The sequence below is a fragment of the Glycine soja genome, chromosome 4 (genome assembly GCF_004193775.1).
Source record: "Glycine soja cultivar W05 chromosome 4, ASM419377v2, whole genome shotgun sequence".
Taxonomy (NCBI): Eukaryota; Viridiplantae; Streptophyta; class Magnoliopsida; order Fabales; family Fabaceae; genus Glycine; species Glycine soja.
In genome coordinates, this window is record NC_041005.1 from 7,936,220 (window position 1) to 8,008,308 (window position 72,089).

General features: G+C 33.1%; 5 protein-coding genes across 5 annotated transcripts; 4 read left to right on the plus strand and 1 right to left on the minus strand.

Moving 5' to 3' along the window:
- Positions 1-7,685: 7,685 nt before the first annotated feature.
- On the plus strand, positions 7,686-12,810 carry LOC114409184 (probable rhamnogalacturonate lyase B). The gene is made up of 15 exons (XM_028372536.1): positions 7,686-7,935; positions 8,117-8,238; positions 8,348-8,407; positions 8,833-8,952; positions 9,048-9,167; positions 9,270-9,411; positions 9,949-10,119; positions 10,256-10,411; positions 10,494-10,600; positions 10,857-10,947; positions 11,133-11,274; positions 11,354-11,510; positions 11,927-12,043; positions 12,148-12,274; positions 12,367-12,810. Exons 1-15 carry the CDS (start codon positions 7,894-7,896, stop codon positions 12,622-12,624), a joined length of 1,932 nt encoding a protein of 643 aa, XP_028228337.1. The 5' UTR covers positions 7,686-7,893; the 3' UTR covers positions 12,625-12,810.
- Positions 12,811-15,249: 2,439 nt separating this feature from the next.
- LOC114409185 (probable rhamnogalacturonate lyase B) lies at positions 15,250-20,597 on the plus strand. Its single transcript, XM_028372537.1, has 16 exons — positions 15,250-15,537; positions 15,702-15,730; positions 15,889-16,010; positions 16,240-16,317; positions 16,460-16,579; positions 16,689-16,808; positions 16,914-17,055; positions 17,446-17,622; positions 17,754-17,909; positions 18,164-18,270; positions 18,773-18,863; positions 19,015-19,156; positions 19,259-19,415; positions 19,551-19,667; positions 19,981-20,107; positions 20,233-20,597. The coding sequence occupies exons 1-16, from the start codon at positions 15,339-15,341 to the stop codon at positions 20,464-20,466; spliced, it is 2,118 nt and encodes a 705-aa protein (XP_028228338.1). The 5' UTR covers positions 15,250-15,338; the 3' UTR covers positions 20,467-20,597.
- A 2,030-nt stretch (positions 20,598-22,627) lies between these two features.
- On the minus strand, positions 22,628-24,093 carry LOC114409186 (RING-H2 finger protein ATL43-like). Its single transcript, XM_028372538.1, has one exon. The coding sequence runs from the start codon at positions 23,939-23,941 to the stop codon at positions 22,931-22,933; it is 1,011 nt and encodes a 336-aa protein (XP_028228339.1). The 5' UTR covers positions 23,942-24,093; the 3' UTR covers positions 22,628-22,930.
- A 7,095-nt stretch (positions 24,094-31,188) lies between these two features.
- LOC114409187 lies at positions 31,189-37,097 on the plus strand. The gene is made up of 8 exons (XM_028372539.1): positions 31,189-31,369; positions 31,704-31,840; positions 31,959-32,059; positions 32,206-32,248; positions 32,347-32,403; positions 32,547-32,601; positions 36,513-36,628; positions 36,699-37,097. Exons 2-8 carry the CDS (start codon positions 31,721-31,723, stop codon positions 36,831-36,833), a joined length of 627 nt encoding a protein of 208 aa, XP_028228340.1. The 5' UTR covers positions 31,189-31,369; positions 31,704-31,720; the 3' UTR covers positions 36,834-37,097.
- A 3,535-nt stretch (positions 37,098-40,632) lies between these two features.
- LOC114409188 (AT-hook motif nuclear-localized protein 17-like) lies at positions 40,633-41,937 on the plus strand. The gene has a single exon (XM_028372540.1). It carries the CDS (start codon positions 40,767-40,769, stop codon positions 41,607-41,609), a length of 843 nt encoding a protein of 280 aa, XP_028228341.1. The 5' UTR covers positions 40,633-40,766; the 3' UTR covers positions 41,610-41,937.
- The last annotated feature ends 30,152 nt before the right edge of the window (positions 41,938-72,089 follow it).

Sequence of the window (72,089 nt, forward strand, 5' to 3'; positions counted from 1 at the left end):
GATTGAACATTGGTTTTGTAAAACCGTTTTGAATAATGTGGGAGTTCATGTAAAAATTCTTAAGGGGTTTCCTAGACTATCAATGATAGGAAATAACAGGATCTTGAAACCTATGGTTCTCACAAACAATCAATAAATAACAATAGATAATAATGTGTACCTTTCTCCATAGGAAGACTTGTACCTTTCTCTATTGAAATTTCTCTCCGGTGCACTTTGATTTCCTTGAAAGAGTTGAGAAATAAGATTTCACTTCCTTAGACCTTTCTTTTCTGCCTCTCTCCGTTCGTGATGGCTATGGGTGAGAGAGAACACTTTCTGGTCAGGAAGGGGACCTTATTTTACGTTAGTGGGTATTAAGTCCCTTTTATAACCACTACTCTCATCAAGTAGCAGTTAGTTCTAGAACTTTCTCCTATTAAGCTCAATTACAATTTAGCCCTTAATCGTTAATTATTTACTTATTAGTCCCTACATAAGTCACATGCCTTTCCCTTGAGACATTAATTCTTACATTCTCCCACTTGGCTCATGTGACATTAATAAACATTATGGACTAAATAAATAAATAGATTAACTAACATAATGCGCATTAAAATTGACTAAATTGTTCTATACATTGGGTACATCATAATTTCATGATTAAGAATAGGAACCAATTCAAGTCATGGCGGTTGTACATCATATAATCGACATAGTCCCTTCCATGTACTACAAATTAGTCTTCTCCTTAATATGATCATTAGTTAGGAGTACATAATTGGTCCAACATAATGTCTTCATTCAAGACAAAACCTGTTAACATTACTCTAACACAAACATGCATGCAAACATAGAGAACAGGTAATCAGAAACATATCATAATTGAGCTCAGAGTGTCAGCAAAATTACATAAGGTAAATTATACTTAATGATCATCAATAACAATAATGTCCATACTTTCAACATGTTCTATAATGTCTTGGACAATAATCCCTTATTCAAAGGGTCAACTATCATAAGGTTTGTGCTAATATGTTCTATTGACACTCTTTGTTTCTGAACTTCTTCCTTCACGACAAAGTACATCAATTTCATATGCTTAGCACCCTTAGAGTACTTGTCGTTCTTACAAAAATATTGTTGCGGAGTTATCACAATACATTTTCAGCGGCCTAGCAATACTGTCGACAATTCCAAGCCCTGAAATAAAGTTCCGCAGCCAATTAGCCTGAATTGTAACCTCAAAACATACTACAAATTCAGCTCTCAGATGCAACAACAACCGATGCATACAAAATTACTTTCATTTATTTTTGTTCCATATCATTTCTAGGATATTGTGCGAGACTAACTCTGTCTCATTTCTAAATTAGAATAGACGATGTTAAACACCTTTCCATCTTGAATCTCTCTAGCACTTTATCGATATATATACTTTCTGAGATAACCTAACATTCCTTGTGATCTATTATGGAATATTTCTATCCCTATCACATAGCTTACCTCACCCATATCTTTCACTTCAAAGTTTCTAGAGAGAAATTTTTTAGTCTCATGAAGAAGACCAAGATCGTTAGCTGTAAGCAAGATATCATCAATATACAAAATTAGAAAATAACCTTACTCTCACTGACCTTTAGATACATACACCGATAAACATGTATTTTCCTTAAATCTAAAGGAAATAATGATATCATTAAACCTCAAATACCATTGGCGAGAAGCTTGCTTTAAGACTGTATATTGATTTCTTTAGTATGCACACCATGTGTTCATTTCCTTCAACTGAGAACCCCATTGGTTGGTCCATGCAAACATTCTCCTCTAAATCTCCATTTAGAAAGGCGATTTTCACATTTGATGTAGCTCCAAGTCATAATGGGCTACTAATGCCATGATAATCCTAAAAGAATCCTTTTCGTGAGACCAGTAAAATGTCTCTTTATAATCAATGTCATCTTTCTGAGTAAATTCCTTAGCAACAAGTCTAGCCTTGTAACGTTCAAGGTTGCCATAAGAGTCACGTTTAGTCTTGAAGACCCACTTACAACCAACTCTCTTACAACCCTTTGGTAATTTTACAAGGTCCTAAACATCATTATGTTCCATGGAATTTATCTCTTCTTCCATGACATTTAACCACTTCTCAGAATTATCACAACTTATAGCTTGTGAAAATGAAACTGGATCATTATAATTAATGCTTAAGTTTGTTTCTGTTTCATGTAAGTATACCACATAGTCATTCGAAATAGCTGGTCTTCTTTCTCTTTGAGACCTCCTTAATGCTACTTCTTGTGGTTCTTCCACAATGGGTTCATTATGTATCATGGGCTCATCATTGTATTGTACTTCTTCATTACTGTTTGTAGCAATAACTGAAGTAGTAATCACCTTACTGCTAGAGGCAAAAGCTAAAGGGACTTGCACTCTAACTTCTTTAATTTCCACTTCTCGTGGAACTGTACTCCCACTGATTTCACCGTTTTCAATGAACCTTGCATTTCCAGTTTCGAAAATTCTCATACTATGATTAGGACAATAAAACATATATCCCTTTGACTTTTCTGCATAACAAATGAAATATCCATTGATTGTTCTTGCATCCAATTTTTTTTCTTGCGGATTGTAAATTCTTATTTCTGCCTGGCAACCCCAAACATGCAGGTGCCTTATACTAGGTGTCCTATTTGTCCACAGTTTAAAAGATGTCTTTGGAACTGCCTTACTAGGAACCCTATTCAACAAATACATGACAGTTTTCAAGGCATATATCCACAAAGATACGAGTAAAGTCTAATTGATTAACATACTCCTAACCATATCCATTAAAGTTCTATTACGTTTTTCTGATACACCATTTTGTTGTAGTGTACCGGGAATTGTGTATTGCACACAAATGCACGTTTCTGAACAAGCTTAGCAAATGGACCTGGGTGTTGCCCAGTTTCATCATATCTTCCGTAATACTCATCACCTCTATCATATCTAATAATTTTCACATTTATGTCTAATTGTCCTTTTACTTCATTGTAGTAAATTTCTAAGGCATCCATTGCCTAAGAAATCTCGGGCAGTAAATAGACATAATCGTAACGTGAATAATCATCAATAATGGTGATAAAATATCATTCATTTCCAAAAGAACTAACATCAAAAGGTCCACAAATATCAGTATAAACAATTTCAAGAAGCTGAGTGCTTCTTGTAGCTCCTTTCTTTGTATGTTTTGCTTGTCTTCCCTTAATACAACCCACACAAATATTTAGATCCATAAAATCTAGACAAGGAAGAATTTCATTCTTTATTAATCTTTCCATCCTTTCTCTAGAAATGTGACCTAAATGTTTATGCCACAAGAAAGCAAATCGTTCATTCACTAAACTATGTTTAGTGCCAACATTATGATGCAGAGTTCAAACAGTTTCAGCATACAAACTGTCTATTTCTAATTTATATAAACCATCACAAGAATATTAGTACCAATGAGATGATTATGCTTAAATAAATTGAAACATCCATTACCAAAATTAAAAGAGTATGCAGTAACATCAAGTTTAGATAATGAAACTAAATTCCTAGATAAACTAGGTACATAAGGAGTTTCCAGTAAATCTAAACGATGTCCAGTGCTGCGTTTTAAACAATAAGTCTCAACTATTTCCACTAGAGCTTTCACTTCATTCCCCCATGAAAATGAACTTCTCATTTGGGCTTATGGTTTGGATTGTAAGGAATCTCTACATAATGTTAGAAACATGAGTCATACATCCAGAATTAATCCATCATGTATCATGGGAAACTACAATTAAGTTTGATTCAAAACATACATGAGCATTAAGCTCACCATTCTTTTCGAACCAAGACTTACACTTTAGGCAATCCTTTTGGAAATGTCTTAATTTCACAAAATTGACAATTATTGCCCTTTGATACCTTTCTTCTGGATTTGCAAAGAGTCGTCATTGTTTTTTAATGACCATTTGCCTTTATCATGCTTCTTCATAAATTTCTTTTCAAGCTCCTTGATTCCCTTGGTGGCTAACATAATGGACTAAGTGACTTCCTTGATTCTTAAGCCACGTTTCTTCCTGAACTAACATACTGTGCAATTCATGCATATTCCATTTATCTTTTATGGTATTATAGTTCATTTAGAACAGGCCAAACTCAGACGGTAATGAGTTTAGAATAAACTGAACAAGAAAGTTCTCATTCACAGTCATTATATTCTCAAGGTCTTAAGTCTTGCTGCAATGTTTGTCATCTCAATGACATGTTCATACATAGTACATGAATCATCAAACTTCATGGTGGTCAATGTACTCATTAATGTCCCAACAACAGACTTATAAGTTGTTTGAGAATACTCTCCCACCAATCCCATAAACTTTTTAGCACTTTCGATTTTAGGCAGAGTTGTCTTAATATTGTCTGCAACAGTCATTCTCATCAACATTAGGTTGAGTCTGTTAGATCTTTCCCAAGTTTTATAATGAACTTTCTCTTCATTGTTACTAACATCAATAATAGTAACAAACTTCTCTTCCCACATAGCAAGATCATGATCCAAAACACCGAGGTGAAATTGGACTTGCTCATTTTAGTCAGAGAAGTTAAGCCTATTAAAATTGGCTCAGATGATACATAAGAATCTAATGAATTCAAAACATGTATTACGTAATAAAATTCACATAAGTGTTTTGAGACCTAAAATACATGTCATACATATGATTCATTCAGATAACGGACAATTTATATTGATGTTCTCCTTTGGGTGATACACCAACATACAACATACAAACATAATAATGCTAATAAAATTTTAACATTATTTGGCAATTAAATATGCACCAATTAGTAGTATCTATTTCCTTTGGGCATATAAATAAAACTAATGATACACACAAATTGCCTACAATTATATTCATTAATTATAAGAACAACTAATCAACCTTTGGGCGATCCCAAAATGCCTTATAACAATTAATTTCAATTACCCATAAACCAATAATCATATAATTTAGCATCCGTTATTCTATGAGTAATTGGAATAATCATTAAGTTGGAATTAAATAACCTTACAAATTTGGCCACTTTGGTGACTAATAAATTCAACATACATTTAATTCCAACCAAATATATATGGCATGTACATACTTATTGATATTAACAATTCATAGCCATTCTATTAATTTCGTTCTAGGCCATAAAATAATATTTGTATTTATTTATGTTTTTACATTCAAACACGTTCAAGCAAATATGTAGTATATACATATATTTACTATTACCAATAATTTCAAAGCATTCACGTTAATTTAATTACAGGATATAAACTTTCAATCTTTCAATTACGTTTAATAATAATTTCCAGAAAAAAAAACACAAGTGGGATTGGAAATAGCAAAATGGATTGCAAATAGCAATATCCAAAATTTCTAATCCTCCTACAAGGAAGGTACGCGTAGCAGCGACTTTTCAATTGGAATTGAAAGAAAGGTACATGCAGCTGCACAACTTTACAAAACCAATTCACAACATAGCACGTCATTCTTTCTCCATAATTTAATATATAAATAACGTTAATGGAAAGGCAGCTTTCTCCATTAGAAATAAAATTGGCAGCAGAAGTTTTCTCTTTGAAGTTTTGTATAATATTTCTTTCATACAAAATTTCATACTTTACAGCGGTAAAACATAATTAATGCCAAAAACACACTATCCAAACATGTACTTTAATTGAACATACATGTAATAGAAATTAAAATTTCTAAATTTCATAATTAGGTTTGATGCATAATTTGAAGAAATTAAATTATCCCTAAATTTCATAATTAGGGTTCATGCATAATTAGAAGAAATTAAATCATTCTTGGAGAATCATAAATTTCATAACACATGCTCTGATACCACATGTAAAAATTCTTAAGGGGTTTCCTAGACTATCAATGATAGGAAACAACAGGATCTTGAAACCTATGATTCTCACAAACAATCAATAAACAACAATAGATAATGATGTGTATCTTTCTCCATAGGAAGACTTGTACCTTTCTCCATAGGAACTTCTCTCCGGTGCACTTCCTTGAAAGAGGAGAGAAATAAGATTTCACTTTCTTAGGCCTTTCTTTTCTGCCTCTCTCCGTTCGTGATGGCTATGGGTGAGAGAGAACACTTTCTGGTCAACAAAGGGACCTTATTTCACGTTAGTGAGTATTAAGTCTCTTTTATAACCACTACTCCCATCAAGTAGCAGATAGTTCTAGAAACTTCTTCTATTAAGCTCAATTACAATTTAGCCCTTAATCGTTAATTATTTACTTATTAGTCCCTATATAAGTCACATGTCTCTCACATGAGACATTAATTCTTACAGTTCATACTCTAGAATCTGAACCTCAACAGCAGAAAAATAATAAATAAAACCTGATATAACATGTCAAATTCTAATGACTCATTTTAGATTTTGCTGTATGACAAAGACACTGTATATGAGTTCTTTGAGGATATAATGGTGTGAATATGGCCTTTATTCGGTGAGTCGTAAGAAGGTGCATATCATATGTCGTGTATAAGCTTTATTTAATGCCAGGTAAACCTTCCGATACCCAACAAAAGCCCGTCGAGAAGCTAGGTAGTGAGTATTTAAGCTAACGGTTTATATTAACAATGTATTAATTTGACTTTGAGTTACATGGAGGCTAGTTGATCTTCTTAATCCAATCCAGCCTACTGAAATGTTAAGTGCAGGGTGCGAGTTCATACATACCTAGAATAAGAAACTACTTTTTCATGTTTATCTAAAGAGCAACTTCCTGAATAAAAAATCAATTTTCTTTCATTTATAAAAATTAAAAAATAGAAAAATAAGGTGAATTAAAAACTAAAATTAATCGAATTTATTTCATTAATTAAAATCAATTTATACAGCATATTTTTTTTTAAAAAAAATCCCATTTAATTCTACATAACTTGATTTTAATTCACGAGTAAAGTTTGATCTGTTATACTTTCATAATTTATTAAAAAAAATTATCTTATAAATGTGATTTAGATCTCTTAAGATTTAGTCAAAATTAATTAATTTTAATTCCTACATGATAGTTTTACACCTCATATTTTTCTAATGGGATAGATTTCATTTCTGGCCATATACTTTATTTTAACCTCACTATAGGAATCAAAATCGTGATTCTTTTAAAAAAATCGATTAAATTTAAAAGACTTAAAACATATTTTATCTTCTTATATTTGAATAAAATATACCATTTTAATATTGTTTGAAATTGTAAAGAAAATATTTGTCATAAATTAGATTTCATGTTTAATGACAAATAGAATAAAATTTAAATTGATTTACATTTATAAAGCTTCAACTTTTTCAAAACTAGGCTCTCCTGTTTTGTTTTGTTTTGAAAAACTTTGACAAAACTGCGTGGTAAAGGGAGGATGCGGTTCAAAACTTCCTTTCACCTAATAAGAATAAGAAAGGGAGGACACCAAAACCAGGAATAAAAGCTATACTTTTATCCTTATGTAATGTGATTGACTGTTTCTTCACTCGCACGCTGTTATCTAATATACCATGTACACCAAACTGTGGCGACCAAGTAAAGAGACTTGAAAGAATGCTTTCTCTCTAGGTCAAGGAAGCTAATCCAATTCATTCATTTTAAGCCCTCAACTATTCATGTTCTGTTGGCAGATTGATGAGTAGTAGAACATAAGCACAAACTGTTTAGTTTTTCTCCAAACGTTGTGCTTAAAACCAGTCTCATTGGTACCATATAAAAAGAAAGGTCATTCTTTCTTCCCATTATAAGATAAATTCTCAGCCATTCTCTCAAACTACTCTGAATCTTTGAGATTTTTCATTGCACACTTCTCTTGTTCACTGCAAGTACCACCATGCCGTCACTGGGGGTGCAACTTACTATTCAAGATAATCATGTACATAAAATCTTAATTATCCTTATGTTCTTCCTTCCATCTTAATAAATTTTCATAGTAGTCTGAAGTAGATTTTTGAAAGAATTTTTTTTTAGATACGAGTCTTTGCTATACTTTCAAAAAAATCAGCAGGAGTTTTGCTTCATTCGTATTTTCTGAAGTGATGAGTATTCATGTGCAGGTGGTGATGGAGAATGGCATGCTAAAAGTCACCTTATCAAATCCTGAGGGAATTGTGACTGGAATACAGTATAATGACATAGACAACTTGCTTGAAGTTTTGAATGACGAATCTAATAGAGGGTATATATATATATATACTTTACAAAGTCGTATATTCACTTTCACAAATTAAGGAACTTCAATTGGTGTCTTCTCAATAATACAAAAATCTGTTTGCAAATTCATGTAGGTATTGGGACCTTGTTTGGAGCTCACCAACAAGTACAGGAACAAGTGGCACATTTGATGTGTATGTCTGTCTTGTTATCTTTCTTTATGTTTTATTTGCAAGATAATGAGCTTATGATAATGAGCGCTATATGCCTTTATTTAAGTGGCTGTGTCCCCAACTTATACTTCGCCATATTAGTTTTGCATATTTGAATTTTAATTAATTGAATTTTGATAAATGCTAACTATGTTAGCGAACTTAAAATAAATTTTTTTATTAACATGCATTAAAATATAAAGTTATATTGTCTATGATACCTTTTATATTTTCTTATATTTTTTATAATAAATATTTTTTTTAATTTCTTAATTAGTGTCCTAATTAATTAATTAGTGTTTTAAGGATATTGATTAACGAAATCTTTTAATTTTTCTTTCTACTATAACCTTGTATCTTCAAGAAATTAAAGTCACATATGTACCTATTGTGATACGTGACTGCAGCATCAAGGGAACAACTTTCAAAGTTATGGTTGAAAATGAGGACCAAGTTGAGTTATCCTTCACCAGGACGTGGGACGTTTCTCTCGAGGGCAAGTTGGTTCCTTTAAATATTGATAAAAGGTCATTAAGTTACACCAACCATTCTCCAATACTATTATACATTGTTAAGATGGTGACACTAACTACATTAATTTAATTGTAATGTGTGATTATAGGTTCGTAATGCTTCGTGGTTCTTCCGGCTTCTACTCCTATGCAATTTATGAGCACTTGGAGGACTGGCCAGCTTTCAATCTTGACGAAACAAGAATTGCTTTCAAGCTTAGAAAAGACAAGTAATTTTTTTATTTTTTTTATGTTTTGTCCTTTTCATGCTTCTAGTATTGTTATCTCTTAGTCGCAAAGAATATAAACTCCAATATATGGGTGGTGGATAGGTTCCATTATATGGCGATGGCAGATAATAGACAAAGAAACATGCCTCTACCAGATGACCGATTACCACCTAAGGGCAAAGCCCTTGCCTACCCAGAGGCAGTTCTACTAGTCAATCCCATCGAACCAGAACTTAAAGGAGAGGTAAATTTAGGTTTAGATCGATAGTGTAATCCACTGTTTAATTCACTTGTTTATGTGCCATTTTGAATGAATACCATCAAACGATCGAAAAATCAAAATGTATGTGATTTGACAAGAGTATCGTCAAATAAAAAGTGAAAATGCATTGTTTGAAAGGATAATTTTATTTCTAAAAAAAAAGGATAATTTTATTCTTATAACACTATTTTTTATAAGGAGGGGAAATCATTAAAAAAAATAGAAATGCAAGATAATGATGTGTATAGTAAAATCAGAAAATAAACTAGTCCAAAAGTTTAAAAGTTAAAAATTGAAAGTTGATATGTTAGTTAATTAAATTAGAAATATTTGATAAGTTAACGATTAAACTAAGTAACAAGTGCAAACTAATACTAAAAAATATTTTTAATTAATTGTTTGGTTATAACTTATAAATATATATATAGCCAAGATCAAAATAATTTTACTAAAGGTATATATTACTTTAAGAAAGATAATGAGAGAGGGGTATTATTATTGATGGTGTGTAATTGTTAGGTGGATGACAAGTACCAATATTCATGCGACAACAAAGATAGCCAAGTTCATGGATGGATCTGCATGGATCCCGCAGTCGGATTCTGGCTAATTACGCCCAGCAATGAGTTTAGATCTGGTGGACCCCTCAAACAAAACTTAACTTCCCATGTGGGGCCTACCACTCTTGCTGTAAGTACAGCTCCCAACATAAAACATACTATTCTGCCACCTGATAGCTACTTACTTGTATTGCAAATTAATATACCATTGTTAATTATGGTTTGGTTCTAATTTTAGAATCTTCGCTCCAAAATAACGTGATCAGGTGTTTCTGAGTGCCCATTATAGCGGAGAGGATCTGGTGCCCAAGTTCTATGCTGGTGAGGCATGGAAGAAAGTTTTTGGTCCTGTTTTCATTTATTTGAATTCTCCCTATGATGGAAGTGACCCCCTTAAGCTATGGGAAGACGCTAAACTACAGGTTTAATGTTAATTTTTATATATCTAATATCTAAGTATATATTATATAGTTTGCTTTTATAACATAGCTACCAAACTTACAGATGTTGGTGGAAGTTCAAAGCTGGCCTTACAGTTTTCCTGAATCAGAGAATTTCGCCAAGTGGGACGAGCGTGGTAATGTTAGTGGCAGGCTTTTGGTTAGAGAGAGGTGTGTTCTTATCAAATTTATTTAAGAATATTATTGTCTCTGATAATTTTTTTACGATCTAAATTTTGAGAATTAATTGAGAAGAGAATCACCTAAACCATGCTAGAGGAATTGACTGAATTAAGTGAATAATTGTAGCAATATAGGTGCAATGCAGTAAGATGTTTTTGTGTATTGTAGTAGCTTTATGCTCATTGAAAGCACACATGTAGTTTGTTTTAATATAATTTAATTAATTCCATCTCTGTATATATAGGTATATAAACGATGACTATGTATCAGCAAAAGGTGCCTATGTTGGCTTGGCTCCACCGGGAGACGTGGGGTCTTGGCAAAGAGAATGCAAGGTGACTTGAATGAAAAAGAGAAAAAATATGTACACCAAAACACACACAAAAATAGAAATATGAGTATTCTTCTTAGTATGCTTATTTTTAGTATAATGTATCAACAATATACACCATTTTATGAACTTTTAGGCCCACAGAAATTCCATTAGCTAACGGAAATATCACATTTTAATTCTCATCAGAATTATCAGTTTTGGGCTAAAGCAGACGATGATGGCTACTTCTCCATCAGCAATATACGTGCAGGAGACTATAATGTGTTCGCATGGGTACCTGGTTTTATTGGTGACTACAAATATGACATAGTTATGAAGATAACAGAAGGTATTCACCTTTCACGACCAATTCTATTATTTTTCTTTTTAAACTGCTGAGTTTTTGTATTTGATTTATGTGAAAACAGGTTGTGACATCGACCTTGGTGATCTTGTATATGAACCTCCAAGAGATGGTCCAACATTGTGGGAAATTGGCATCCCTGATCGCTCAGCTGCTGAATTCTATGTTCCTGACCCAAATCCCAAATATATCAACAAACTCTATTTTAACCATCCTGACAAGTTAGTAACCTTGTATGCCTGCTGTATACATTAATTTCAATTTTAAACTTTCAGTAAGATTAAAATTTCAATCTAGGATTGTTTTGAAATTTTCACCTTAATTAGAAAGAACAGGGCAAGATTTCTTTCTCATTTTATTATGGGTATATTTTAAAGAGTTTAATTTTCATAAAATATAAGTGTCAAGACTTTTACACATTCTATCAATCAGAAAATATCTTAAATGTGATTTTTAAAATATTTATTTTTATAAAAGTTAACAAGCATAGCAATATGTAAGAGAAACCTTCATATATATTCTAATCAAACTCATTTTCAAAAGCCAAAATTGATTCCATTGGACCAGATTAATTTCCCATGGAAAAGCTTGTAAATTGGCCCGAGACTAGGTACTTATACTGGATTGTAATTGGCAGGTTTAGGCAATATGGGTTGTGGGAGAGATATGCAGAATTATACCCAGACAAAGACTTGATCTACACAGTTGGTGTTAGTGACTACACCAAAGATTGGTTCTTTGCTCAAGTTACCAGGTAGAGATAGTAGTTTCATAATGTGTTTTGCTCTACGAAATTATTACTAATGTGTGGCAAATCATTACTTTTTAGTTTTTACTTTTTTTGCTCATCATTTTCAGGAAGAAAGATGACAACACATATCAAGGAACCACATGGCAAATCAAGTTTAAGCTTGATAACGTGAACAAAAGCAGTAGCTATAAACTGAGAGTTGCTTTGGCATCAGCAGCATTATCTGAACTTCAGGTGCATTTCTTAATTTCATTGATCTAATTAATTTGTACTATCTTAACCAATGTATTATATATACCGATATTAATTAATATTTGCAATTTTAGGTTCGAGTTAATAATCCAAAGGCACCTCGTCCTCTATTTTCAAGTGGGTTGATTGGAAGGGATAACTCAATCGCTAGGCACGGGATTCATGGACTTTATTGGCTTTACAATGTAGACATGCCGGGAACTCAACTAGTTGAAGGAGATAATACCATCTTTTTGACACAGACCAGAGGCAATGGTCCATTTCAGGCCATTATGTATGATTATATTCGTTTGGAAGGTCCTCCATCGTCTAGCTTCAATAAGAAAAATTGAGAAATTCTCTGTTTTACTAGCAATGTTCAGTTTAATCCAACGAATAAATATCGGGAATAAAGAGTGGAGCTTATGAAGTAATGAAAATTTCAGTTTCTTCCTAGTTTGTACTTGTTTGGGTTTTTAAACTGGGATCGTTCCACAAGAAAAATATGTACAAGACCTTCATTTAATTTGAATTATAAAGGATCGTAATCAATAATAAATAACCGTATCTCCTAAACTAATTAACGAGGAATAAGATAAATTCGTTATCTGTAAGGATATCTACGATTAATGATGATACTAATTGTTGGAAAAGAGATATGATAGAATAATTAACTAGAAGTTGTTGCAATTTAAAAGTAAGTCCGTAGATAATTTAATAGGTTATTCATATGTAAATTTGAATAAAATTCTATTTATGCTATCTTTTTATTTTATATGGTAGTTAGAAGTTTAACGGTCAAATTAATCCTTCTTTTGAATCCATTTGATTTATTAAAAATACAAAAAAAAATTATTACTTAAAAAATTATGAGATAATTTTTTTTATCATAATAAAAAGTATTAAAAAATATACATGGCTTGTTAAGCTTTGAATGTTTTTTCATGTTTTATCTAATTATCAACATGAAGATCTTCTCACCAAAACTCTAATATTTTAGTGTCGTCAATCTTTATTGACAAGATTTTCTACCACCATCATCTTACAAGAATCTTTATTATGCTCTAATTAAAACCCTACAATTATCCCTTGATGATTTGAGAGCATTGGAGCATAGTTGCAGGTACCAGCCTCCGCGGTCATTGAAGAGGACGAACGGTCAGATACTCCCATACAAGGCAAGAGTGACTCATTTTTTACAGGTACATTTTATAAAATATATTTAACAGTAGTAATACTTATGGATCAATATCTTAAACACCCTAGTTTGACAACCCTCTTTAAAAATCTTTTTTTTTTTTGGGTGTGTCTTTCCTTTAAGCATATTATTTTACTTTACCTCAGAGACATGACTCCATGTGAATAAGTCAACAAGGGCACTTGAAGTTATATTCATGATCTAGTTGATTCGTTAACCTGTCATCATACTGTAACTTGGACGGATATGTATTGTTTACCAATATTAGTTGGCAGTATATAGATGCTAATCACGCACAATATATCGTTGTCCATCTTTTTCCATTACCGAAATCATTATTTTTAGGAAAAATTACTCAAGTGCAGGGATAATAAGTGCACGACCGTTAAATTAGCACAAGGGAAGAAAAAAATAACTATAATTTTTTTAATGCTTTGCTGAATATAAAAGCACAACCTTTACATTATAAATGTGGCCTCAACCCCTAAGACAAGCATGAACTTATTGGAAGTTCACTTGAAAATCTCACAACACTCACCATTAACTTCAATTCAGAAATTGAACTCGATCGGTCGCACGTAATTGTGCATTGCGGTTTTGGTTTCTAATTAGGAATATTTTATACCATCAATATGACAAGGTTCATTCATGGGTCTGGTTATTCATGGCTAATCTAGCACAAAATCAATCATATTAATTCTCTTGATTTGTTTTTTTAAGAGTATATATATGATTCTGTTAAAAAGTGTAATTGTCTGTGACATGAGTTTCGCTAGCAAATCTTTTTTTATTTGCTAATAATTAAGTCATATCCGTAGTTCTGTGTATTAATGGGGTTTTTCACGGTTATAAAGTTTCAATATTCATATGGCAACCCGTGAAAAAGAATTGGTAAAGAAATGAATGTTTTGTCTGTGGTTGAAGCAAACGAGTCCAACAAGATTCTTAGAAGCATTTTTTCACATGACTATAATTTCTATTCTTCATGCCACCTAACTCATAGGCTACTGAACCTTTAATATCCCAAAGTTCTTAATTTGTATTAAGACTCCTCTCTCTCGTTTCTGCTTTTTTAACTGTCACATGCTTCTCTTGTCAACCAACTATATTCCTAGAAGCCACCGCCCTCAAAACAGAGTCAAGCTAAATAAATATTAGTTGTTAAAACTTAAAATACAAATTACCTACTCATGGTTTATACTTTATAGGTTTGGTGGTGAATGGTGTTATGCGTTTTATTCAATTTTTGTTTCAAAGTTCAAGATGATTTTCATAAATTATGATTTCAAAATAACTTATTTTCTAAATATTTATATGTTAAAAAATCTAAACCATTATTTTTCACTAACATTTATTAATGTTATACTTTCTCTAAAAAAGTCACTTTAATTATAAATTAAAACGCATTATATGATAATATATTTTTTCATTTGTTGTTTCTATAAATCTGTACAACAATTAAAGAATTTTACTAAATTGTGTTGTCTACAAATTCCCATCTAATATATATCTGATCTATAATAAATTTGTTGAATATTTTTTCACTGGTTAACAAATTTTCAGTTAGTTGAAAATGTGTTAAATAATGTATTGTTAATGTTAGCCTTTCTCTATCTATTGATACATGAGATAATTTTTAAACAATTAATAATGGAAAAAAATTATACTAACAATAAATTAAAATTAAATTAATAATAAAAACAAGTTTGACAAAAGTGATATAGTTTTAGATGCTCTGATCATATGATTATTTACCTAATTAATATTTTCTTTGACCTTTGCCTAGAATAAATTAAGTTTCATACTCCTAAAGAAGGATTTCCTGTGTAACTTTTCTGTTAAGCCTGATTATGCAGATATAAAGGAGTTATGCAGATCTCATTCATCAAAATAAAGAAAAAGAGTGATGCAGATAAATCGAAAAGGACAAGGAATTCGGAAGCAACGTTTGTCATCAAGCAAAGTCCAAAGCGCGCAAATCCTATGCAGAAGACCATGGACTTCAGTATTCGCTTCCTGTTCTTGATGCTGCAATTCCTCATAGTTCTGGGTTGTGCTACTAAACCAGGTTTCTCCACTTCATTCTGCAAAACTGTGTTTTCTCAACTTTGTCCAACAAATTAAAAACATAAGAATAAAAAACTGCACCAAGTTTTATATTATGAAACAATTACTATTAGCTAAGACATATGTAGCATTTCAAGGGACTAATTTATAGTATGTCATCCCCAGGGGTACGATTGGATATTCAAGATAAACATGTAATTCACTTCTGCAATGGCTTCTTCTCTAGCTATATACTTTTTATTTATTATTTAATTATGACTTTTAGGATGGCATTTCAGAGGCTAAGCCATTGCTTATTTCTTTTTTTCTTTTTTTTGACATTATTGTCTGTATTTTTATTTGTTCTGCCCAGGTGATAATGGATAATGGCATAGTCCAAGTTAACTTATCAAACCCTGAAGGAATTGTCACGGGAATTCAATATAATGGCATCGACAATTTGCTCGAAGTTCTTAACGACGAATCTAACAGAGGGTACAGCAATTTAATTTCAAATGTTATTTAACAACAGATTAATAACAAGGTAAAAAGCTCTCTTCTAGGACAATTCACAAACATTGAACACGCAATGAATAATGTCCAACGAGGTTCAGCCAGCTATTTTGTTGCTTACCAGCTTCCCCAATCGGAAATCACAACCCTGAATTTACTTTTTTTTTATTTTTCTTATTCATTTCATGTAACCAATTACCAATGCGTGCAGGTACTGGGATATTGTATGGGATGAAGGCGGAAAAAAAAGAACAAAAAAAGGAGCAAAGGGAAAGGGTAGATTTGACAGGTTTGATTCGTGGACCTTGTTATAAATGTTTAACATTTTTGTATAATTTTTTTTTATAATTAAAAGAGAGAAAAAAAATATAATAAAAAGTATTTTATAAATAATATAAGTCTTAATTCAATAAATGAAGAATGATATGCAGAATGGAAGCCACGAATTTTACGGTGATAGTGGAAAGTGAGGAACAAGTAGAGCTATCTTTCTCCAGAACATGGAATGACTCTCTTGAGGGGAAGCTTCCACCACTCAATATTGATAAAAGGTTCTTCTTGTACTTTCCACATACCTCTTTGCTTTTGGTGTTCCATTTCGGGAAGCAACATTAATATAAGTAAATGATTATGACTAAGAGGAGGAAAATTTTTGTGTAGGTTTATAATGCTTAGTGGTTCATCTGGATTTTACACCTATGCCATTTACGAGCATTTGAAGGAATGGCCAGCTTTCGATCTTGACAATACTAGGATCGCATTCAAGCCTAGGAAAGACAAGTATGTAAATATTTGTGGTTCCTAGCACTTTGGAAAAATAATAAAAACAGAATCACGTGTTTTGTTTTTTCTGACATTAGTGGTATTTTTATTTATATTGGAAAGGTTCCACTACATGGTTGTGGCGGACAACAGACAAAGATTTATGCCTCTGCCTGATGACCGCTCACCCCCAAGAGGTCAAGTTCTAGCTTACCCAGAGGCTGTGCGCCTTGTTGACCCCCTCGAGCCTGAATTCAAAGGAGAGGTATGCTTTTCCAAATCACCAAAATTATAAAATTGTCAATACTAACCCGTTACTTAAATGAGACCAGTTCTCCTAGAATCATATTGAATATTTGATGATACATTTTATCAAAAAATATGGATCCTTGTTTATCGATCCCAAATTGTCTAATCAGATCCAATTCTCTCTCGACATGTTATTCCTCAAAAAATCTGATTGTGCCGACTCTTCCCACTAACGAAGAGCCAAGAAATTCTACAGTAGGGAAAGTCCATATTAAAAATTGAATTGTTTACAAAATACTTATCTAACTTCCTTTTTAGTTACTAAAAATATATGATTTATGAGACCAAAAGTCCAAAACAGTATCCTCAAAGTTATTTTGGGCCTGTTGCTTCGCATTGAAACCAGGTAGATGACAAATATCAGTACGCGTGTGAGAGCCGATACAACCGTGTTCACGGTTGGATATGCATTGATCCATTGAATTCCACTGGATTCTGGCTAATTACGCCAAGCTATGAGTTCCGATCTGCTGGGCCCCTCAAGCAATATCTTACTTCTCACGTTGGCCCCACCACACTCTCTGTAAGAGTTTTATTTTTCTAACATTTTCTTAATTATTTTAATTTCTCATCTTGGTTTTTGGTTAAAGTTAGAAGAAAACTCAGTTATAACTGATGTTGTGAAAATGTTATTTGGGAAACCACATGAATCAGGTATTTCATAGCACGCATTATTCAGGGGCGGATCTGATCATGCAATTTGGGCCCAATGAGCCGTGGAAAAAAGTCTATGGGCCCATATTTATATACCTTAATTCTCTATCTAACGGGTTTAGCCCTATCGGCCTATGGGAGGACGCCAAACAACAGGTATGCCCCTACTGTAATTTTCTCTTTAGTACACATGCTGCTTTAGTTTAATTTTAACTGATTAAATATTAAGGGTAGATTCACGGTTATTTATGAATTTTAATTCTAAAGATAAACTCATTTTTTAGATTATAATTGTTATTGTTGTTACATTCTTCCCTGCAAATTATATATTCCATTTCCACGTGACGATTGTTTCAATTAAGTGCACCCACTTTAGTCTTTAGTTTAAAAACAATAAATAATAATGGCAGATGGTCAATGAAGTTGAAAGCTGGCCCTATACATTTCCAGCTTCTGAGGACTTTCTCTCATCTGACCAGCGAGGTAAAGTTGAAGGTAGATTGCTTGTCCGAGACAGGTAGGTATCATTGGCTTAACTTTCATGTTGAGAAATTATCAGACAGCGGTTGTTCATCACATTGATTCTAACGTACTCAAAATGAATAAAAAATAAAAAATGTGTAAAATGTTTTTCAAGATGAGAATATTTTTATCTTAAAATTCACAATATCAAATAATAATTTAAAAGCTTATGGTAAAACTAGGAGTTACTCTGCAGAATATATGTGGGCACCTCTTATCATAGACACATAATTCAATGTTAATTAATATGTTTAAGGTTGTGAATTTCTGTTAGGAAGAATGACCAAAAGAAACTCTAAAAACGTCTGAATTTTACAAACATATAAAAAATGACGAGATAGTGTACTTTACATATCTAATGGTGTTAGAAAATTAACACTTTGCATAATTTCTTCTTGTCTTACCATTTGCAAAAATCTAGATATTTGGGTGTATTTATATCTTCTTCCTTTTTATGCTGAGATTGTATATTTATTTCAATAGCTAAACCTGTATAGGTACATCAGTGATGCATTCGTCCCAGTCAGCGGTGCTTATGTGGGACTAGCAGCCATAGGAGAGGTTGGATCTTGGCAGAGAGAATGTAAGGTAACATTAAACTACGTACTTCCTTGTACCATTTAAATAAAGAATAGTAGAATACTAGTATGTACAAAAAAAATAAAAATAAAGAATACTAGTAACAACTTTGAGCCACTACGGAAAAAATAAATTGACACGTTTTATTATTACCTAACAGGGTTATCAATTTTGGACCATTACTGATGATAAAGGCTATTTCTCAATTATTAACATACGCCCTGGAGGCTATAACCTCTACTCGTGGGTCAATGGATTCATTGGTGATTATCAATTCGATAGCGTCATCTACGTAACTTCAGGTCTTAAAAAAATTTATGAAGCTTTTTTAAATTACTATATATGGTATTGTACCATTGTTGTTCAAAAGTCAAAACTCATTTATTAGCTAAATGTTGAAATAGGTTGTGAAACTAATGTGGGTGAGCTTGTTTATGAGGCACCAAGAGATGGCCCTACGTTGTGGGAAATAGGCATCCCTGATCGTTCAGCTGCTGAGTTCTATGTTCCTGACCCAAACCCCATGTGCATTAACAGACTCTATGTCAACCATCCAGACAGGTACTTGCTTCCCCTTTTTTCCTATTTGATTACAAGTTGTCATAACTGCTTCATTTGTGCTGTAAAGTTATACAATATTATCACTTGAACCTCATTTTAGAGAAAAGGAAAAATTTATGTCCCTATAACTGGCAGGTTTAGGCAATATGGCTTGTGGGAGAGATATGCTGAGTTGTATCCAAATGAAGACCTAGTTTACACTGTTGGCATTAGTGACTACAGAAAGGATTGGTTCTTTGCTCAGGTTAACAGGTGTGTTTTTTTTTTGCTTTTCTTTTGCCAATGCCAATATATGTCTTCTTTTCATATTTATTGTTGGTAATTGAGCTTATGGCCTCTACCCAAATTAAACCCCACCTCATGGTTCATGAAAACATATATGATATCATTTGGAAAATTATTTGTTTCCATTGTCTTAATTGGAAGCACTATTTTAAGAGAGGTTTAGGTTCTGCACTTGTGCCTATAGCCTAGGTGTCTCAAAATAGTCTCCTAATAATATTATATCCCTGTCTTTATCCCTCTCTGATTATTCTCCCTATTACTTTCCTTTGCTGCTTCGCAGGAAGAAAGACAATGGCACTTACATAGGAACCACATGGCAAATTAATTTCAAGCTTGATAGTGTGAATACCAACGGAACCTACACATTGCAAGTGGCTCTGGCATCTGTGCATTCTGCTGAATTAGAGGTCTGTGTTCAATAATTTTGATATTATTAGTAAAAAAAAATGTGCAATGCACATAATAAGTAGTAGTACTATTTATCTTACTAACTACAGTTTTTCTTTTCTTTCTTTTAATCATGGGAGGGTAGATTCGGATAAACAATTTAGAAGCAAATCCACCTTTATTTTCAAGTGGAGTGATTGGAAAAGAGAATACTATAGCTAGACATGGAATTCACGGTCTCTACTGGCTATTCAGCATTCATATACAAGGCACACTTCTTGTGCAGGGAAACAATACCATCTTTCTAACACAAACAAGAGACACTAGTCCTTTTATAGGAATTATGTATGACTATATTCGTCTAGAATACAAACGGTGAAAATCTAAATTAACGATTATACTGAAGAATATTCATTAGAAAAGTAATTATTTGCTAAATGGATGCCAGATGTACATTTTTGGATATACAAATATCAGTATCCTTTATATATAGATTGCTCAACTCTTTTATGTGACGACAAGTCTGTTATTGAACTTGTTAGCAATCTTACTTCTCATGAGAAGTTCAAGCATGTGAAATGTTCACTGCATCAAGGAACATGTTCAATCTAGTTTCTTGGAATTAATTCATGTAACGTCCCAACACTAGTTGACTACATATATAACACATTGGCACCAAGCAATATTTCTGAAGACTAACTCCATTTGTTGATGTCCAAGTTAGGGATACTCAATAGATATCTCTCCTTAAATGCGAGTGTTAGATTATGGAAGTTAATTATTTCAATAAGGAAGTTAAAATTTTGTTTTCTATGTATGACTCTCTTCCTTTCAATAGATATCTCTTATTTTTACCTTGTTTTCTATGTATGACTCTCTTTTTCTATCACATCTAAAACAAATTCTACTTTTTTTTATCTGTTTCCTCTATCCGTTCATCTCAAAATGGAGTAGACGATCAATTTTTTTCCTTATAATTCATATTCATTTATTCTGATGAAAATAAGAATAATAATAATTTCTCTCTATCTCAAAGTATGCCGGTTGATAAACTCTTCCAAAAACTTTAACATTTTTTAAGTGTCAAAGTTAACAAAGAAGAAGCCGAAGCCAAGAAAAACAAGAAAATTAAGTAAAAGTTGAGCCTGAAAGAAGCTTTCAACTCTAAAACAAGAAAAACTCGTGATTTAGTTTGATTATATTTAACGTATACATTGTAATCTGTTATGGACGACGCAAGAATGGGAAAGACAAACCAATGATATGACGTCATAGTTAATGTCACATTTTAATTGACATGACATGTATTTGATATCAATAATTTAACGTTTTCTTAATTGTTTTGACAACATAGATTAAAAATGAAACACTTGAAACTTATGAAAAATTATTTAAAAAAGTAAAATTATGTAAAAAAATGCTAAATTACACTAATAAAAACTTAATTAAACCCTTTAAGTCACATACAACAATTTTTGTTCCTTATACTTTTAGCCTATATAAAACATTGTTATGTCAATGTCATGGTGCTTGGTAACTTCTTTTTTAGTAATCTGGAGCATAGGCTGTGTAAATGGTTTACTCATAGCTAACTAGCATTTTGTATGAATAGACCATTTAAACAAAAAAGTTTTGTATTAAAAAAAAAACATTTTGTTGACGGTAACATTTTCTTTTCCTTTTTTGTTGACGGTATCCAATTCAGGTTGTGGGCTCTCTGCATAAACGTTTTTTTTTTTTTTATTGAGAAAGATATTCTCCAAGAAAAATCTGGAAAGAATATGACCGTTAAGTCAAATGGCAACTAGCAGTGAATTTTTTCAGTGACTTGACCAGATCAGAATCAGGAGGTGATAATATCTGTACATTAAATTTTGAGAAATAAAAAAAAAAGTTGTAATTAGATTATAAGAATGATGTTGTCTTGGCTGATAGTTCTTTTAATTTAATACATTTTTTTTCTTAATTTATATATATAACAACATAATATTATATACTGTTTCTATTAACAAAGATTTCTCCTAATTTTTTATACAGGTATAAAAATCATAAAAATTCAAAATAATGTCAAAGAAGAGAAAAATAATCATTTTAATTTTCTTTAATTTCAGTGAGTTTCATTAATATAATCCATCCTATTATGAATACGTTTCATTTGCATTAAAATAAAATTTTGAATTTGTTAATAAATTAAATTGATAATATAAGTATATTAAAGAATATCTATTATTTTAGTTTACGCCACATCTGTATCCTTTGTGTAAAAAAATAATTCTTTTCGAGAATGTTTATAATATTATATCTGACTGATCGACTTTTCTAATGAAAATTTGTTAATATAAAAAACTTGAAATGATCGTTATTTTTTCTAATAGAGAATTTAATGTTTTTAAACGTCAGTGATAGGAAAAATTTCATGTAATCCAACATTAAGCATTTTTGATCTTGAATAATAAAAATAATTGTATGGAGTAGAGTATTAATACTAGCATCAACAACAAACAAAAGCATTGAAGAAATAAAAGAAAAAAATGATGGTATGTGTGTATGTGTGGACGATGATGAGTGCATAGAAGTAGAAGAAGGTGAGAAATAATTGAGAAAGTGCGTAAGCCACGAGACAAGGGATCTCCGTATCCCCCATTCATGCACACTGGTGCAGGATCATGTCCCTCCCATCCACGTGCTTCTTTATCACTCTCGAATTCATATTCTAATTCTAGAGAAATAAAACAAGAGCAAAATAATGTCACTCTGTTATATTGCAAGTAACAAATCCTATGCTAAGATAGAAACGCAGATCCAGCAAGTTGCTTCTTCACTCTCTGCTCAATCCCCTGATCTCAGACACCACTCCCTCTGCCATTCCAACTGTCCCTCATCATTATCATCTCCGACGTCAGATACAGCAGGTCCGAAGCCTGCAAGTCGCTCCACCGCTGCTCGAGCCCACACGGACCTGGGCCCGGGCCTGGGCCCGGGCCCTGGCCCGGGGAGACAATAATCCGGTGCTCCAACCTCCGTTCCACGCTTGCCCTCTCCGTCTCTTGCGTCAACAACATCCCGTCTTTTCTGGGACGCACAAAACAACCAACCCCAACGCTCTCGTTCTTCTTTCTCGATGTGGCGCTAATGCTATCCAATGACCTTCTAAACGACGTCGTCCACCTCCGACTCTGCTGCTGCTCCTCCGTTGTTTCTCCTTCCCCCACCCCAACGGACGAATGCCTCCGTCGAGACTCCACTATCTCCTGCTTCTCCAGGTCCAAATTCAAACGCACGCGTTCCTCTTCCTTGTTCCGTTGTTGTTGATGACTCTGGCGGAAAGGCTTTGCGTCCTCCACCAGGAGAATGTCCTCCGGATCCACGCGGTAGCGGCAGAGAGGACACGTGGAATGCGCGTCCAGCCACGTGTCCACGCACTCCACGTGGAACGCGTGCTTGCATTTCGGCAACAGCCGGAGAACCTCCGCGGCCTCGAACTTGTTCAGGCACACCGCGCAATCGAGTCCTTCCTTTTGCCCCCGCAGCGCTCCGAATCTGAAGACCGGCAAGGATTCCACCACGGACCGGTCAATGCCGGAGTTTTTCCTTCCGGAGAAGGGCGCCACCGTCCACGGAGCCGAGTTTCCGCCTCCGCCGTCTGGGATGCCGCCGTTGCAGTGTTTGATGTAGAGGAGGAGGAGCGATGTAAGGGAGATTATGGTTGTCAAAACGCACACCAGCACCGCTATGCCTGGTCTGAACGGCGGCGGGGGAGTAGGGGGTGGAGTTTCTCCGCTCTCTGCTTCATATGTAAGGAATAATAGAAGGAGAGTGAGGAGGAGGGTGAAGGAAGAAGGTGGCATGAGCATTATGAGTGGGTTAGTTGAGGAGGGTGAGGCTGAAGCTGGAGCATTAATTTTTAATCATGTGGAGTGGACAGGGGAAGCTATTTTCATTTTGGGAGAGATTCTATGGTAGGGATTCAGGGGAAAACCATACAAAAAGACAAAGACAAATACGTGTAACTTCTCTTCTCTTTATTTATTCATTCATTTAAATACCTCACCTACTATACAATACAATATCACTCATCTTTCCCCACAAGTTAGTACCAGTGCTATGTTTTAAATTTAATATTTAATGCCTTAAAAGCATTTTAATTATTTAATAGGATTCTATTTACAATATTATAAATACTAACTGATATCCTAACAACATTTGTTTAGAAATTTAAATCATTTTTTTTATTGAGAAGTTCAATTATCTCTTATGTTTTACATAATAAATATATTTTTCTTTTATTTTTTTAATCAATGTTGTGTCATACTAGTTAATAACATCCTTAAAATATTAATTATTTTTTTACTTATATTTTTTATAATATAAAAATTGAACATGAATTATTGTTGATGATATAAATTTTATAAAGCCATTATTTTTTCATTTATTTATTAATTTTTATTTGAGAGCTTCTAAGAATGTATTTTTATGATAATCTAGTTCAAATTCTTTCCCATAAATAATTAAATATGTATTATTAATTGAGCTTCACCCAAATCTCACTTCTTTGAGAAAAGAGTAAATAAGAATATATTTGGATAAATTTTTTCATGAAACTTATAAGGGAAATAATAAAATATTTTTTGTAAGATAAAATTAAATTATATATAAACTAATTTTAAGTTATGAAGAAGTATTTTTTCTCAATAAATATTTATGGAGAATTATCAAAAATTTATTTAATGTAAATAAGAATTAATAAATTCAATATTTGATTAAAAAACATTAAACAGTTGACTCATTTAATATAAATAAGAATAAACAAAGTAATATTCCTAAAAAAAGAATCAACTATGTAATGAGTCATTGATAAAGAAAAAATTAATAAGAAGAAAAATAGCATATGCATTGATAGTATTAAAAGAGTGTGATGTATGATAAATTTATTAACTTTTTAATATAATTATCTTAAAAATTATATTAAGCAGTATAAAATATTTACATCATCACCATTAAACTTAGAAAAAGTTACTGATAAAATTTCAGCTTATTTTCGTTCAACCAAGTGCAATAACCAACGTTATTTCCCTTCTCCCCATTCTATTCCCATGCTAAGAAACAGTATAGTAAAGATATATATCTGCAACAAAAACAATAAATGTGCACATGAGAAAGACCTCAGACAACAACCAAACAACGTCACTGTAGATAAAAAGGGTGGCAGTTCTTGTGTTGGATGGATCTAACGGCCTCTAGTCATGCAGCATTGGGAAAGTAACTTATCATATTTTTATACACGCTATAAGATAGGAAGGGAAGGACCACAAACATTGTTAACATAACATATTGATATAGGTCTTCCCCTCCGAATCATCTACAGAGCCTATGTATGGTCTTTTTGTATTTCTACCTCTCTGATGAGGTCACAAGGTAAGGTAGCATGCTAATATGGATTTCGTTGTCATAGTGATAGTGGTTCCATTTTTTTGTTTTTGCTCGCATTAGTCATGTGTTGTTTACATGTGAAGTCTCATCAAGAATATTGATCTTTATAACAACATTTCTGATTGCTCTGAAGTTAATTGCAGAGTGCAGACACCAGTCACGGGACCACTGCCTCTTATCATATAAGCTAGCTATCTCTCATCCATGTGCTTCCACTAATTTATTCCTTACATTAAACCTTCTTAATCTTATTTTTAATGGTTCTAGTTCGGTCGTGACATTAATTAAGTCAAAAAGGGTAGAAAATTATATATAGAACCGTTCTGTTTCCAATTAAATTTGATGTCTGCATAAATTGTTTTGACAATTGCAGCTTACTTCTTTTTCTATAGGCGAATTATTGTCCTTTTACCAGCTAATCATCTAGAGTTATTGCTATGTTCTTTTACTCATTAGTTTAATATAATTGGAAAAACTAGCAAACATTTCTATATACCCTAATATGCAGAACAAAAACAAAATTTGCCTGGTTGTCATTTGTCAGGCTATTAATACGATAACTATGAATCCGTACGTAGTTATCATGTACTTTTTGTTAAAATGGGGATCAGGACCACAATCTGAACACATGCATCTGAGATTAGAATACTACGTAGTTGTTGATTGTATTAATTTCTTGTTCTGCATGAAAAATGAATGACTACTGCTACTAGCTAGGAAGAGAACATGTGCAAGATTGAGACTTCTATTTATTTCTTGTACTCCATAGAAAAATTTGCCTCATTCTTTAACTGACCTCAATTACAAATGGTGCCACACAATTTGTCACATTTCTAGCTGGTTCCTCTAATCCTTTTTGACCTTCAATCTTATTTTCCCGTTTTGTTGGTAGTTTTATACGAAGTTGAATTCAAATTTTCTATGTGGACCACCGTTTCTTTATACAAAGTCTTCTGTCTTCAGGTGATTATTCTCCAAACAAAGCTTTGTTTTCGCCATATGTCCCAGTATCTGATACTGGAATCCATGACAAACTAATAGCCTAAGCACAATTTGAAAAGATCGTCCTCCAAAGCATTTTCCATCATGAATAATAATTTTTAAATAAGAAGCATTTCGCGTGATTGGTGGATTTATTTAAATAAAAATAATGATACATAGACACCTCTTTATTTTAAAAACCCCATCAACATGTATTTTTAACTCTATCTTTTTTTTCTACCACATTAATTATAATATCTATCATATTTAAACTCTTCTTTCTCTTTTATCTCTGTATCTCTCTATGGATATTTTTATATTTTTTTTTTAGATAATGCATGAGACTTACCATCAGGGTGTACCAATTCAAATAATTGCAATCACTAGGAATCAGCATCTTAGTTGACGGGAGGCATCTCTGCGAGGTTTTTTGTATCTCTGACTTCAATTGGACACGGAATGCTGCTGATTATATTCGTGGCATTTTTTTCTTCTGTGGTGATGATATAGTCAATGCATCTTTTACCTTTTGGTTGATTTCACACTGACTTTGTTGATGATTGACTGAATGACTTGAAATTCTAACAGGTTCTGAACCTGAAGCCAAGCATTAGTCATGTTCACTCACTCGAATTATCATTTTTCATCTTCTTCCTGCTGCCATAGTCATTGGCTTGGCAATTTTATTTTTTTTGGTAGTCCAATAAATATAAACATCTTCTGCTTACATTGAAAAATGTTGAAATTAAAAAAAAATGATATTAATGTAACTAAAAAATTTAGCTGTAAAAAAATTGTAACTTGAAATCTAATTATTGAAAAATATTAGTTGTCATTTATTTCTTTTCTTTCTATTTTTTTCTCTCAACATTGGTCGTTATTAATAGAAAAAAGAAAAAAGACAAGACAACATCGGGAATTACTTTGTGCACCAGGCAAATTAATTGTACGCTTAGTATTTTTTGTTTTTCCAAAATTACCCCTCACAAATTTACGGACATGCATATAAATAGGCAATCCATATGTACTTATGGGTTACAATATTTTTTCAAAAAAAATTTAAAAAAAATGTTTTGCAATTTTTTTTTTAATTTCTAATGCATATTTAATGCACATGTAAATTTACATAATAAATTTTGTGACAATTAATTTTGTTCTAATATATTTAATGCACCAAAACTAATTGTGACAAAATTTATTATGTAAATTGACATGTGCATTAAATATATATTAGAAATTTTAGTGTTATATATAGTGATATTAATTATTTTATAATATAATTGGTCTATTATTTCAGTTAGTTAGAACATCGTGTTAATAACTTGAAAGTTATAGGTTTGAATCCTACATGGACCATTAATTTTAAATTAATTCGTAAAATATATTTTTAAAAACAAAATCTGTATGGACCAGATCCATAATGGGTCCATACGGATTGCAGATTTGTTGGAAAAAAAGAAAAAGCACTGGCTGCACAAGTAGTTTTTCTGGTGCGCAAAGCAATGCTCGTTCGCATGTTTTGACCCATCCTGCTATTAGCTTACCAAAAACGTAGGTCGAAGTAGACTAACTCACTTTGGACTAAAAAATGTAACCCTTCTCGTTGGGCACTGCTACACGCACCCAACGAAATTGCTGATACACCCAGCAATTTCACAATTTTCCCACTTGCCCTTTCATAAAAGGATATGGATCAGCTAATCTATATGAGGCTTACGGATTAGCTGATTCATATGAGGCCCACGGATCAGTTGATCCATATAAGGCCCATGAATCAGCTAATCTGTATGAGGCCCATGGATCAGTTGATCCATATGAGGCCCATGAATCAGTTGATTTATGGGTCTCATAGTTGATCCGTATGAGACTTACGGATTAGCTAATCCGTATAAGTCAAATCCAAATTTTTTTAAAATTTTTTTTTCAAAAATATTTGTTACGAATTAATTTAAAGTTAATGGCTCAAGCAAAAATCGAATTTGTGACTTTCATATTATTAGCACAACGCTCTAAAATTGAGTTAATAGGCTAATTATGTTATAAAATAAATAATGTTGCTATACATAACATTAAAATTTCTAATGTATATTTAATGCGCATGTAAATTTAAATAATAAATTTTGTGACAATTAATTTTGATATAACTCATACAAATTATTTAATCCGTATATTTTTTATAAATAAAAATATTTACTATTAAAAAATTTAATATATTAATAAATTAAAAAAACATTTTTGAAAAAAATTAAAAAAAAAACACTTATGGATCATGTAATCCGTAAGTATTTTTTTTTTCAAAAATATGTTTTTTTAATTTATTAATATATTAATTTTTTTAATAGTAAATATTTTTTATTTATAAAAAAATATATGAATTAAATAATTCGTATGAGTTATATCAAAATTAATTGTCACAAAATTTATTATATAAATTTACATGCGCATTAAATATACATCAGAAAAGTTTAGTGTTATGTATAACAATATTATTTATTTTATAACATAATTGGCCTATTAACTCAGTTGGTTAGAGCATTGTGCTAACACATATTAAAAAAAAAAAACTTTCGTGTTGAGCTTATATGAATTAGCTGATCCGTATCATTTTACAAAAGGGTAAAATGGAAAAATTGTGATTTCGTTGGATGCACGTAGCAGTATCCCTTTTCGCTTAAGGATGGATTGATGGGCTAATCCACCATTTTGTTAATCCACCATTTTGTTAATATATATATATATATATATATATATATATATATATATATTTAAAAACTATCCCCCAACTTAAAAGATTAGGTTATAAACACAACACCACTTTTATATTAAAATGAACAACAATTTGAAATCTTAGACTAGTTTTTTTAAAAATATTATTTTTTTCAACAGGCTAGCTCAACTCACCGTGCTAAAAGTACTTTTTTAATAGGTTAAAAAAACAGGCTTGCAAAATTGATTAAATAGGTTGCTGACTTGATAAATCAGGCCCATTTTGCATTTATAATTACCAGGTATCACAGTAAGGCATTTTGGATACATATATAGAAGACACACCTGCTCTTGTAGGTGAAAATCCGCCTCCTATTTATGAGTGTTCATCCTTATATGACCCCCCTTAGGTTGGATAAGTAGCCATAAATATTCATAGATATATCTATTAAATTGAAAATATATATAAAAAATAGAGTAACTTTTACATAGTGATGAACTAACATGCAAATTGGGATAATTTTGTTTATTTACAAGTAGGGACAAATATATCATATAATTTAATATAGCAAAGTTTAGGTAATTTAATACTTACTTTTTATTCTGTTAATGGACGGGTAAACAAAAATCACTTTATTTTTCTTGTAAAAATGGACATGCACAAGTAATTGCAAATCAATTTAGGTGGATTCTTCGGTCGACTTCACTCATATGGTCTATTACACTCAAGTGTTTGCGGGTATCTGTTAACACCAAGCACATAGATAAGTCAATATATAGGATTATTTTAACTTAGTCTCCAGTTTTAGTACTTACAAATGTCTAAATAATGGGTTTTAAAAACAAAAACTACAGCAACCCATGAAACAGAGAAACTGGTTCAGGAAAGTGAAATGTTGCCAATTACAAAATTAGATGCAAATAAAATGTAAGCAAAGGATTAAATTAAAATTACAATTTTTTTAAAATAGGAGATCAAATATTTGTATTTTAAAATGGAGACATCAAAATTGTGAATTAAACAAAATAGGAAAAACAAAATTATATTTGAGTCCCTCTCAGAAAATTATATTTAAGCCAAAAATTTAATATAGATAATGGCTTATTATGATTTGTTTATGGTTAGTAATTTAACTTTATCTCAATACGACAAGCTATTAAAACAATTCATATTGGTTGATAACTTATTGAAACTAACTGACAATTCAATTGTATATTTGCTTTTCTTAACTTGTTGTTCTTCTAATCTATCGTTTTCATTTTTTTATCTATATTTTTAAATTGAACTTCAATATTCCTAAAATAGTTTATCAATAGTTTAAAACAACCTTCTATCAAAATATAATTTAATTTATAATAAATTTATAATATAATTTATTTATTCAAAATATTTATTTATTATAAATTTTATTTATAACATAATATGTATATTTAAAATATTTATTTATTATAGTTTATTTATATAAATATAAATATTTATCTTTTATATTGTTCAAACTAAAATACTAGTAATAGTTATTTCGTAATTGAATTGTTTGGTAGAGTTACAAGAAAAATTATACCTTTCATCATCATCTATTAACCATTTTTTTCTTTTTTTATTACGTGTTTACAAACTATTAAAAAAACATTTATCATATCTAAAATATAAAAAAAAATTATACTTATTTTTAGATAACTTTAAATAATTAACATTTTATGTTACATATTATATATTTGGGTAAAAAGGTTATTTGGTTTTTGAAAATATACAATCACATTAATCCAACCATTACATACAATTTAAGTGATAATATGAACATATATTTAAGAATAAAAACGACATTAAGTTATTAAATATTTAAGAATAAAAAAACATATATATATATATATATATATATATATATATATATATATATATATATTTTCAGAAATTCATGTGAAGTAGCTTGGCATTTAAAAAAAAAAAAAGGATAATGTATCCTGTAAATTTATAAACACATGATAAACAATTCTCTAATTGGGCGTCAAAATCTGAATCTTGTTCCTGCCTGGGAAAACAACGATTCTATCATATGAATCAGCGCTGTTTGGGGTTATCTCCTACTCCTACACCCTGAATTGAAGCCCGCCTTTGTTTTCCTCCAATTCACTTCTTCGCTAGCTCCTGCTTCCACATTCCCTTTGTAAGTCTCTGCCAAACACGCCTTCGTTTTCTGGTTTTGTTTTATTTATTTATATTTGCATGTCACTGGTGAAAGATGAAACGCGAAACGCTTCCATTTGCTTTCAAGATTTGGTTTCGGAAAAACATTTTCAACAATTTTTAGTTCTTGGTCCTCGTCTTTATGACGATTGAATTCTGGGTAAAGAAGAACGGCATGACGCTGATTAGTGGATGTGATCCGTGCTACGGCGTGTTTGTTTGTGTTAGTCTAGGCAATTGTTTCTGTTTTTTTGTGTGCTTAATGCATTATTTTGCGGTGAAACTAACAAGTTGGAACCTGTGGGTTTTCTTAGCCCGGATTCGAACTATAATGGCTTGTGGGAGTAAGAGCGGGAAAAGTGAGATCAGTGAAGGAGGTGCAAATGATTCAGTGGCTGTGGGAGATGTGATATTTGTCAAGCTTCGCGGTAGCTCATGGTGGCCTGTACAGGTAAGTCAATTTTCATGCTTGCTGGTTTCTATGACCTCATGAAAGGCAAAATACCTTGTTTAATGTTAACTAATTGATGTTTAAATTATCTTTTTTAAAATGATTGACTTTGTTGTAGGTTGTTGATGAAAATAGTGTTAATAAGAGTGTTAAACCGAGCAAACGGACCAAACGATTGCCGGGAGACATCCTTGTTAGGCATTATGGAAGCTATACATAGTCAGTAGTACTTTTTCATATTTACGTTCTATACAATTTAGTGCATGTTTGAATCAACGCACGTACTTTTGAAAGGTGGGCAATGGTTATCCAAACGTGCACTTGCACATTTAATTCCTTGTAACAGGCCTTGTTTCCTTCTGCAGCTCATATGCTGATCCTATTAAATGTCGTGATGAGTTTAAGAGGGTAAGTTGATATTTGGTATATGTGCTAACTTTTTGTCTCTTTGTAAATATCATGGGTTTGGCATGGGTTTCTCTGCGCTTATATGTCTGAGCTTTCAGATACTTGAGCGTAATGATGGTTCTCTCAAGAAAGTACTTCTACAGACTCTTGAACAGGTACCCATACTTTCTTCGTTTGGATTGCTAATGATGAAGTTATGAGCATGATCTTCAGATCTTTTCTACTTAGGCAGCGAGTTGTCTTAAACACTTTGAATTAACCGTGTTTGCTTTGCTGTCATTTTCTTTATGGGTGAAAGGATCTTCCTAGCACAAAATCCCGTAGATCAAAGGGGTCATCATCGAAGCCTAAAGGTCAGCCTATTTTCTTATGACTCTAATGGTTTTGCTCTACCACAATACAAATAGCATAGCTATTTTGAATTTTCTCTTTCCAGAGAATAAAAAAAAATGAGAAAGAGAAGAGTATAAACACAGCAAGGGTTTGGACCGTTTGGTGGTATCCCTTTTCCATTTGTTGTTGTTGGTTATAGTTGATTTTGTATAATTATCAAATGCAATATTCTTTTATTTTTTTTCTGTTATTTTAGGTTAGTTAGATATCTCAAACTGTTTTTAGATTCATCCCTAAGATTAAGCGATAATTATTTCCTGCTTTATCTGTTGTATCATTAGTGTATATATTCAGCCCTAGCTGAGGGTTCTCTTCTTCAAGAAATCAATGAAACATTCAGTTCTAAATTCAAGTTGGTATTAGAGCTCCTCTGATTCGTTTTTGGTCTTTGTTAGCCATCATCCAGGCTGATCCATCCCTGTTTCTTTTTTGGCCAAATCTGGTCTGTCGGTCTCCCTTTCTGTGGAGGACCTCTTCCTGTTTGATTGCTGGCCTAATTGTTTCATGTGCTTTGCTTGTTTGGGTGGTGTGTATTGGTTGTTCCTACCTTATCTCTGTTAGAGCCTGCTATTGCAGTTTGGTTCTGTTTTTGGAGTGACTTGTTTCAATGGCTGAATATTGGTTGATTCCCCTATTGTGAATGGCAAAATTATTTGGTTTGATATACTACTATTGATGTCTGGTTTCTCAGTCAGGGTCTTTCTGAGCATCTCACTAAGAAGGTAGAGGATATTGTTGTTATTGAGAGAGATGAATGGAAACAGGTGGATTATCAACTTCATTGTTAGTCCATTGATCCTAAGTTGATGGTACACATTAGTGCCCATAAAATACTTGTTATGATGTTTGGAAGAAAGCTCAATATATTTATGCCAATGATATACAGTGGTTGCATAGTTTGTTCATAGATTAGCTACACTCTAGATGACAAACCATGATATGTCCTTAAAGAACAAGGCACAATCAACAATTGACGAGATCAGGTTAATTTTAATCTACAATGATTGTCAAAAGATATTTTTGAGGCTTAATAATATGCTTATGGTTTTTATTATTCTCCATGCTCTCTGTGAGGACTTTGAATCTATTAGAATTCAAGCCTTGACAAGTCTTAATTTCCCCAACTGTAAAGGGGTTAATCAATCATCTTATTCGAAATTTGAATCCCTTCACAAAGTCTTGGATTGATTCTCTAGTTGTAGTTGTGTCCTTAGCTTTTGTCTCCTACTCAAGGAATCATGGAGAAGATGTGTGGCTGTGGAAGGGGTGATAGAGGTAACCTTCACTACACTTGTTGTTAAGCAAGATGGGCACACTCAAGACAACTACTACTCTTTGCATGGGTTTCCATATAAAATTGCTAAGGTTTCTCAATCTCCAAATCCGGCTATTGAGCAGAAGATTAAGTCTGAGGGAAATCACCTTAGTTTGTTCTCAGCCAATGAGTACAAGGAGTATCTTCAGCTTAAGGAAGCCTATAGCCTATACTAAAAATTCCATAGTTTGTCTCTCTCAATCTACAACCGTTGGATCTTGGATTTTGCTGCTTTTGATTGCATAGGCCATAGCTTTGGCAAATCCTCACCTCTTCCCTCATTATCCTTAAACTGAATCCATATTCGTCAACTTGCATGTTCAGTTGTTCGCTAAACTTCACTGTAACCTTTACTTTTGATTCTTATATAGTACCAGAGTATGGGGTAGATGATTGAAGCAGTATCTGAATCACATGATCTCTACCACCTCTAGTCTTCTCCTACAGTTTGTGCAGTCACTGAGTTTCTGACCTTCATTGAGTTTCTGTCATTTGTTACCATTCCTAAGACAGTTAAGCAAGCACTTAACTGCCTTGGATGGTTGATGAGATGACAACATTAGAATCCAATCATACTTGGACTTTTGTTCTAGCTCCCCCTGGGAAGTCTACTGTCGATTGTAGGTGGATCTTTATTGTTAAGGTTGGCCTTGGTGGACTAGTGAATCATTGGAATGTTTGTCTTGTGAAAAAGGGGTACACTCAAATTTATGGTTTGGATTACACTAACACTCTTTCTGTTGCCAAAATGGCATCAATTCATCTCTTCTTATCCAAGGCTGCATGAAACATTGGACATTATATCAGTTAGACATTAAAAATGGTGTCTTGCATGGTGACTTGGAGGAAGAGATTTATATGAAGCAACCACCTAATTTTGTTGCTTGGGGGAGTCAAGTCTGGTTTATAAGTTGCTAAGTCTTTATATGGGTTGAAATAGTCTCCTTGTGCTTGGAAGATTTAGCAAGGTCATCTAGCAATTTGGGATTGACTCGTTGTGAGGTAGATCACTCTATTTTCATTAAGTGCTCTCACACTCACTCCAATATATTTATCTTGTGTTGTATGTTGACAATATTGTTATTTACCGAGATGAATATGTAGGTATTGAGGCACTTAAAACAACAGTCATTTCATCATTTCCAAACCAAGGATTTAGGCAAGTTGCGATATTTCCTTGGGATTGAATTGTCTCAATCCTAGGCATGTACTGCTATCTCACAAAGAAAGTATGCTCTCAGCATTTTGGAGGAATAAGAAATGTTAGACTGTAAACCAATTGATATCCTTGTGGACTTGAATGTGAAATCTAAGGGAGTCATATTCAAACCCAAACGGGTATTGGAGATTAGTGAGAGGGTTAAATTATCTCACCATGACCAGACCAAATGTATCCTTTCTTGCAAGTGCTGTGACTTGTGAGTCTCATTGGAATACAATTGTTTGGATTTTGATTACAGTAAGGGGTCACCAAGAAAAGGGACCAGTTTACATTACAAGAGTCACATTGATATTATTGGATACTCAAAATGTAGATTGGGCAGGATATGACGGTGACAAACGGTTCACTTCTGGTTATTGTGTTCTTATGGGAGGTAACCTCATCTCTTGGAAAAGCAAGAAACATAATGTTATTGCCAATTGTAGAGTAAATATTAAAGGAAAGGAATAAAAGGAGAAAATATTAAGCTAATCCATTTGATTATGAAAAGTTGGATTGGCAAATGAAGGAAATATTCTGCAGAATGTGTTGTTCTTGTCCATATGGTGCAACATGCCTGGTCTTAGAACCCTAACACATGTTAAGCAAACCCTCAACTTTAGTTGAGACTCAATGGAAATGAATTTACATAAGCATTTGTACCTTTTTTCTTATGTATGCTTGTAATCTTTTGTGACACAACTATAAGACTTGCAATGTTGTATAATATTGGGTAATAAAAAGGCAATAAGAGAATAAATTCATTGTAGCGGAGATAAGTGGACATGCTAGACATGATATGATTAAGAACGAATACATTAGAGAAAAAATGGGGTAACATCCATGTGCACACCATCTGATGGCGTTTGTCCCAACTTTTCACCACCTTTGACAAAGATGGATACCAGCCCTTTTCCTGTATTTGTACAACTCCAAGCAGCTGTTTGATGGTCTATTCATGGTGGCTTATCCTCTCTGTGGATCTGCTGCTGTTTGGACTTGTAAATATTATGTTCTGTTGCTGTTTGTATTATGTCTATTTGGTCTTATTCATGCATGGTTGCTGAGTTATGGATATGTTCCATTAGTTTGGTCATGTCTGCCGCAGTTTGGTTGGGTGTATTTGTATCAAAGTGGAGAAGAACGTAGTAGCTTCAGCTTCAGAGGGGCCAGGGTCGTTAAAATATTACCATTTATGTTACACATAGCAATCTTCATTTCATTGAATATATTAGATGCTCGTTTACCGATTATTCAGCTAGATTAGACAACTATCGTTGATTATAAATCAATGCGTAAATTCCACAACACATAAGTAGCCTAACACAATTTCTCTCTTCAATCTCTTTCAACAGGAACATCAAGCAAAGATGCTGCAGGCAAGAGAAAATCCAATTGGGAAGATAAGGAGCAGAATAAAAACAAGCAAAAAGAGACATTGAATGTCGATGATCCGGCTTGCCAAAGTTGGGTAAGTACTTATGAATTGAAACTTGTTATTTCATTTTTGTCTGGTGTACTCACTTAGTATTTATACTCAGGAAACAAGTTCGTTAGGAAAGTCGCCAGAGTTGAGTTCTAGGAGGATAAGAGTGATGGAAAACCTTGGCCTCGTTGCCCCAGCTGGGTCACCATTCGAAAAGAAAGATGCACATAAGTATAAAAAAGCCTCGTGATTATGGGGATGAAGGAATTGATGTAGACAAGAGCATGCGTAAATACATTCTCTTTTAACATCACATGTTCGTTTAGTCATTACTGAGAAATGTTTAACACTTAGTTGTAGTTTAGGATCATCTTATTTGGTCAATCGCCCCGTGATCATGCATGCAAACTTTGGGCAAAAATTGTGTTCGGTGAGCTGGTCTGATTTTTTTGGGGTGAAAGAATGTTGTGGAAATGATTCTTGCATCCACTTTTTACTGCCCTTTTAGATCCTTGTTTAGAAAACAAAATTATGTCTATTTGTTTTAACTTTTTTATTTGGGAAAAAAGTTATTTTAAAAATATATGAAAAGTACTTTTAAGAAATTTCATGTAAAGAGTTATTTTTTGTTTGATTACAATTATAAAAAGTATTTGCTTATTTTGAAAGATAATTATAAATATAATTTACTTTCGAACCTATTTAAAAATTAAAATATTTATTTTTAAAAAGTATATAAATATAATTTGTTTAAAGGTGAATATTTTTTAAGAAAAAATTGAAACAACGGGCCCTAAAATATAAAGTGTGTTTTTTTGCTACTTCTCTTTCTTTTTTTTTTCTTCAAACAAAAATGGTTTTCAAAAATAGAAAACAAAGATTCTTAGATACATGTATGAATGGTGGTCTCTATTATTCTTTCCTACTTGAAGGGAAAATGTGTCGTCTATACAGAATTATACCTTCTCACAGTTTTTATTTTGAAAGTAAAAAAAAAAGACGGAGAAGTGATGTTGGTTTGATTTTTTGTTCAAAAATTGATAAATGGTAGTGTATAAATTTAGGTATATACAAGATTCTTGTAAATAGTGTCTGTGCCGACAACACCGTCGATTATTAAATTTATTGGAGTCTGTTTTCTTCTCAAGAGTTTTTCTAAAGAAAAGATAATGTTATTCTTAATTTTTTTGTAATTTTTTTAAAATTTATTATTTCTTTTCATCTTTCGGTGTTTTCTCTTTATATCTTGTAAGATAGGTTGTAAGATATATTGCCATAGGAATAACACACCAGTTTATTACTTAGAACTTAGAAGGGGAAAAGCAAAATAAGTGAATTATTTACACTTGAAAAAGAAAAATATGTGTTGTTAGATTTGTTATGACCCGACTTTATACATAACCAGCCCTTGTTGCAAATGCATGTTATCATCTACACTCGAAACACTCCTGTTTTTTTATATGTTGCTAATGTATTCTCACATGACAAAAATGGAAGAAGCCTCCTGTCGCTGGTTCGGTTAAATTGAATTTTGATGCATCAGTAAAGAGAAACAGGCATGGGCCTAGGACTGTGACAGTGATGGATTTGTGAGATAGCTCGAATTTACTTACTATTATCCTGAATCAAACTCCTCATGATGGCACCTACTCTCTCATTTATCGAATATGAGTAAACTAAATTAATCTAAAATATAAGTACATTGTAATTAACTTCATCCTGTTTAATAAAATGATTCTCAAGGTTGTAATTGTATATCTAATAAGGCAATGACTTTTTAATTTTTAATGAAGAGAATATGAATTAAGAGTCTGAATAATTAACTCAAAAAACATGATTTTTACTTTTTGGTAAGATTAGAAATCAAAGCAACTACAACAAACTCGAAGATGTGTAATTGAAAGTCACGTGACCCGCAGGATTTAAAAGCCTTGACCAGTCCATACCAATGTTTATAGGCTTTTACTTCAGGGTACACCTCCTTGGTCATAGCTTCATAGGTTGGGTTATAAAGTCGACACTTGCATCTTGAAGGAAGAGCCATCATCGATAGCTTCTAAAGTTGTAACATACAATTCAAAAGAGAAAAAAAAAAAAAAAAGCATAAACAGTAACTTTGTTCCCCAAAATATAATTTATTGTCACTTAAGTATGTAAATTATTAAAATTTTAAAATATTCCCAAAAATTTAATTTGTATGTCATTTTAATCTTGTTGTTAAAAAATTTCCATTAACGTTTATACTTGTATGACACGACAGTACACACATAGATGAGATGGCATGTGATAACTTAGTATGTATGTGATAGTTAACCGTGTATGCATGACAGTTCAATCAGTCTTGCAGTTAAGAAAATCAATATAATAAATAATTTTTAATGTTAACAATACAGTGAATTCTTTTTTATCAAAAACTTATTAATTTTTATTCCTTAAAACGAGCAAGGTACGAAAGATAGAAAAAACTTCTTTTGTAATCTAAATTAATCATTAAATTATTATTACTTGCAATCACTAATTAACTTGAACATCAAAACCCTTATACACACACCATCAAAACTTGAGCATCCAAAATTCTTATACATACACCATCAAAATTCGACATGTACAGATCAATGAAGATTTGGCTCCAGTATTTAATCCCTTGGATTGGTAATGAACAAATATAATGTTTTGTAATAATGGTATAGAGTATCCCAAATGATTTTTCAATATATATTTTTTATTTAGTGATAACTGAGTACAAAGTTCTCACATAAAATAAAAATAGACATGTTGAATAATATATAAATGAAAAAAAGGAGCATTTTAAATTAAGATTTTATTTTGTCATTATATGCTTTTAATTTTTTTTAGGAAATTATATGCTTTTAACTAATTACTTTTTTCCCGAATATTGCGAGTTAAAGGAATCATCATTACTTCTCTAATTCTTTGAGAATTTCAATTCCTATGATTTTCATTTTTTAATTCTGCTTCTTTTTCTTATTCTGAATTTCAATGATTGAATTACTCAACAATTTTTTTGAAAATAATTAATTCCTACTATTTTCATTCAAAAGTTTTTTTGTTTTTATTGCATGATTGTGATTGGTTTATATTTATTTTTCTGGGTTTACTGATTGGACTGATATATGTGAATTTGGTAGAAAGAATAGTACTTTTTTCACGAGAAGAATAATAATTATAGAGCAAGCATTGGAAAGATGAAAAACGAAATTGAATGAGTCGGAAATAGTCTCCAAGGGCAAGGAATGAGTTAAGGTTATCTTTACACAATGAAAGCAATTGTTTATACTTATGTAACAATAAATTCGAATTACATTGTTTTATATTAGAAACAAGTTGTAGCTAAAGAGAGTGACTTTAACCAATGACTAGAGACATTCCTGAAAGAAAAAAAAAACATTACGAGAGAGATTTGAGTTTCTGCTATCAATTTACTTGGCAGCACACAAAAAACTTATACTACTAAACTATTCTTTTTAATTATAAAAGGATTAAAATTAATCAGGAGATTGAGTAGGTCTAGGTGAAAATGAGAGGAGGTACCCAGCTTTATTCAGGAGAGAAGAATTAGTAAGGTTGGTAGGATTTGGATTTTGGATTTTGGATTAAAACAAAGCTAACCGGTAATTAGCTAGCATAATGAGTGATTTAGGGTGACAGAATTGATGTTTAGAAACAAAAGTAAAGGTGATAAACAGCGTTAAGGAGAAGTGGGAAGTGGAAAGGATAGTGGTTTGAATATCCAAAGGAAGGACCCGAAATGTTTGAATTAAGGAGAGAGAAGATGATAATAATAACAAAGGCATCCCCCATAGCCCAAAAGCAAAGCCATCAGGAAGAGAAGAAAAGGAAAGGCGGTGGTAGATTGAGGCACCCAATAATTCTCAATTTGCATTCGACATATATCTATCTCTATCTGTCTCATGTGTGACGTGGACCCCACCTTTTGTTCCAACCAGCGGCGCCATTAGTCTTCTTTTACTTAGTTTCAAAGCTCACCTACCTCTCTCTCTCTCTCTCTTTCTCTCTCAATATATACCATAATAAACAATTCCAAACTCCTCCTTTCTTTCTCCACTTGATTTTTTTACAATAACCCAATCATAGTCTCACTCGGGATTGGTTATTCTTATTCTAAGAGATAATCCAAATCCAAACCCAAAAGAACAACACAATGAAAGGAGAATACGTAGAGCAACAGCAACAACATCCTAAGAGTGAAACACCACCTAGTATGTTCTCAAAGCTTCAGCCTCAGCACCATCCTTTCCCGCACCACCCTTTCCAACTCTCCGCCGAGGATGCCACCACCATCACCCCGAGCACCGCTCAGAAGGCCAACTCCTCCGGCGGCGACGGCGCGACCATCGAGGTTGTTCGGCGTCCCAGGGGACGTCCGCCCGGGTCCAAAAACAAGCCCAAGCCACCGGTTATCATAACCCGTGACCCGGAACCCGCTATGAGTCCCTACATTTTAGAAGTGTCTGGCGGAAACGACGTCGTCGAGGCCATCGCGCAGTTCAGTCACCGCAAGAACATGGGAATCTGCGTCCTCACGGGTTCTGGAACCGTCGCTAACGTCACGCTCCGTCAACCTTCCACCACGCCCGGCACAACCGTTACTTTTCACGGCCGTTTCGACATCCTTTCTGTTTCCGCCACCTTCCTTCCGCAGCAGTCGGGCGCTTCTCCGGCGGTTCCCAACGGCTTCGCCATCTCGCTCGCCGGACCGCAGGGGCAGATCGTCGGAGGACTTGTTGCCGGCGGGCTGATGGCTGCCGGGACTGTTTTTGTGATCGCTGCCTCGTTCAACAACCCGGCGTACCACAGGCTTCCGCCGGAGGAAGAGGGCGCCTCCGCCGGAGATGGACATTCGCCGCCAGTCTCCGGCGGCGGAGACAGCGGGCATGGACAGGCGGAGTCGTGTGGAATGTCCATGTACAGCTGTCACTTGCCCTCTGATGTGATTTGGGCTCCAACGGCTAGACCACCGCCGCCGCCGCCGCCGCCTTACTGATCGATCAATCACACGTCGAGTTTCTGTTTCTTTTTCTTCTGAGGTTAACTTTGTGGTTATTGTAATCAATTCTACTATATGTTGCTCTGTTTAATTTGATTTAGTTGGCGTAGTTGATATATCTGGTATTAGTTTAACTATTATTATTATTATTATAATTAGGTTAAGTTTATAAATGGAAACATTAGTATAGTATAGTTATTATGTAGCTAGGGTGGTTTATTTGCGGCGCTAACTGTATTATGTCGATGGCTCTCTACCTTGTTGAAGAGATTTTGTTTATCGACCATTATGACTAGTGAGCTTGTTGTTTATTTTAGATTTAAAATATTTGTAATGGATTTTATAATAATAATAATGAGTAATTTGTGAGAAACTAAAAAGCTGCTGGAGCTGGAGCGGGTGCTGGCAAGGGCTATGCTTGTAAGAAAAGGAAAGTGAGAAATGGGTGGTATGCATCGCTGGTTAGGCTTTCTCTATCAACGTTGGGAATAGATGGATTATGATGGGGAATCCTGTTCACATTTGGTCACAATGTGGGGATTGGTTAGAGTAGATTTTTGGAAAGTGGGTTTGGTTTGGTGTGGGGTGTTGCTTTGAAGTTTGGGAGAGTCTGAGAATATCTGTGGACTGACGCTGATGCTGTGTACTGTACTGAGCTGCTGTGAATGATGATGGGTGGTGGTGGCACTTTGCTTTGTTCTTGGATAAAGTGTGTGTGTTTGTGGAGAACGTGGCTAGGGTTGTGTCTGGCAGTTTCTTTTGAGCACCAGGGGTCATCTGCACCCGTTTGCTTTATGGAATAAGTTCCTGATATCACTTCAGAACAAGCTCCCACACCCTCTTCCCCTACCTTTATCTCTCCATCTCATTACTTTATATCTGATCTATCTGTACTTTCTTTTGTCTCTTTGTCACCGGCCCCCTCTGGTTTGCAATTAAAGAGAAAGTGAAAAAACTTGACCCCCAATTGCCACAAGTCTCCACTGTGCCTTCAACTTTATTGCATCACCCAGGGATCCTTCTTCTATCATATTACTATCGCTAATCAAAACAAATTTCCCATCTCATTCTGGTTATAATTAAAAAAGTGCTCCTATATATATATAAAAGAAACGTATATTTTAAAGTTTAAACTAATTATAAAATGATTTATTGTTATTACATTTAGTACGTTTAGAGTTTCTTTTATAAATATGGATGAGCTGTGTTTAAATTATGATTAAAAATAGTAAAAATATGTTTCTTTTCTTTTTATCCTCTGGATCAAAGCATTATTCACCAAGCTTACCGTAACCATTTTGTAGTAAGGGTTTTTAAGTTATAAAATATAGAAATGTATTGACTAAAATAATAAACTACTAGCAAGAAGAATACCTCTTTTAACCAAAAATATGTGTAATGTATATTTTTGATATAATGTATAGATTCAATACGCCCACGACGGTGCGAGAGTTGGGAAAGTTTTATAGATTGATCCCTTTATTTGAGTTATATTATTATTTTTATGATATTTTTTTTTATCATATTTATCAACTTATCTCACGCTTCCATTTTTTTCTTATCTTTTTTATAATGTTGCACAACAAATTGTACAACTACAAGCAAAATTTAAGGAAAATACAGATGATTTTAAGGATGTTAGAATATTTTTGAATTTAAGGAGTATAATTTTAAGAATAAATATTGTATAATTAATATTTGTTATTAATTGTCCCACTTATACGAGATTGTAGGGTTGAGCTTATTATTTTGTCCAAATTCCTTAATTTTGAAGGCTACGACTAATTCAGGGTTGAACTTATAATCTTTTCTGTAAAAATCTAATTTATTAAAGTAGGAATACAAAGACAAGGATTTACTCCAACCTATAACCAATATTACAAAAGCAAAAGAATAGTTAAGTCTGTACATATGAATTTCATAGTTTGCATTGGATTTGTGTGCATAATATTGAGAACAAGGAATCACCTTCAATTCCCTGTTTCAAAAAAACGAGAGCCATGATCTAGATTTGACAAGATGTATCATAAACATTGTATCCGGCATTTTTACTTGAAAGTTATTCCATTCTTATGAATCCAAATAATCCAAATATAGTCATCCATGGCAATCAATAAATACTTCATGGGACTTTTCATTTTAACCAAATTCTTGATTTGATGTTCGTCATATTTTAAGGTTGACCTTATTGAGGCTCAGGAGAGGAACAAAACCCTTTCTGTGTGTGTGTGTGTGTTTACAAAATTTGAATAGAGTATTTGCTCAAATAAAATTGAATTTCTTGTCAGTACTTATTAATGCTGCACAGCATTACATGATCAGTTTCTTCGCAAACAGTTATTTTTTGTAATGTAAACCCACACCTTTTTAATGGATTAGAATCCAATAAACTATCCGCATAAAGCTGAATTCATTTTTTACATATACGATATGGTTTAGATTTGACGTGAGAATATCACCATTGGCTTTTTTCCTTCAATTCTTTTACAATATCATGAAAGCATACACCACAGTTATTTCTTTCTTCATTTTTATTATCAAAGTGCATTATTCTCTTTTAAACGAAGGTTCTTAGGAAGAAAGGGAAATTAGTCGATAACTGATCATGCACACACATGACACATTTCACTAATTCAAAAAGTTTCACACCCACAAGTTTAAATTCTATTACCCAATCCTAGATGATCAATTCAGCTAAGTATTCTACAAAAAAAAAAAAAAAAACGATTTATCGATTGCGTGGTTGATGAATTCCGTGTAACGGTATACAATATATACACGTACATCCTTAAAATTGTTATCTGTTCCTGATAATTAAATCCTCTGCTATTCTAAAAAAAAAAAAAAAAAGTTATCCCCTTCACTTTCTTTCTAACTGTATATGAATTTGAGCATGCATGATGACTAAACTTTTCTTAATTTGGTTATTAACGGTAAAAAAAAAGTATTTAAATATAACTTATGTGCTTATGATGGGAACGGATAATATAATGTACCCAAAAACACTATTCATTTTAAAAGTTATATAACTTATATGATAGACTTTGTGTAACAATTTCAGGAAAAAAAATAATCATAAAAAGAAAGAGAACAAAGATGAATTAAAACACATTTCTTACGTATAGTTTTAAATACATTTTAAACAATTCTGAGGCGAGTCATTTACAAGTGTTTTTTGTTTTTTTGTTTTTACTAATAGTCACTTGTTATCTGGAGTAGGGGGATGCGGGTGGAACTAAATCAGAGTAAGGAAAATTATAATTTATCTATCCTACTTTGACAAAACACAGATTCGGTATTTTTGGCGTTTTCGAAATGCCAAACTTATTATCAAATATACGAATAAGCAATATGAGTGGATATTAAAATTTTAGAAACTTTAAATTAATACATCAATCAATGTCGGTGGTAATTATTTAAATTTTATTTCGGTATTTTTGGTGCTTTCTAAATGGCAAACTTATTATGAAATTAAAAGAATAAGCAATATAAGTGGATATTAATTTTTTAAAAAAAACTTTAAATAAATACATCGATGTCGGTGGTAACTTTTTTTAATTTTTATTTTTTAGAAGGGACGTGCGAGAGGGAGGTGGAAGAAGAATAGAGTGAGAATGGCCACAACGTACGATATGTTTTCATAAATACATTTTACCTGACGGTTGTAGAAGAAAAATATGATTTTGTTAAAAAATGTTATTTTATATTAAAAAATTTAATTAAAAAGCATTGATAGTACCGTATCATCTAATTACATATAATCTATACCAATTAATATATAATGTTGGTAGACATCTTTAACTCTTAGATGCATGTAATAATTTATCTCACTCTTCCTATGTTAACTGAAGTTTTACCCTTCAATTGTATAATCACAATTTTTCATTTACTAAGAATAATTTATCTTTTCGTTTTATGTTTTATATCAAAATAAATGTAGAGAGGCATCTCTTTCCCCTAGTCGTGTACAATGAAATCGTTGGTTTTTGTAATACAAAATTTTATATGCTTATCATCAACAACTCAAATCTCAGATATTGATTTGGGCAAGGAATCACTTCTTTGGAGACCTGTTAACTTGGATAATTCAAGTTAAAATATTTTAATCTCGACGGTTGATCATGAAAAAAAATCATAAATAAAAAAGAAAAGAATTGGAAAGAAAGCTAAAAGGGAATAAAATAAATTGAAGTGCTTAAAAACGTAAACTGAAAATAAGTAAATTGCATTAAATTGAAATGAAAGCATATGTAAATTGAAAATTAAAGCAAGGGAAGGTGTAGAAGAGTTAGAGATGACAAAAGTAAATGATTCAAAGCATGAAAGGAAAGAAGAAATGGAGATGAGGAATAAGATGTCTCGAAAGTCAAAAAAAAAAAAAGGAAAGTAAATATTAGAAGGTAAATGCATAAATTTAAAGAAAAATGGGAAAGAAGAAAAGATACAATTACAATTAAAGAACTCAAAATAATAAAGTGCCAAAGCATATCTGTACAAAGAAAATAATTCAAAAATAAATATAAATTGTTGGAAAATTAAACTGAAATTTAAGGGATGGTTGCATGCATGTGACTCGTTTAATCCTTTGATGAATAATAAATGTGTAGGGATTTGTACAAGTTTGTATTGCAAAATTTTCAACCCTAACACATTTTACAGATTAACATTTATAGATAATAGTTCTTAATTAACTACTAGCAACCCAAATTATTATTGATAGATAACAATTCTTAATTAATTACTAGTAACTTCCGATAACTTCTAGTAATCATTATTGTTGGCAATTTTATCTCAAAATCTTCAAATTTGTTATCATAGCTCATCAAAACGGAACATTATTTTGACGCTTAATCAAAATAATGTTGGCACTAACAATGCCCAACATGTATGAATCGGATGCACCTCGAAAGTCTCCCATCTTGACACAAGTTAAATCACTCGACCTACATGTTTGAAAATATATAGATAGTCTTTCTTATTAGTAGCAAATTCTAAACATAAACGACTACTCAACGCTTAGGAATGTGAAGACTATTGATAGACCAATATAACATCCTATTATCCCTTCACCTCCTTCCTTTATTTTTATCCTATAAACACTCAATAAAAACACATTCTTTAAGTATGTTTTCTAATTTCAGTTGGCCAAAATCAACATTTACTTGTGTGTCAAAATATTTGTAAGTAACCACCACTTTTGATAATCCAACTGTTTATGTTTGTGTTGACATTTGAGACCATTGCAATTGCTCTCAATATATTCAACTTGAATAGATATTTTTTAATATATTATATTAAATATTATTAATTATTATTAGTTGAACCATAATTAAATCATTAAATTGAAATGTAAGTAAGTTTTAAATTGAAAATTAGCATTAAAAATTAGCCTAAACGAAGGAGGCTTCTAGAGACACCTCATAGTCCCATTAAAGAGCCAAAAACTCCTATTATGTAATTTTAAAAAAATATTGCATCATCAATTCAATGACGAATTTTAAAATCCTTTGATTAAAAAAGTTGCATGAAAAAAGAAGTATATACCAAATTAGCATAATAATAGTTATTAACAAATATAATGAATACTTCACCGTCCACACCAATGATATAAAAAAAAATATTAATGCTTCGATTTTTATTAGTCACAGCTACTTAAGTTCACTTTATGACTTTAAGGAGTCCTAAGTTGATCTTGTTAGAAAATAGCATATTCTCACAAAAATGAGAGAATTCAAGTTTTGTTATTCAAATCAGCCCCTTTATAATGAAGGAGTCAAAAAGCTATTTATACAGTATATCCATTAAAACTAGCTATTTTAATCACATTCTAACACCTCCCTTTTGATTCAAAATCTTACTAACAAACTACATTCGGTTACTCTCTCAACTTCTTAAACCTTTCAATCTTCAATGACTTAGTCATTATATCTGCCAATTGCACTTTTATCCTGCAATGCTTCAACTTGACTCTGCCCTTGTTCATTTGATCCCTAAGGAAGTGAAACTTGGTGTCTATATGCTTGCTTCTACCATGAGATATTGGATTCTTGGCTAAGGCTATAGCTGATTTACTATGCACAAGCAATTCAACATAATTACCAACAAACACCTTCAACTCACTAAGCAAGGAAGATAACCATAGTGCCTAACAAGCAGTTGAACATGTTGCAATGTATTCTGCTTCGCAAGTTGACAATGCCACTACTATTTGCTTCTTTGAGCTCCATGATATAGGAGATCCAGACCACAGGAAGACTTGTCCCATAGTGCTTCTCCTATCAACCAAATCACCACACCAATCAAAATCAGAATAGGCTTCAAGGTGTAGACTCTCATCCTCTTTGATTTGATGGGAAAAAATGATTCCATATCCCAGAGTTCTCTTTAGATATCTCAAGATTCTCTTAACAACTAACAAATGTGGTTGTCTAGGGTCACTCATGAACCTACTCACAAGTCCAACACTGAAGGCAATTCCTGGTCTACTATGACAAATAAACCTCAGGCTACCAACAATCTGCCTAAACAAGGTCCCATCAACTGAAGCCTCATTCTCACTTCTTACAAGCTTCACATTTAACTCAACTGGCATTTCTGTAGGATTACACTCCATCATATTGAACTTCTTTAGTACCTCTGAAATGTACTTCTTCTGGTGCATAAAGATTCCCTTTTCAGTATAAGCAAACTCTAATCCCAAAAAATACGATAGGATTCCCAAGTCTGTCATTTCAAATTCCTTCTTTAAGCTTTGCTTGAGTAGCTCAATACTAGTTGAACTATTACCAGTAATCAATAGGTCATCCACATATAAGCAAATAAGAGTGATTTCAGTGGAACTTACAGCCTTAACATAAACTTCATGCTCAATTGAACATTTCTGAAAACCAGCACTATGAAGGAAAGTATCAATCCTTTTGTTCCAAGCCCTAGGTGCTTGTTTCAGGCCATATAGAGCCTTCCTTAACTTCAAAACCTTATGTTCATTCCCTTTACTTATGAATCCAGGAGGTTGTGCAATGAACACTTCCTCATCAAGTGGTCCATTGAGGAAAGCTGATTTAACATCCAGTTGCCATAATTTCTGATTTCTCCAACTCGCCAAAGCTACAATCAGCCTCACAGTTCCCAATCTAGCTACAAGAGCAAACACCTCCGAGTAATCTATCCCTTTCTTCTACATGAAACCTTTTGCTACCAGTCTAGCCTTATGCTTGGCAACTGATCCATCTGGTTTGAGTTTAACTTTAAAAACCCATTTGACATCAATAGGAATCTTGTTCTGAGGTAATTCTACCATTTCCCAGGTATGATTCTTCTCAATACACTTCAATTCTTCTTCCATAGCCGATTTCCATACTTTTTTTGTGATGGCTTCATCAAGACTAATAGGTTCCACATCAGCCATAAGTGTCAGGTGCTGAACTGGATTACCATCATCTGAGATAGCATTATCATGATAAACTTGATAATCTGAAAGTCTTGATGGAAAGTTTCTATTTCTTGTAGGTTTGTTATTCACTACCTAAGACTCAACATTCATTGTCTCTTAAGTGGTTTCTCCTACTGAGTTGTTTTCTTCCCATTCAAACTGCAATTTTTGGAATTATTTCAGTTATAGGTTGTGACTCACCCCATGAATTAGATTCATCAAAATAAACATCTCTACTAAACAAAACTTGTTTTGTCTTGTGATTATACAACTTGTAGGAACCTGTAGAGTTGTAACCTACAAAGATCATTGGTTCACTTTTTTCATCAAGCTTCTTTCTCCTTTGATCTAGAATATGTCTATAGCATAATGAACCAAAGATTTTGAAATGCTTGGTAGAAGGCTTGTTACCAGACCATGCTTCTTCTGGGACTATTGAGTCAAGCCTTTTGGTAGGGCATTTGTTCAGGACATGAGCAATAGTCATGGCTGCTTCACCCCAGAAGCTGTGAGGAAGATTCTTTTAATATGGTCCTGTTTCTTCTTTCTGCAATCTCATTGTGTTGGGGAGTGTAGGGAGCAGTTATTTCATGTATTATTTCATGTTCCTTGCAGAAGCTTTCTAGTTCACCAGTCGTGAATTCTCATTCTCCATCTGTTCTCAGAATCTTAATACACTTCCCAAACTTCTTTTCTACTAGAGCCTTGAATCCTTTAAAGGTGTTGAACACTTCACTCTTAGTCTTAATCAAATATAGCCACAATTTTCTACTAAGATCATCCACAAATGAGACAAAATATCTATTTCCCCCTAATGATGGAACATCAAATGGCCCACAAACATCTGAGTAGACAACATGTAGAACATCACTGGCTTTGGACATAGTGTATGAACTGAAAGAGGTTCTGGGTTACTTGTTGATCAAGCAGTTGTCACAAATTTTCTTTGGAATCACAATTGAGGGAAGACCAGATACCATATCTTTTGATCTCAACAGGCTTAAATCTTTGAAATTTAAGTGGCCTAACCTTAGGTGCCATAACCATGAGTCATCTGATAGTGTAGCAGCAAAGAAGCATTGAGATTCAATGGTGTTTAGGTTTACCTTGAAGGTCTTGTTTCTGGACAAAGGAGCTTTCAGTATCATTCTCTTTGTTGTGTCATAGATTTCCAAAAAACCACTAATCATATTCATTGAGAATCATTTCTCTAAGAGCTGACTCGTACTGATCAAGTTGTTCTTCATTCCAGGGACATAGAGCACATCTGAGATCATTGCTTGTCTTCCATCTTCCCTTGTGACTAACACATTCCCAACACCTTCAGCCTAAATGACTCTATTGTCTGCAAACCTTACTATGCTCTTCTTCCTTGCATCAAAATTAACAAGCCAATCACAATGTCCTGTCATGTGATTTGAGCACCCAGAATCTATGTACCAAATTTCATTGTTGTGGGATTCTGAATTGGTGATCATCATCAGCATCAAAGGTTGTTCTTCAGGGTTTTCTTCATTCTCTTCTTTGGCCAGGTTTACCTGATGATCACTATGTGATTGACTCCCCTGATGATCTGTGTGACTTGGTGCAACTACACATTCTATGGAGAAATGTCCAATCCGATTACAATTAAAGCATTTAATTCTTTTTCTGTCAACAACCTTTTTCTTTCCTCCTTGCCAGTTACTGAAACTCCCTCTTCTATTGGAGTTTTCTTGTTGATCTTGATCAATCTTTCCTTGATCTTGGCTTTGAATGTTTCTTCCAAAGCAACCTCTGGAATTTATTCCATGACCTCGACCTCGGAAATTTCCTTGGGGGTTGTGGCCTCCTCTTCCTGATGTATGAGCCTACAGTGCTTGATTATCACCAGGCTTCTCTGAACCTCTTTCAATTAGTCTCTGCTTATGTGCCTCGAGAGAACCTTAAAGTTCTTCTACCTTTAGTTCCTCAAGCTTCTTGGATTCTTCAATGGCTACGACAATGTGGTCGAATTTGGGATTGAGTGTTCTCATAATCTTTTCTACAATTAATTGATCTGAAATGTTTTCACCGTAATTCTTCATGGCATTCGTGTGAGTGATGTTTCTGTTAAAAAGTCCAGCTATCTTTTCATTATTCTCCATTTGCATAAATTCGTATTGACGCCTCATCATCTGTAATCTCACCTTCTTCAATTGCTCTGCGCCTTTATTGCATTTCTCCAAGATCTTCCACGCTTCTCACGAAGTTGCAACGCCTGTAATCTTCTCAAAGTGCGCCTCATCAACACATTGATGAATCAGGAAGGTTGCCTTGCAATCTTTCTTCTTGTTTTCTTTGTGAAGCGCCTTCTGTGCATCTGTGGAATCTTCAATAAGCATTGGATAACCTTCTTCGACAATTTCTGCGACTTCTTGATAGCTCAAAATTGCCTTCATCTGCACACGCCACCGATCCCAGTTCTTTCCATTGAGAACGGGAAGATTTGCTGAAAGATTCACGCTAATTGGTCTCATCGTGTGTGTCGCAAGGATCCCTCAATCGAAACCTTGGCTCTTGATACCAGTTTGTTAGAAAATAGCAAATTCACACAAAAACAAGAGAATTCAAATTCTGTTATTCAAATCAGCCCCTTTATAATGAAGGAGTCAAAAAGCTATTTATACAATATATCCATTAAAACTAGCTATTTTAATCACATTCTAACAGATCTCTCCTCATGATCAAACTACACTTTTTGATCAAACTAGCAGCATAACATATGAATATTTTAATTTAAAAAGGAACTATTAAAAATTGAAAATTGTTCAATGTCCTTTACAAATGTCAAAATTATTCATGAATAAATGTTGGCATTTTGAAAAAGGAATTTAAAGAGTACATGAAAGGATAAGATAAAGGCTTAATTGTAAAATTTCATCATCCTAGTTTATTTGAGCTGATCTTAATTGTTGATCGTTAAATTTTAAATGTTGACTAAATTAGAAAGTTAGATCAATATTTTCTTAAAAAACAAAAACTTAAAAAATGCTTGAGGAAGGACTAAAAACATGGTCTTTGAAGTAAGAAACACATTTTTTTTATCACTACATTCAAGTGCTCATTTAAATATTTGGTGTAATATATAATTTTAATATAAGTTTACTTTTATGCGAAAATATTTTAAAATTAAATTTTTTAATTTATTATATTTTTATAATCTCATATATTATCTTTTAAAATATAATATATAAGATTAAATTCTATTTTCACATAAATTATAATATGTATATATTAATAAGTTTTATTTTTATTTTATGTATTATATTTATCTTTTAAAATAAAACTTGTGAGTTAGTGATAACATTTTTTTTATCTATATTAAGATATTAATGTTATTTATTGTAATATAGATAAAAAAATAATGTCAATAAATCACATACATAAATATTTTAAAAAATAAAAAATATTATCATTTTATTTAATTACGCATCTTTACTACATAATTTAATTCTTTTAAAAAATCACATACCTAACTAAATAAAGTTAAATATAAATAAAAAATACTATTATAATAAATAACAAGAATATATTAATATAAATAAAAAAATACTGTCATTAAATCACATATATACATATTTTAAAAGATAATAAAATATTATCATTTTATGAAACTATAATTTATATAAAAAAATATGCATTAAAGATAAGATTTATATTATATTTTATTGTACAAAATTAGTTTTGAATAATGTAGTAAAAAATACATAAGATTATAAAAATATAAAATATAAAAATAAAACTTATATAAGTATACATATTTTAATTTATGTGAAAATAAAATTTAATGTTATATATTATATTTTAAAAGATAATATATAAGATTATAAAAATATAATAAATTAAAAAAGAATAAAGTTTGAGTTTTGAACTATTTTCGCATAAAACATATACTGTATTAATACTATATTTTGCATCAAATATTCAAGTGAATATTTGAATGTAATGGTAAAGGAGTATATTTTTTTGCTTTAATGATTATAATTTTGTCTTTTTTTAAGTTCTTATTTTTAAAAAAAAAATATTGGTGAATTTTCTAATTTAATCTACCTTTAAAATGAATTAAAAATAGAGAGAACCAATTTAGGCAAACATAATTTTGCATAGCCCAAAGACAAATATTCCAAGTTGACCTATTCAATTCGAAAAGTATAATTAATCTAACTACAAAATTCACACTTGCCTTCCTAGCGATTTGTGCTTCTTTTCTTGACCGTTTTCCTCATTAATTTTCAACTCCAGCAACCTTTCTCTACATTTTTCTTTGCTTTTATGGCAATCGTTATTCTGTCAAATACTTTCAGCTAGGGATGATTCGGCTTTGGAGGAAAATAAACTCCAAACCAATCAAAGTTTATTGATTTAATTTGGTTTAAGTTTACAAAATTTCATATAGTTTTTTCCTAACATATAAATTAATACATATATTTGCCATGAATTTAGTAACCTGAAAAATTGAAAATAAGGTTATTAAATTTCAGGCTATTTTATTTCAGGTTAATGAAGATATGGTAAATTTCAAGCATAACATCATACAAAATAATACATATAGCAAATCAATACTCGTCCTTACTCAGATAGACTGAAATATATATAGAGTAACCTTATTTTCAATTTTTATTTTTTATTTTATATATTATAATTCGTATAAACTATATAATAATGTTTAAATAATATATTAATATTAGTTATATCAATTGTACATGGCGAATCATACAAGGGACTCTCGTTCAAATCATAACTCCATGCTCTAATAATCAAAAGTGTGGGATGCTCCCAAATCGTCGCCACCACGGTACCAAATCAAATATTTTCAACCCTTTTTGGGGGAATAATACCACCAAACCTAATGATTCATGTTCATGTATTGTGTTGACTATGCTGCTTCTATGTCGGCTAATGATTGTTCACGAAGAATTTTTTACAGAAGATTGTTCCATTTGGTTAGTATTCTACATTTATGTGTCCACACGTAGATATATAAAAGGATTTTCGCATTTACCAACCCACTTTAGTTTCATTCTGCTCGTTCCGTAATGTGGTGTGGTTCAAAGGATTGAATCTTCACCAGGATAAGAGTCAACGTGTTTGTGTAACAACAAAAACTTTATAACGTGATCATTTGAAAGATTTCTTTTTTCTTTTCATTTTTCTAAGAACGGAATTCGTCCTTAACGACAAAACAATCCAGATTATTTAAAATAAAGTTCAAGATTTTGAAACTGAAAAATGATTCATAATTTTGTAGATTAATTTCAAGACGGTTTAGATTATTAATTTAACCACCACACATAGTTTGTAAAGAATTAATTAAATAGACCTTATATGGTCCATTTTCAAATTTGAGTGGTGGAGCTGACATGATGAGTTGGCTTCATTACCTAGTAAGGTCATGGGGTCTTGTACTGGCAGCGGCACTTGTATACTTTCAACAAGACAGAATAGAAAAGGAACAAGAAAGAGTTGAAAAAAGGCTTCTTTTTTTATTGTGGCCCTTTGGGTGATAGTGATATGAATATTATCCAATGTGCAAGGTGAAGGCCAGCCAGCAGCAAAAATCTAATTGATTTTTTGCCCTCATTTCTCCCATAATATTTGCACATGCATCTCATATCGATTTATCGTCTCCATCTTTGGCTTTGGCCTTGGCCTTCCTTATTTATTTGTGTATGTGTGTGTTTTCTTTGTCTTCTATTTGTTGCCCATGCATGCATGTAATCCTCCATGCTGCATCTAGAAAAACCAAACAATGCATGCATGTCATCAACTAACTTACCTCATTTTCGGGGAGCAAATAGGGGGCTCCAAAGGCTTGATAAGATATGATGCACGCCGACAGTGAGAGAATATATATATCATACTAGAGTGTTGAGTGTTGTGATCTGTGCATTATTTTTTAAATATATATTTTAAATATATATTTTTAAAAAAAATTTAGTAAGAAATATTTACAATTTTTAATTATTTATTCCTACCATTTAGTTATTAGTTATTGTTGTCTGTTATTAATGCTTATTATAATTAATATAGTAGACTTTAAAATAGAATGAGAGAAATAGTAACTAATTATATGTTAAGTAGGTTAGTAATTTATATAATTAATGAAAAACAATATTACAAACCATCTAAACTTAGAGTTGTGGGCTATAAAAAAATTAAAATAAAATATTTATAAAATGATATTTTTAATCATGTATTTTTAAATCAAAACTTGAATTCGTGTAACGTGTGTCGTTCATAATATATATGATTATTTTTGAAAAATAATATAAAATATTTTAAAATTTTAACATATAAGAATTTTTAAAATTTTGAATTAGGAATTATAAACTAAAATTAATATTTTTGTGCTAGATATCAATAATGTATCATAAATATGATAATTTTTAAATTATTAATTATTATTGTGTAATATAAATAGTTAGTTGAAAATCCAATTAATTATTATTATATCTTAAAAATATGGAAATAATAAAGATAAGAATTAAATTTAGGTTCACTCAATAAATTATTTATATTTTATCTTAATTTAAATACGTTGTATTCTTGAATGAAAATATATTAATGTTATTAATTAATTCGAATTAAAATATATATTATTCCTAATTATTTTAAATTAATTAAATTAGATTTAAAAAATGTCTGACCTATTTCATGTAGAATATTTTATTTTTTTTAATCACTGAATTACAATAAGTTAAAAGATACCTATGTCATTTCTAACCCAAGAAAAAATAGATAAAATAGTATTTTATCACACTTAATAAAATTATGTATTTTTTCATAAAAAAATAAAATTATGTATTTTATCATATAAATAAATCAAATCAAAATTAATTTTTGTTGTTAATTTATTATGAAAATAAAATATATTACTATTTCTTTCTGAATTTTAAAATTTCTTCTATCAATATCAACTTTTTTCACATAAATCTAGATGTCAACTTATAATATAATTAGTTATTTGTACATAACACGGGTTACAACACTCTAGTTTAAAAATATATAAAATCTTGTTTTCTATAATATAATTATTTTTTTATTATATACTTGCATATTATAATAATCATTTAGTTTAATAATAATCACTATAATACGTATGAGGTAAAAATTATAATATAATATGTAAAATTATTATTAATCATTGTCAATCATTTTGATTATTATAATTATATAATTATACAAAAAATCTTATTGCAATTAATTATTATAATTACATTATAATTATTATATAATTTAAAATAAATTATATTTTAAAAAATCAAATAAGTTTATTGCTTGTGTGTGTGTTAAAAGTTATAAAATAATGTAATAGTTGTCAAAAGTTACTCTAGTGTAATTTGATCCATATTATATATTTACTACTACAAAAATGTGTTTTTACGACGTTAATTTAATGTCAATTGAGCAAAAATCGTCATAAAAAATAATATGATGATATTTTTATAAATAAAAATAAAAATTTTAAGATAATTTTCTAATAATTGTCTTAGACCATTTTACGGTTTTCTAAAAACCTTGTAAAAATGATAATCATTTCACTTGATTTTAGTAAAATTGTTTTCAAATACCGTGCACATTGGTTCCTATTGTGCACAAAACACGTTAAAAATAGGAGTAAAGTATCAAATTAATCCCTCACTTTTGGAGGCACGGTTAATTTGGCTCCAGAGATTTTAAAAATGTCAAAATGATCCTCGACTTTACATTTCGTTTGTCACGTTAGTCTTTGCCGTTAGTAATCTCTTAACACCGTTAGTAAATGTGTGATGTGACACGTTAAGTTCCACCTGGATGCACACGTGGAACTTCCACATCAGTTTCTTCTACTTGTCACGTAAGGAAGGACTAAATTGATATTAAAGGGACTAAAATGACATAATTTAGGTGATCATCTTTTTTTTCAAAATGTTAAAGCCCTAACGGCTACTTTGACATTCACGTTTTCATTCCATTTTTCCTCCTACTCATACTCTCATCCAATTCTTATTCTTCTCCTATTCATCTTTCTCCATCTTTGTAGTTCTTCTTCTATTATTTTGTGGTCTACCATGTCTGCTAATTCAAGCACAAGGGGGAATGCCACGTCAAACCGTCTTTGCTATTGTCGTAGAAGAGCTACCATTCAAACAGCAAGGACGACAAGAAATAAAGGGAGACTGTTTTATGCTTGTCCATTACCACAAGTAAGTAATGTTAATGGTGTTTTTTGTATTCTAATTTTTGTGCAAGATTGAACATGGGTATTTTGTGTTGTTCAGCAAGATACAGATCGATGTAATTTCTTTTTGTGGGTTGATGAAGACATTGATGTTGGTGCTACTGAAATAGGTAGAATAGAATCAATACCAGACTTTGGTCTAAGGTTGAGACCGGAGATTCTACAAAGAGAAGTTAGGTCTCCAATTGCACTATTGTCATCACCAGCCCACTCAGGTCTCCAATTGTTACTCAATTTTTTTCCCTATCTAATCTGGATTGCTGCATCGGGCACAATGGTCCACTTCTTGCAGCTAACTTCAATTTATGGTCACTCATAGATCTCATTATATAACATCGAAACTCTTCCAACATAGTCAAAATAGGCTTCGTCCTATAGGTAACAATCTTTGAGTTAAACACCTCACAAGTATTGTTGCAAATATTATCCACCTTGCACCACTCACTATAGTAAGCCTTTGTCCAAGCTTCTTTGGGCCACTTCTTTAGATACTCCCATGCCTTTATGTTTAATGCCTTTACACGAGCCAGGTTCTGATTAAATTCAGGAACTGTAGTAGATTTGGCACAATCCCAACCCCTTTTAATTCCTTACTCTTCCATTGTTTTGTGAAGTTCTTCCACAAATGCATTGCACAAAAATGATGAGGTGCATCAGGTAGGACTTCTTGTAATGCTGGAATAAGACCTTGCAACATTTATGAAATTATGTCAAAACAGTCCCTAACTTTTGTCACTTACTGTCAATTATGTCCTTTAGAATTAATAATATTGACAAATTTATCTAAGTGCTAATGCATGCATGCAACATACTAAATAATGAATTAAAAATTTACCTTTTGTATGGCAGACATAAAGTTCCACTTATGCTCCTTGTAGTCTCCAATATCTTCATGCAACAATGTTAAAAACCACTTCCAGTTATCTTTATTTTCGACATCTACCACAGCATACGCCAACACATAAATATGGTTGTTTCTGTCAAGGCCAACAGCTGACAGAAGTTGTCCACCAAAATACCCCTTCAAAAAACAGCCATCAAGTCCAATAAATGGCCTACAGCCAACAACAAAGCCTTTCTTACATGCATCAAGGCAAACATATAATCTATGAAACTGTGATGGCTCTTGTGGTATAGGAATAATGTCTATTTTCAAAGTTAATCTGACATTGCTCCTTAAAAGCTCATGAGCATAATCCCAAACTCTGCCATATTACTCCTTCTCACTCCCCTCAACCAACTCCTTAGCTTCTTTCATTGCTCTAAATATCTTTCTCTCAACAATATGGACACCATACTCCTTTTTAAAAAATTCAAGTGCTTCATTGTATTTCAAACTTGGCTGCTCTCGGATTTTATCTTCCAACTTTTTCACTACCCATTGTCTAGTTGCTTGTTTGTTCCTAAAACCCCTACAAAAATTGTGTTCATCTTCAAAGCTTTTGATTTGGAAGCTATTTCTGGCCACATTCTTACTGCAAAAAATTTCCCAATCACACCCAGGCTCTCTACATTTGGCTCTTGCTCTAATAGCATCATTTTTCTTCCATTTAATATCCCTGCCCAACTCAATGGTGTAATCCCTAACTGCTTCCTTAAATATTTCCATGTTACTGAATTCCATTCCCACCTCCAAATGCACATTACCAAACTTGCTGCATTCATTGAATTGAGGGAAGACTTCTTTTTCAAATCCACCTTCATCATCAGAACTTCTCGAGCTATCTAACTTTTCAGATTCATAACCAATTGGTTCAGCTTCATCCTCTTGGACTTCATCATTGTATTCTGGAATATCACTCCACCATTCACGGTCTACCCTCACATCAACATCTACATCCTTGTCACCATCAATGTCATCATGCTCCTCACTAGCAATGTCTTCCTGCTCCTCACCATTTGTGTTTACATCCACTCCATTACTGTCATCATTACCCACATCACCATCACCATCATCTTTATCTACTTCTTCCTCAACTTCTGGAATTGGTTAGAAGAAAGAAATTTAAATAATTAGTTTCTATATTATCCCACACATCTAACTCCCCACCAGCATACTCCAATTTTCCATCAGCTTCATTCCTGGTAAAGGTACCTCCATGGTGTAGTACTAAGGTTATTTCCCATATCCTGTATAACCAAGGCACAAAAAACAGAGAACACAACGCAACACGCGAATAAACAAAAAAATAGCTAAAAATAATGCAAACACTAATAGAGAGCAAAAACAAAACAAATTGTAAACTAAAACAAACATAGGAAAAATAAAGTTACAAATCATGAATGTAAGTTTGTCAAGTAAGAATAACGCCTCAACAAATCAACCCATTCACCCCCAAAGCCCATTTCATTCATTATTGGAACACACTCATCTCAAATAGAGAACACTTCCTTCTCTCAAAAGCTTCACATCTCACACTACACCACTACGCTATTCTCAATAACCTCTTAAACCAAAATCCCAAACCCTTCACTCTCAAAAACTACTCCAACGGTTTAAACGCAAACAACAACGCGTTTGAATGATATAGTGTTAGTTCAACTACGCTGGTTCAACACGAAAAGACCAAATGCAGTGAAAAACAAAACCATTACCTCTACTGGAAAGCACCAGTTGCGTCAATCAACACTAGAGGGTGACGATGATCGACGTGAAACACACAAAAGCACTGATTGTGTCAATGAACAGTGAAGGGTGACAAAGAACGGCAACCACCACCACTGGGAGAGCGATGATCGACGTGGACCTAGCATAGGAACGATATCCTTCAACCATAGGAGGGAAAAAATGGTGAGAGGGAATTCATCACGTTTTCAATTAAACTAAAAACTATTAGGGATCAATTTGACACTATATACAAAAATTGACTCTTCATTTTCCAATATAACATTTAAAATTATGTCATATTAGTCCCTATGACGTGGCATTGCTTATTTCCCAATTACGCTTGCCACGTGTGCGTCCAGGTGACACTTAACGTGTCACATCACACATTTACTAATGGTGTTAGGAGACTACTAACGATAGGGATTAACGTGGCAAACAGAATGTAAAGTCGATGATCATTTTAATATTCTTTAAATCTCAGGGACCAAATTGACAGCGCCTCCAAAAGTGAGGAACTAATTTGGTACTTTACTCTTAAAAATAGTGACTTAAGGACGATTTTAGAAGAACTATCTAGAAAATGTACAAATTAAAACTTTCCTAAAACCCCTTACTCTCGTGCTTTCACCTTTGTGCCGCTGCGCTACGCCACCACTCTCAACATTGAAGTCGTGAACCCCTCTTGCTTTCGCGTCTGCCACGCCGCGACATCGAAGGTGTAACCTATTGCTTTTTGGACTTTCATGTCAGTGGAACAGTGAGTGGGCAAAACTTTTTTCACCACAATACTAACATGAATGCGTGATAGTTAGTATATAGGCTAGAAATGTTGGGACTAACTCTACCTCAATTGGAACTTCAACTACCACGGTCTCATGAAATTTCACATAACTAGTGGAGTTTATGTACTCGAAGCTTCCATAGTTTGGATTCCTTATAGTAATTATCATACCTAGAGTCACATTTAGTGGATTGCACGAACTAATGTAAGGGAAACCAGAACAGGAAACAAGTCAACTTAAAAATTTGTCCAATTTTCCAATTCCCCCCACGATAGGGGTAAGGCAATCTTGGGCCCCGTATACAAAATAGTAGCTGGAAACGCCCCAAACTGCCGCAATGGCAGCTTTGAATCTTGCCTCTCTACCCGTCACAGTTCTGGGACAGCTCAATAGCAGTGCTATGTGCGTTGTTAACTACTCTGTTGAGTGCAGATGGGTTTTGGGTTATATGATATCTATAGCTTTAGTTGTGAATACGAGTATATGTTTGTCTTTTGACTTTCATTTTTATCTGTGATTCCATTCCATGATGTTTGCATGAGAATGATTGATAACTCTAGCATGAGGTTCCTTTTTAGTAGTTTTCATGTGATTTTGTGAACAATTGTGACTAATTTAATTGACTTGTGTGTGGCAGAAACAAACGAAATTGACCTAAGATGAGAAACAGTTCCTAGAAAATATTCTATGGATGTTGCTTCGGGAGTTTGTGGTATGTCTAATTGTTGTCCTTATTCATATATTGTTCGTTTATTTTTTTTTGTGCTTGTTGAAGGTATAATAACTATCTAATTCTACTTTAAAATAATTCTTGTAAAATACCAATGAGAATGTTCATGCTGTTTACGAATCATGAATGGTGTCTATTAGGATTTTTTTCCTTATGGTATGTTTTTTATGCTTGATATTTATGGGAACTGCAATTTAATATAATTTCATTTTTGCAACAGGAATTTTATTCCGTTAATCAAATGCACAAGAACTAAAATCATTATGCTTGTTAGAAAAAAATATTTCAAGCGAGTGATGGAAAAGCAGGGTATACAGATAGAGAGAATATTAAAATTCATTAACTACTTGGACTGTTTGTGACACAACATTGTCTTTATTCTCATATTTATACTAATACTATGACTACCAAATATCACTTATACCTATACTTTGTTTACCTATAGTAACTACTCGCTTAATGCCAAAATGTTTTCCATATCATTACACTATATTAACACGAATCCTCACTATTGAAGCTTACTAGGATTTCAACATGTTAAGAAAAGTAACATAAATAAAGCTAGCAAATCAGGATTTCTATGTTAGTTGCATTTGTAGCCTGAATTATACTTCCATGACAGTGATAGGGAAGCAAAAGCAGGGAACACAGCACAGGGAGCAACAAACAACATCAACAAGGCCCAAGCAACAGAAAACATAAACAAGGAAGGACAGAGGGTGCCAATAGCAAACAAACCCAAGAGAAAAGTAACAAGGCCCTCATACCTGAAGGATTACACCCGAGGGTAGGATGGGCAAAGCAAAATCAGCAGCATCAGCTCAACACTAAAACGTATCTAGGTTGATTGTGATTGTCTCCTATAGTAGGACAAGAATAACAAATTCCATTAGGAAGGATATTCCTGTAGGCAAATGAATCCAAATTCTGTTAGCAAGAGGATCCTATATATATCAATGTAAATAATCAATCAAGCACAATGAAAAATATACTTTACTTACCAATTTGCAATTCCCTTCTCCCTTTAGCTTCTGGAGGTACTGGCCCTCAAAGCCAGCTCATGAAATTGGCACCTAACAACTGGTGCTTTCATTGCCATGGCGGACTTCAACCCTTCCTTTGCTTCCTTTCCTACACTGGAGGAAATCCTCACCCGTCTTTCCTTCCAACAACTATCCCTTGGTGACAAGATTGATGCGCTTATTCATACCCTAACCCTTGTTGTCACCTCTGCCTCTCTCATGCCCTCCCCCATTCCCGTCGTCCCACATCCCTATTCCTCGTCCACTGCAACCATACACAAACTTAAATTAGACGTCCCTCGTTTTGATGGCACCAATCCCCTTGGTTGGATCTTTAAGATCAACCAATTTTTTGACTACCACTCTACCCCGGCCCATGAGCGCTTAACCATTGCTTCCTTCTATATAGAGGGTCGAGCTCTTGCTTGGTTCCAATGGATGTCAAGCAATGGCCAACTCACATCCTGGTCGTTTTCCTCCAAGCCTTACAGACCTATTTTGCCCAATCCCCTTATGATGACCCCACCGGAGCCTTATTCAAATTGACACATAAGGGTTACGTTGCAGCTTACCTGTCGAAATTCGAGGAGCTAGCCAACCGTGTTATCAGTCTTCCCCAACCCTTCTTATTAAGTTGTTTCATTTCTAGCCTGTCCCCCGATATCCATCGTGAGATGCAGGCGATGCAACCACTGACTCTGGTCCGGGCCGCGGGCCTAGCACGTTTTCAAGAGGAGAAGGTGTTGGAACACAAGCACGCGTTTCGAACACAAGCCCTTTCCACCTCTGCCCCTGTCACGATACCCCTCTTGTCGCCACCTGTACGGCCGCCACCTCCAACCGTGAAGCGCCTGACACTGGATAAGATAGCCTCACGCCGTGAGCATGGGTTGTGCTTCACCTGCGACGAGAAATACCATAGAGGTCACCGGTGTGCCTCTAGGGTTTTTCTCTTTGTCGCTGAAGAGGAAGACCCACCTCCAACTATTATAGCAGATGTTGACCCATTACCCGACCCGAGCCCAGCCCAAATCAGTCTTAACTCCTTGTCGGGTCAAGTGGCTCCTGAAACGTTGTGTTTCGTGGGTCTCGTCTCCAACCACCATATAGTCCTCTTGGTGGATGGCAGCAGCACCCATTATTTTATTTAGGAGTAGTTGGTCACGTTGCTGGGATTGTCGTGTCAGCAGACAACTCTATTGAAGGTGATGGTGGGCAATGGCCAACACTTGGAGTGTCATTGCATTTGTGCCAATGTTACAATGGTTGTTCAATCCTTCCCATTCACCACAAACCTCTATGTCCTACCCATTACTGGTGCAAATGTTGTTTTGGGCGTGCAATGGCTCAAGTCCTTGGGCCCTGTGCTAACGGACTACAACACTTTGAGCATGCAATTCATTCATGAGGGAAGATTAGTAAAGCTCAGAGGTGATGACGATGCCAACATTCAGATGATCTCTCCCCCCCCAGCTTCGTCGTATATGTCGTCGTCAAGGGGATGGCACTTGCTTTCACATTGCAGTGCTCATAGAGGAGATAGGTCACATGCCTAATTTAGTGATTCCTCCTGAGTTCCAACCTTTGCTCACTAAATTTTGCGGCCATGTTCCAAACTCCCCAGACCTTACCTCCGGCCAGAACAACTGATCACCATATCCATTTGTTGCCGCAAGTTGCTCCAGTAAATGTCTGCCCATACCGTTATCCCCATTTCCAGAAACATAAGATTAAGCTGCAAGTTGAGGGGATGCTTCAGAAAGGATTGATTCAGCCCAGTACGAGTCCTTTCTCGTCCCCGGTCTTATTAGTGCGCAAGCAATATGGCTCATGGCGGTTCTGTGTCGACTACAGGGCCCTCAATGCAGTAACGATTAAGGACTAGTTTCCGATTCCTACTATCGACAAACTGTTGGACGAGCTAGGTGGTGCTAAGTGCTTTTCGAAGCTTGACCTTCTCCAGGGCTATCACCAGATACGCATGAATGTCGATGATATACTGAAGACGACGTTTAGAACACACCATGGCCATTACAAGTTTAAGGTAATGCCAATCGGGTTGTGTAACGCACCATCGTCCTTCCTGGCCACCATGAATCTGTTCTTTGAACCCTTTCTCAAACAGTTCATCATCGTCTTCTTCGACGATATTTTGGTGTGCAATGGAACAATTGAGGATCATTTACGCCATCTGGAGACCACTTTCTAGGTACTCCTTGATAACCATTTCGTACTGAAGTTATCTAAATGCTTTTTTGCGCAGACTCAGGTTGAGTATCTGGGGCATGTCGTGTCCCATCGAGGTGTGGAACCAGTGGTGGCGAAGGTGTTCGCCGTTCAACAGTGGCCAATACCACGTTCCACCAAAGCTCTGAGAAGTTTTTTAGGCCTTGCAGGATTTTATCGCAGGTTTATCAAGCATTATGCCTCCATTGCAGCTCCCCTTGTTAAGGTGACCACCCTCAAGCCCTTTCAGTGGACAAGTCAAGCCCAGAGTGCTTTTGAACACCTCAAAGTTGCTTTATCTTCAGCTCCGGTCCTGGCTCTCCCTGATTTTGATATCCCTTTTGTGGTGGAGTATGACTCGTCGGGAACTGGCATGCGTGCCATTTTATCTCAGCGCGGGCACCCAATCGCTTTCTTTAGCAAGCCATTTAGCCCCAAGCTTTTAAGAGCTTTGACTTACATTCGGGAGTTGTGCGCCATCACCACAGTTGTGAAGAAGTGGCGCCAGTACCTATTGGGCCGCCACTTCACAATTATAACTCATCACCGGAGTTTGACGGAATTGTTGACTTAGGTGATCCAGACACCAGAGCAACACATGTACCTCGCCAGATTAATGGGTTATGACTACGACATACAATATCGCTCTGGTGTGACTCACCAAGCCGCAGATGCTCGGTCACGGCTATCGGAATCACAGACCACCATGCACATGATACTCTTTGTTCCCTGTTTGACATTTCTCATAGAATTACGCCAACAATTAGCTGTGAACAAGGAATACAGGCAACGTCGGAGTGCTATCCTCGAATCACCAGCTGCTCATCCTGGATTCTCGGTGGTGCACGATTTGATCCTGCACAAGGGCCGCATTTGGCTCTATCACGAATTACCGATAATTCCTACCTTGATACATGAATATCATCATGCAACACCAACTGGGAGGCATACTGGGGTCACCAAAACTCTAGCTCGAATTTTAGAGAACTTCCATTGGCAAGGTATCAGAGATGATGTTACGCGTTTCGTGGCTCAGTGCTTGGAGTGCCAACTCACCAAATATGAAACCAAGAAATCCGCCGGCCTGCTTTGTCCTCTTCCGGTCCCGCACAGACCATGGGAAGATCTTTCCCTGGACTTTATCATGAGTTTACCACCGTATAAAGGCCATACTGTGATTCTTGTGGTTGTTGGCAGGTTTTCCAAAGGTATTCACCTGGGCATGTTACCGGCGACTCATACTGTGCATATGGTAGCTTCCCTGTTCCTCAATATTATCGTTAAGTTGCATGGCATTGCTAGGAGCCTCGTTTCAGATCGTGATCCGCTCTTCGTCAACCATTTCTGGCATAAACTTTTTCGCTTGAGTGGCATCCTGCTGCGGATGAGTTCGACGTACCACCCGCAAACTGATGGACAGACCGAGGTCCTTAACAGGGTGATTGAACAGTACCTTCGCGCGTTTGTTTACCGTCGACCAGGCTCATGGGGTAAATTGCTCCCTTGGGTGGAATGGTCCCATAATTCTTCATGGACCGTAGGCACGGGCTCCACCCCATATGAAATTACCTTTGGCAGGAAACCATTCTCATTCCCGAAGTACATTGCTGGATCCTCTAATATTGATTTTGTGGACGAATTACTCACTGACAGAGATGTCACATTTCAGGCCATTCGCAAAAAGCTAGTCAAGGCACAGGAATACATGAAAACACTTGCAGATACGAAACACAGAGAGGTGGTCTACCATGTCGGAGACTGGGTTTTACTCAAACTCCGACCTTACCGGCAGAGCACAGTCAAAAGTCACCCAGGCACTCCGGCCAAGCTGGTCAAGCATTACTACGAGCCCTTTAAGATCTTAGAAAGGATTGGCGAGGTAGCTTATCGCTTGCAGTTACCCGACGGCGCGCGTATCCATCCGATCTTCCATTGCTCTGTTCTAAAACCATTTAAGGGCTCACGGAGCAAACTCATGAGTCTGCGTTACCACCTCCAGCGATCAATGGTCAACCTGTGGTTTCTCCTTTAGCTATTCTCGACTATTGCAGAAGTCAAGCCTTAGTCAACGCTCCATGGGAGGTGCTGGTACAGTGGCAGGGCCTTTCTCCTGATGAGGCCTCATGGGAAGATTGGGCCCAACTGCGTGACAATTACCACCTTGAGAACAAGGTGGTCTTCTAAGGCCCAGGGAGTGATAGGGAAGCAGAAGCAGGGAACACAACACAGGGAGCAACAAACAACATCAACAAGGCCCAAGCAACAGAAAACATAAACAAGGAAGGACAGAGGATGCCAATAGCAAACAAACCCAAGAGAAGAGTAACAAGGCCCTCATACCTGAAGGATTACGCCTGAGGGTAGGATGGGCAAAGCAAAATCAGCAGCATCAAAATGCATCTAGCTTGATTGTGATTGTCTCTTATAGTAGGACAAGAATAACAAATTTCATTAGGAAGGATATTCTTGTAGGCAAATGAATCCAAATTCTATATATATCAATGTAAATAATTAATCAAGCACAATGAAAAATATACTTTACTTACCCATTTGTAATTCCCTTCTCCCTTTAGCTTCTGGAGGTACTGGCCCTCGAAGCAGCTCGTGAAATTGGCACCTAACAGACATCGACGTGGAAAAAATAATTCAGCTGAATATGCCTTGGTGAAAAACCGAAAAATAATTGTTACTTTGTTACTTACTAGCTAATAATAACTTTTGGAACTGCAAAAACAAACAACGTTTTACTTTATTTTATTTTTATATGTTATTAAATTACTTGTTACTTACTAGCTAATAATAACTTTATTGAAGCACTTTGTAATAATAACTTTTGGGACTGCAAAAACAAACAACGTTTTACTTTATTTTATTTTTATATGTTATTAAATTACTTGTTACTTTCTAGCTAATAATAACTTTATTGAAGCACTTTGCAAACCCAACCTCTGAAGGTGCGTTAGGGGTTGCCCATTTCTCTTCAAATCTTGCAATTTCAGTTGGATTAAATTTTGAGGGATTTAAACATTTGTCTAGGACCCCATTCAATTCAAGCTTCAATTGCCAGGTACTTATGTATATGGTTACAAGTTACTTATATTAATAAGTTCTTCACGTTAGATAATTGTTGCAGTGCCATGTTGTTTTCTTCTTTCATTGGTTAGGATGTTGTATTAATTTTTCATGAATGTGATCATGTTAAGCAAGCTGAATATATATATATATATATATATATATATATATATATATATAGATTTTGAATTTGGTCAAGCAATTTGTGCATTGAATGTATTCATGTTTGGAATATAGACATTAAGAATTGTTTCTCTATGTATCACACATTCTACATGCGCCGTGAATCATGGACATGGAATAAGTTATCAGAGGTCAGAAAAGGAATAGTATAGTATCGAAGAAAAAAAAAAAGAATAGTAACATAACGTGTTGGAGGCTATGATGTTTCATGTTATAAAAATCTGGATCACATGTATTTAAATCAATGTGGGCACTAGTCCCACATAATTTTGTTGAGTTCATAGACACACTGATGTACACCTCATTGGATATGTAAATCTTTTTATCTGAAAATATAGATTGATATTTTTTTAACAATTGCAATGAAGATTGATATTTTTTTGACAATTACAACGAAGAGTAGTCTGTATGGTGAATTCAATCAATTTACATCTTATTATATTGAAGTAAAAGTTAGTCATTTAATCAATGTTTTAATTTAATTTGGTGATATTTTATAAGTTTATAATTATAAAATTTTAATATTTTTACATTGAATTTAGAGTCATGTTTAAAACAGAGGCTATAAGTGTGACTATTATGTCATGCATTGGTGAAACATAATCATAGGAAGTTTGAAGAATAAATGGAGTATGCTATATTTACTTTAACCAGTTTCAATTATTAATTTACTTTTATTTTTTAATAATTTTACATGTATGTCACTAATTTGTATTTTTTAAAATTTTATAGTGATTTGATGATGGAAGAGCATTACACATACAGACCATAAAAAATTCACAAGAAATGAGAGCATACTTTATTGAAGTTAAAAACAAGCGATTTGGATAATAAAAGAGAAATTTATATATTAAATAAATGTTTATTGTAAACATTATAATCACTTAAAAACTTTATTGATAATTATTTGAGCATAAATATATATTTTTTTAGGTTTGGTTTTTTGAAATTAAAGGTTGGATTTACTGTAAAATAAAATAAACATTAAAAAAATAAATAACATTGGTCCGTAAAAATCGTCTTAAAAAATATATTTTTTAATATAATTTTATGAAAAATCATTTTAGAAAATATATTTTTTAAGAAAAATCATCTTTAAAACCTCATATTTTAAACATTTTTTAACCAAAAATAACATATTTGTTGATTTTTTAAAATAACTAATGTAAAAACTGACGTTTTAATACGATTTAAAGATTGCCGTTTATACGATGACAGATTTAAAGACGGTTGGAAACTATCATATTAAAATCTTTTGAGGTTTACTTTATACTTTCCTAAAGAATGACCGTGATTTTTGCTTGTCTAGTGTACATATTAGATAATAAAAAACGGATTTACGAGCGCATTAATTAAGAGAATATAATAGTATTAATTAGTAGAGTTGATATTTATATGAGTGCTTTTTTTGCATAGAAAGCATTCTCGTGTCTATTTATGAAAAATACATCAATTTATTGACGTATTTCTGAAGAATCATATTGTTTATTCAACGAATAGTTAGTTACACCATTTCATCTAATGTCTCGGTCACTTTATTCTGATGTGAGCCTCCAATGAATAAACATACAATTTTAAATAATATATATTCATGTACTATTAATTAATGACATCACTTTAGTTAATTTCTATTTGTAACATGTTTATAACTAACTTGTATCGAGAATTATATCAGTTGGATTAAATAAAGACAACTCTTTAATTTAAATAGTAAAACAGAATAATTCTTCAAATTGAACAAATTAACACAACTATTAATTGACGACGGTTCAAGTTCATTGAATCGAATTCATTGAGCTGGCATAAATATTATGGGGACACTGACCGCGGTAAGGCAGTGGCAGACCTTATCTTTCCACGACTAGACAATACGGACCCAAAGTTTTTTTTCCCTCAAATAAAAATGCATATTAGGCGAAAATAGACAACTTAGTCAAGTCAAGGATATATAGAACTCACACAGGGTTACACATACACAAGGAGAAATTATTAACTTCAATAATATATACTTGTGATTTAAACCAAAAAATAAACTATTATCATATAATCTGTAAACAATCTCTAAGAATATTATGGGGACCTTACAACATACTAGTTCACTTCAAATTTAAATTAAGCCAAATTTATTTCTCAAATAAATCAAGTTTAGATTTTTCTTAAAACCTATTTAATTTTAAAAAAAGTTTGGCGGAGTTATTTTTAAAAAAAAACGTTTTAACTTAATAAGGTGACTATGGAATGAGCTTATAATATGAGAAGGATGTTATTTGCGTTGATATTCATAACATACATATATTTCATATATAGAATACATGACATTTGAATTTTAAATTGATTCTTAATATTATTTTTTGATTTTCTCCAATCTATTATAATGAGATTTGACAATTTTATTAAAATTATTCATAAATTAACTCCTCTCATAAATGGTTTAATTTTATTGTCTTAGTAACATATTTAAAATTAAAGATTAAAAGCATACGAATTAAAATTCAAAAAACTAAAAGTCCAATTAAGTCAAAATGCATATCAATATTAATAATTTTGTAAAATATCTTTGAAAAACATAAATATAAATCTCTTTACTTTTTTTAAATCAAAATGATTTTTATAAAAAGATCTGAATAAAATTCACAAAAACTATAATGCAAGCCGAACTTCTAATGTGAACTCCGTTTAGCCGCAACAAAAAAAAAAAAAAAATCTTTCAGCCGAAAAGGTAAATTGTGAGCAATGGCATAATTAAGAGGAGTTATAGAAGAATAAGGTTTTATTATTTCAACTTGTCCCTCTGTTGCTGCTTTATTCGACATAACTCCCGACCCAAAGAGGTTTTTAGAGCCACAATCTTCGCTGGCTATGCAAGTAGCCACTCACTGGTAGTACTAAAATGACTTTTTACATCGTAATTAATAATTTTAAATCTAACACGTCTAAAATAAAGAAAATTAAGTCGTGGAAGTAAACATAAACATATAAATACTTTATACATATAATATTAAGAAAAAGAAATCTCTGTGAACGCACACTTTAAAATAAATTATCGCGATTAGCTAGCGTTAGATTAATTAAACCATTAATATATATGTATTATATATATATATATATATATTCGTTAGTAGATAATATTAACTCCCATAATTATGCGAGAAGTGTTATGAATTTATTCTTTATGAATAGAAAAGGCAATATATACTCTTTAATAAATTATTTATTATTAGTTGAAATTATTGAAAATCACTAAATTATTAACGAGATTCATAAAATAGATGGAGCTAATAAATCATTCTCTCATTTTTAAAATATATAATTTGTGATTAAAATAAAAGTAAATAATTTATAATTTCAATATATCTACAAATATTTAAATTATAAAAAAATTATATACATGATCATCAATTCATCATGGTATATGATTCAATAGTTCAATTGATCATATCTAATCTACTAATTTAATATAATTATGACTTCACATAAACTTCTTTTTTATTATATCTCATTCTTGCAAGGGAATCAAATTTCCTTTTTCAAATTTTTATTTCCATCTTTCTCTTTTCGCGGTTCGTGTTGAAGATATTGAGCGCATGCATGTTATTAATTGCTGCTCTGTTGTTATATAAGTAGGATTTCTTTCTTAACTATAATGACTAGGGTTTTTTTTTTTTGTCTTTTTCCTTTCACGGCACGAAGGAAAACAAGTTGCATAACAAAAGTAATGCAATGCACGCGTAAGGAAAAAGAGAACACAATACAATACAACTACGGCCAGCCATCAAATTACTCGATCAGACATTCATTTGCCTTTATCTCAGCAAACATCATTATTCAGTCTCTTTGTACCAAACAAATGAACATGCAATAATGTGAATAAATGGAATTCTGCAACCCAAAACAGGAAAAGGAAATAAAAAGGGACATGCTTCAATTTCTGTCTCCTGCTCAGTGCCCTTTGAAGTTTCAATAGACTTGGGCTTGAAGTTTCCTAGCTTGTTTCTTTATTGCCAAATTAGGTGGGGAAAAAAAAAAGAAAAAGAAGAAGAAGACCGTGTTGGTAACGCTTAAATTGGATAAAGTAAACTTTTTTTATTTAGTAAAATATTGATGATAAGATATATTTATAGTAAAATAAAATAATTCAAACACACCTTAACTCGTGATGAAATGAAAGCTCCTGGATAAT

What these genes read in the sequence shown, in the direction of transcription:
- LOC114409184 (XM_028372536.1), top strand. Translation starts at nt 7,894, where the DNA reads ATGCCGTCACTGGGGGTGCAACTTACTATTCAAGATAATCAT. An exon ending in CTTGGCAAAGAGAATGCAAG is followed by an intron (nt 10,948 to 11,132) that starts GTGACTTGAATG and finishes AATTCTCATCAG; the next exon opens with AATTATCAGTTTTGGGCTAA. An exon ending in TTCTTTGCTCAAGTTACCAG is followed by an intron (nt 12,044 to 12,147) that starts GTAGAGATAGTA and finishes CATCATTTTCAG; the next exon opens with GAAGAAAGATGACAACACAT.
- LOC114409187 (XM_028372539.1), top strand. Translation starts at nt 31,721, where the DNA reads ATGGCTTGTGGGAGTAAGAGCGGGAAAAGTGAGATCAGTGAAGGAGGT. An exon ending in CATTATGGAAGCTATACATA is followed by an intron (nt 32,060 to 32,205) that starts GTCAGTAGTACT and finishes TTCCTTCTGCAG; the next exon opens with CTCATATGCTGATCCTATTA. An exon ending in ATCCGGCTTGCCAAAGTTGG is followed by an intron (nt 36,629 to 36,698) that starts GTAAGTACTTAT and finishes ATTTATACTCAG; the next exon opens with GAAACAAGTTCGTTAGGAAA.
- LOC114409188 (XM_028372540.1), top strand. Translation starts at nt 40,767, where the DNA reads ATGAAAGGAGAATACGTAGAGCAACAGCAACAACATCCTAAGAGTGAA.
- LOC114409186 (XM_028372538.1), bottom strand. Translation starts at nt 23,941, where the DNA reads ATGCTCATGCCACCTTCTTCCTTCACCCTCCTCCTCACTCTCCTTCTA.
- LOC114409185 (XM_028372537.1), top strand. Translation starts at nt 15,339, where the DNA reads ATGCAGATCTCATTCATCAAAATAAAGAAAAAGAGTGATGCAGATAAA. An exon ending in GGGAGGACGCCAAACAACAG is followed by an intron (nt 17,910 to 18,163) that starts GTATGCCCCTAC and finishes TAATAATGGCAG; the next exon opens with ATGGTCAATGAAGTTGAAAG. An exon ending in TATGTCAACCATCCAGACAG is followed by an intron (nt 19,416 to 19,550) that starts GTACTTGCTTCC and finishes TATAACTGGCAG; the next exon opens with GTTTAGGCAATATGGCTTGT.